The sequence below is a fragment of the Protopterus annectens genome, chromosome 4.part0 (assembly GCF_019279795.1).
Source record: "Protopterus annectens isolate FY-2018-M chromosome 4.part0, PAN1.0, whole genome shotgun sequence".
Taxonomy (NCBI): domain Eukaryota; kingdom Metazoa; phylum Chordata; order Ceratodontiformes; family Protopteridae; genus Protopterus; species Protopterus annectens.
In genome coordinates this window covers 801203501-801275589 of record NC_056733.1, presented here as the reverse complement: position 1 = coordinate 801275589, position 72089 = coordinate 801203501, and positions in this window count along the sequence as shown.

Below are 72089 nucleotides of genomic sequence, written 5' to 3'. Positions count from 1 at the left end.
CATTTCATTCATATGGTGGATAAAACTCATTACACAATCATTTTTTTTCATATTACTTACAGTTTCTCTTGCTGCTATGCATTGCCTTAGCTACCTTTTTGGAGTATTACACCTGAATGCTATTTATATGTGCCTTATGCAGTACAGCAGCGGTATTAATGTTTGTTTTTTTTTGGGGGGGGGGTGTCTAAAAATAAATATTCGTGTGTGTGATTACCAACTTTTAGTCAATGGTGAGCAGTGGTGCAGAGGTTACTATTGTCGCATCACCGCAAGAGGTTCTGTGGTTTGATTCTCAGCTGGGGTGTTCTCTGTGTGGAGTCTGTATGTCTTCCCTGCATTTGTGTAGGTTTCCTCCCACATTCCAAAGACATGTGTCTTGAGTGTTTCTTCCTGGGCCTCTGCTAAAAATGGACTCTGTCATATTCGGACTTTCCCGGTAAACAAATGTTAAATAAATTTGATGTGGTGAGATGTGCCAGATTATATAAAATGGGCAGGGATTGTACGTACTGGTTGTGCAAACTTATATGCATGTGATTCCAGTTTACTTTTTCTAAGCATATTCAGCTTTGAGTATCTCTGAGCATAACTGAGGCTATCTGTGCATTCCTGTGGCATGCTGAGGAATTCTGCAGACTCTGTCATTTTCTGCAGTGTTAGTGTGAAACTGAGTCACTGTTCATTGTCAGTTGAGAATGACTTGCATGAATAAGTGACTTTACATGTTCACATATCACTGCAATTTATAGAGATGAGCTTTAAAGGACCCAATTTGCATATAAAACATATAAATGGACCTTAGTTTATGTGAACTAGTTTAATACTGCCATATTAGCTCTTGTCTCCTTGAGTTCAGAGGTAAATGACTTAGGAAACCATGGACTGTTTAAAGTAAGAAACAATGAAAGAATTATTCTAAATTAATATTAAACATAAAATGATGTAAAATTACTGAGTTCACTTAAAAAAATATTAGTGTTACTGATATGCTGGGCATATCATGATGACTTTAGTGAATAGTGTAAAGCTGTAATTTGTAAATGGAAAATCTTTACAGCAGAAGCAGTGAAAATGACTGGTGGTCACTAAGAAAATAATTTAATTTGGTGCCATGCATTGATTGTACATACATGGTACAAATGCAGTGTTTTAATTGTGAATTACCAAAGTGGTAAGGATGTGCTGCTAGGTTCATAAGTTCATATTAGGCTAATGACCACTAAGGTCTTTACATGCCTACCCCATGTAACCCAACCCAGTTTTGTCTCAGAGTTCCTTGTATATCTATATGGTTGGTATGTTAGTAAAGAGGTAGCTAAGGGTTATGTGGGGGGCAGGTTAGTTGGGGATTAATTTACTTACTGTCTACCTCTGTCTATCAGAGACATGGGGACAGACCGGAGTTGAATTTGTGATTTCCCATCCAATAATCAAGATTTCTCTTAAACAGAGTTTAGGATGAACTTTGCTTCATGTAGATGGGAAACTTATTCCATAGTGTGAGAATCCTTTGAGACACATATCAGTCACTCCAGCAAGTTCTATTTATGTTGCAGATAAAGTTTATGTCCTTTGATCTAGTGTTTCTAGTACTGTTTGCCTTCTGGATGTGCAAGAGATCTATCAGAGCTAGATATGAGAATGTCTTATATGCTGGGTATAGATCACCTATCAATAACCTGTAGGAGACTGAGTACAGATATTGAACCTTAAGGTGATCTATGTAGGAGAGGGTATTCATATCCTAGATTCTCCTGGTCAGGAATCTTTGAGAATGTTCCAACTCTTGCAAGTGCCTGGTTAGATACATAACAAAGGGGGCATTATACACAATGATGGGTCTGATAAAGGCTGAGTAGAGTGGTACAATTACTTCCTTGGATTTGGATGCTATACCCTTGATTATGATTTGGGAGACATGTAATGATTTTCTTGCTATCCTGGCTACGTGTTGGTCAAATGCCAGATTATTGTCTACGTATGTTCCCTGATCCCCTTACTATCAGGTTAACTTTTAAGGATGTTTTATCAATGAAGTAATTAGCTCGGATGGAGAATTCTCCAAATGGCACTATAATGCATTTTTTGGCATTAAGTTTTAATCCATGTGATTTGCACCAGACTTTTTTTTTGTGTTAGACCTTTTTGTAGGATGTTGGTGTCACTGGGGGGATGTATGATAGCTCCCAATTTAAAGTCAGCTGCAAGCTTGGTGAGCCAGAGGCCTTTCACATTAGCCTTGGCTTCCAAGAAGTAGATGCCAAACAGAAGCAGACCCAAGGCAGAGCCCCAGCATACTCTGCTGGTGACTGACATCTTGGTGGAGGTGGTTTCACCCCTCCTGACTTTTTGGGTCCTATCTGTGAGCCAGCTGGCAATGCATTGAATAATTTGGGAATTATGCCTAGTTATGAAAGTTAGTCAACAATACCAGAGTGGGGTATTGTATCAAACTCCTTGGCCAGGGGAAGGTACGTGGTAAACACATTTTCCCCTCATCCATAGCAATGGTGAACCTCTAAAAGAAGTCTTCCAGGTTAAGTAGCAAGATCTTCCCTTAACAAAGGCAAATTGGGATGGGTCCAGTGTCTGTAGGTTGCCAATGTTCTTGTTGATGACTATCATGATAATTCTGTCCATGGCTTTGCACATACAACTTGTTAGAAAGATGGATCTGTAGTTTGGGTAAGTTGATGGTCCAGCATTAGGAAGAGAGATGATTACTACAGCCATCCATTCACCTGGCATGTAACTTGTTTTGAGGCTGTAGTTGAAGAATCCCTCAAATGATCCTGCTAGGTCATGTTTTAGGCTATTTAGGAGGCAACACAGAAAACTGTCAGGGTCCATTGAAGCAATGTTTTTGGCCTTAGCAAGCACCTCCTTGTTTTTAGTAGGGGAGGGGGATATGCTACAAGGGATTTCACAGGGGCTAGTGGGGTGAGTATGGGTGAATTTAGAGATAAATTTGTCAGCCAAAAGATTTGCAGTGTCACTCTGGTCAGTGAAGGTTGTGCCATTTACCACCAGTTCTGCATACTGCTGAGTATTAACTTTAAGGTTCCTAACATAACCGAAGAAGGATTTATAATTGTCCTTGGACTTGGAAGCTATCCTGACATCATAACTGGCCTTGTTGGACTTTATTAGACCTCTTAGTTTCTTATTTAGTTAAATCAGAGAGCTCTTATCTCTATGAGAGTCGCTCTTTCTGATTTTGGCCTTAATTTTTTTTTCTCTTGATATATACCTTATAAGGATTCCATCATTATGGTTTGTTTTTGATGTTACATCTGGACTTACTTCTGGTAAGTATGGCAGCTTCAGTGTAGCAATTTACAAGCTTGTAGAGGGTTTCTGTGAATAATTCTGCATAAGTAGCTATGTTCTTGAGGTTTGAGGGAGCTGTGAATTTTGACCAACAGTTGCGTAATATGATGTAGTTCCTAACTGTTTCAGTTTAGTTGGATTTTCTGGGTTGATTTTTATTTTGAGGGAGACATCTTTGTGGTGTAACTTCACCATTCAGGACATGACATTGATAGGGGAGGTGCATTGTCCTTCCATGTTGGTAAGTACTAATCTAATATGTTTGATCCTCTGGTTGGAGATTGCATTATCTGGTCCAGAGTGTTTGTGTTGATAAAGTCCAGGAAACATTGTACCTGTGAGTTAGAGGCAGTGTATATTTCCCAGACTATAGAGGGGTAGTTAAAATCTCCCATGAACAATGTATTTGGTTGAATTGTGAATGTCTCTAGTAGGTCTAGGTAAGAACTGTGAGTTTCATGGGAAAAAGAGGGTGACCTGTAGCTGGCCATGGCATGGTAGGGAACCTTGTCTATGGAGACTTGAACATGGATGAACTCCAGGACAATAGCCTTTTCAACCAACCTAGAGTCATATTTGCTGCAAACATAGATCAAGACACCCCAGCCTTGAGCCTCTCCCTGACCCTCTACAAATGCAACCTAGATCAATGGATGGATGACAGCAAATTCACTCCTGGGGTGGCATCCATGTCCCTCACGGACAGAGGAAGTTGGTATTAACTCCCATAGCCCCCTACCTCTGCAAGCTTTACTCACCTAACCACCAACAATATGGGCAACTCAGGATAAATATGACTAGGCTTGTAAGGGCTCCAAGGCTATTAGCCTAGTAACCTTCTACAAACATATAAATCTATAAAATGCCTTAAATTAATAGCTTTAATTTCAAATAAACAGCAACAAAAATGATTTAAATGGTAAGATAAGTGTAATTATAAATGCACTTTAAATGTACTTCTCTGGATGCAAAATGTAGTTCAAATGCTTTGTTATCAAGCTTGCAGCAGTCCCAAGACCAAGATCATAGACTGCTTGTGTGACATAAAATACGGGGGGGGGCAGGTTGGGTTAATTATCACAGGCTCTAGTTACATATAGCTACAACTAGCTCAGAAAAACACATAGGCCCAGCACAAAAAAACAAATATCAATACAGGCCATAACAATGCCTTAATTTCATAGATTTAACTTCAGATAAAGAGCAAAAAACACATAAAACTAATTTAAATTGTAAGATAAGTACAGTTATAAATGTGCTTTAAATGTACTTCTCTGGATGCAAAATGTACTCCAAATGCCTTGTTATCAAGTTTGCAGCAGTTCCATGACTAAGATGGCAGACTGCTCGTGTGATGTAAAATACCGCAGGAGAGATTTAATTGCTACAGGCTCTACTTACACCTAGCTAGTTACAGCAAAGTCAGAAAGAAAACCTAGGCCCACCACAGAAACGAAAAAGAAATGCAGACTATAAATGATTTAAATTAATAGCTTTAACTTCAGATAAAGAACAAAAAACACACACACACACACACACACACACACACACACACACACACACACACACAGACACACAAACAGTTTTAAATAGTAAGATAAGTGTAATTATAAATGTACTTTAAATGTAATTCTCTGGATGCAAAACATAGTCCAAATTCTTTGTTATCAAGCTTGAAGCAGTCTTTACCTAGACATTGCTGATTGTTACTGAAGAATGAAAAAATGACAGTATTATGAATACAAGACAGTGGAAGGGCTAGGAGAAGGGCGAATCTGTTCACAAACTTGTTGCTTTACTGTTGTGAATGCATTTATGATACTGCGTGTATTACCATAGCACGACTTTACTTGGACAGAGTGAGATTTTGTATGAGTATATAATTATGGGGTTTGTGTCACCTACCTGTTTTAACAAGATGGTAGGCATGTTCTTATTGTTGTACTGTTTGATGATTATATACATTTTTCTTTCTCTATGACCATGGCATATTTTTTCATGTGCAGTAATGATGCAAAACAAGGGATCAAAGCAGAGAAAGGGAAGCCATTCACACGCCCACAGTGACAATTTATAAATAGGGTCCAGGTGCAGGAATTTGTTAAAGCTGACCCAGGAAACACATAAAGCATTGGCTGCCCAGCAGCAAATGAACTATGACATTGCTAGGGCTCAGAGCACTGCCACAGAGAGTCAGCTGGAAATGGGCAGAGTCCTTGAGGGCATACAGGAGGACTTCCAGCACTATATGGAAACAGCACAGAGGAGGGATAATGCCATGATCACACTGATGCATAGTATGGTGACAGACCAAGCATCTGTGGCTGCTTCCATTCCTACACTATAATATACCAAACTCAAGTAGGAGTTATTCTTAAAAGGAGAAGAAGACAGGGTAATGTCCAGACACATTGGAGGCAGATCACATGAGACTTCAAGTGCTTCTCAAGAAAGTGCTGTTATTAATTGGTGGAACGAGCACAACAGACTTCATGCAGGCCACATCAGCATTCATCGATACCCAGCAGAACCTCTCATACAAGGTCCCATTCATGGTCCCACAGCACTTTTAAATCAGTGCCTGCAGGATTGCATGCATCAAGCAGGTCATGCCATCGGACCAACTCATCGTTCATTTCTCATGTCAGACCCTCTTTAAAATCACTCGTACCATCATCTAGCCTATCTTTAGGAGATGTGTATGACACATTTGAACTTGACTTACTGTGAACCAAGTGTGACATTTCTATTGCTTACAATTTGACCTAAACAAACATAGGTAAATGTTTAACTCGGAGGGAAACAAGTTATTTAAAAAAAAGGAGGTGGCCTTATGGCACTTTTTAATGGTATGCATTTCATTCCTGTAAATGTACTGCTTAAAATCCTCACTGAACTGTGGAAAGAAAGGTGTATATCATAATAAAAGATTGCAGTGATTTACACTTTTAATGCTACATGCGCCATTATTACAACTGGCAGTTTCCCACAGAGCTCTGAGTTTAAAATTTCTGTTTGAATTGATTTTAGATTTTCTACATCTATGGCTTGGATATTTCTATTACTTCTTGAATTAGATTCAAGAGTAAGCAGGAAACCCAGTACTGATGTACACATTAATCCAAAACAGAAGAATCAAACACCATCAGCCTAACAAACTCGGAACTTTAATAACAAAACAAAAATGTGGAGATAAAAACAAATCATGGTTTAGCACTTTCATCTTGTATAAAATACATCATCAGAACCATGAAAAAGGAAATTAAACCAGTTTTGAAAGGAAATTCATAAACACACCCACAAAAACAAAAAAGTTCCAAGTTTGTTAGGCTACTGGTGTTTGGTTCTTTTACTTCTTGAATTAGGTATTATTATATTACATTTTGTTGTATTTTATATTTTGTATTATTGCAGTTGGTGGTGCTGCGGTAGCGTTGTTGCCTCACAGTAAGACGCTGTCTGGTTCGATTCTCAGCTAGAGTGTCTTCTGCGTTGAGACATGCGTGAATGGGCGTACCTTCGTTGAAAGCTATGCATCATGCCTGGCAAGCCGGTACATAAAAATCAACTGCCAATCATCAGTGGACCGGAGTGGTTGCTGTGGCGATCCCTAACTGGGAAAAGCCGAAAGACACAAACAATTATTGCAGTTTTTTTTTCTTGACATCTTAAAAGTTGTTGGCTAGGTTCAGTTATGAAACATTCCTTTAGCATTCATTTATTGAATGGGAGGAGATGAGAAACATTTTTCTTTATTCAAGGTATTCATCTACATTCCTTTTCAGCCACAAGAACTCTGAGTTTAAAAATGCTGTTTGATTGTATTAATCTTTGAATTTTTTTCACCCACCCAATGATTTCCTGTTCTGCTTTAAAACTTGGTGGCTTTTTAGCCACCCACCTAACTGTAAATTAGAATTTACAAGCCTCTCCCGGTTCAATTTCTACTGGTCACTGATACACTCCCATTAGATACTTAAAACTCAAGTTAGCCTGTGTTTCACATTGTCCCATTTTAACTAGTGCACACTACAATATTCAGAGTGATAATCTGAACTGTGTATTGTTCTTCTCTGCATTTTCATTGTTTTAACCAAAAGTCAATTGTTTCAATTTTTATCCTGGTCTGAGACCTTCGTTTTGTAGTATCACTCGCAACAGTGAGAGACTTGTGAATTGCTGCATGATCTGAGTCCCATTTATTACATTTCTACTGATTTTTCTGCTTGCATTTTACTTGAACAGGGGACCTTAGTCTAGTCTTGTAGTATCACTCATAATAGAGAGAGAATTGTAAATTACTGCAAGATCTGAGTGTTATATATCTATCTATCTATCTATATATATATCTATATATATATATATATATATATATATATATATATATATATATATATATATATATATATATATATATATATATATATATATATATATATATATATATATATATATATATATATATACACACACACACACACACACACACACACACACACACACACACATATATATATATATATATATATATATATATATATATATATATATATATATATACTGCATTTTTACTGTTTACTGATTGGATTCCTCTCTAGCTCATCTCCTATATCCTGTGCTGAGCTGTGTAATATTGGTTTGAAATGGTCTTTACAGACACATGCACCTACATTTGTTATTTTCCATATGAAACTTCCTTTGCTATTTTCTCAAGTATCTAGCTGAGTGTATAGCAGGCTATTTGCCCACTGAGAAGCATTACACCAAGAGTGTTGTTTTATGTCACTCGTAAACCTCTTCCCCGAGCCCAACAACACCAAACTCTGATTGCATCTCCCCTTGTATATCATAAAAAAAGGACCCACAGCCATGGATGCACACTTTCCTACTTTCTCTGTAGCCAGCTTGGTGGAAATGGGCATTAGCAGACAATGTAGCGATTGTCTCATGTATACTGACAACCAACTTATTCTTAAGCAAACTGCCACAGTATGCGAGAGATGTAATTACACTATGGCTTTGGAGGCAAAGCTCTCTCATACAGACACTGATATTTCCAAACAGGTTGCCAGTAACACACACACTACATTTACTATGGAACAGACACATAAATTCACATATGCTGAGCCTCTTAAATGCAATGTACCAAACCTTCCATGGCTTTCTCCGTATTGCCCTCGGCAACCTCCCAAACAATCTACAAATACAGCACTCTCCAGGACACATACAAGCACATCTTGCAATGCTTCAGCCTCTAATTCCTTAAGGCAAATTTACACACAACCCAATATATCAGTCATTGGAAGCTCTGTTACACACTGATGTCCCCCTAACCAGGCTGAACAAGCAAATAGTTAGGATCAGTTGCCGATCAGTGGCAAGGATCTGTCAGAGCATACATGTAGTCAGGACATTCAACTACAAGTACCAGTGTGACTCTTTCATAGTTAAGGTGGGTGTTAATGGCCTGAGACATACCTTCCTGACTATATGAATAGAGACATGATAGAGCTTTCAGATTACATGTTCCAGGCAGGTATGAACCTAGCAATGGGCAGCACGCTACCTTCTCCAAGGATGATACGACAGTATAAACAGAAGATAACTGACTTTAAGAATTTGCTTAGTCATTGGATCATTCTAAGGGAGTCCTATATTTCTCATCTTGGGAGGACATGATCAACAGACCCCACTGCTTTGTTAGGGATGGTCTACCCCTGTCCCCACTATACTTCTGGCTATTGGGCAAAACATTATCCAACCCTATAGTGCCTTTTTTAGGCAATGCCAGTTTGATAGACCTTTCAACACAGTAAATTCTAAGCAAGATAAAGTAAAGGTGTTAATCTCAGTGCTAGAAGTCTCAACAAGAAGTTCTGCTCCCCTCCCTGAATGCGCTACCCTTCCTGGAGAGTGTTGACATCTGTGCAGTTACTGAGACATGGTTTAAAGTCTTGGAAGGTGCCCCAGCAGTACAAGGCTGTATTGCCTTCAACACATTTAGACTAGCTACAGTACATGGAGGGACAAGAGGTAAAGGTGTATCGGTTTACATAAAAGTAAGCACATTTCAAGATAGTCAAACAATATGACGTGCAAATAACCTTAGGTAAAGTCCCATACAATATCTTTGCTGCTATATGTCCCCATCTATGACCCAGGAAAGCCATACAACATACTTGAATGTACTGGAGTGACTCGTACTTCAGCCCAACACCACATTCATGGGTCATTTCAACTATCCCACCATAAACTAGAATACATACTGAATCACTAACATGCAGGCTCAAAGATTCCTGAATTTTTTCAGTGCAAACACCTTGGAACAGATAATCTGCACACCTACTAGGGGTGTTAACATCCTGGTACTCAAAATTATGAAGGAACAGTGCACCCCCCTCCCCTTGTGTAATGTTGTGATAAGTCAGATCAGATCACAAAGTAGTCACACTTGAAATAAATATAAAAGCTGAACTCTCTTCAAAACGCAGAACATTTAAGAACTTATCCAAGGCTAACTGCTTCCTTCTAAGCAATGATATAACTAAATTCTAATCCCCTCCAAACTCAGAAAACACAGTGGCCTGTGCAGATGTGTTTATGGAAATCCTGTACAAGCAAGTAAATAACTGCATAGGAACAGCAGATCCAAACCAAAAATAAACTTAGGACAAACTCCAAAAACATACTCACAAGTTCAACTCCCAGTATAGGTAGGTTGTACAACAAAATAAAGATAATCCTGTCCAAAAATAGGAAGGGCTATGTCAAAACACAAAATATTCCTTCATTAGTCTCAACAAGCAACTCAGGGGACTAATGAAGTCCATCAAAGAAAACCTTAAGGCAAAAATTAGCCTTCCAGGCCAAAGATACTCATAAGGTATTCTGAGTTATGTACACACAACCTTAACGGGAACACTCAATAGTATGCTGAACTAATAGTAAATGGAACTTCCTATACCAAACTGGGGTTAACAACAAATTTACTGACTAATTTAGCTCCAATTTTACCCTCCATCACCCCAGTCCCCCCCAGGAAATACGGTCTACCATTTCTCACCAACTATCACTAAAGAATAGGTGCTCACTGCACTCTTCAGAGCTAAAAACACCACATCAGTGGGTCGTGATAATATCCCAGGATGCCACCTAGATTGAAACATGACCTGTCATGCTCACTAGAATCTCTGTTTGACTACAGACTTCAGGCAGGATTAGTCCCTAACGAATGGGGACTGCAATGGTCATCCCTCTACACAAAGGTATACCATCAATAGACCTAGAGAACTAAAAACACATACATTTAACTTGTTTTATATGGTGGGCCATGGAAAGAATAATTGTGGACCTGATAAACAAAGAGATAAGAAATCTTCAAATATTGAACCCATCCCAGTTCGATTTTGTCAAGGGTAGGTCATGCCTACTAAACTTGATGGACTTCTTCAAGAAGGTCACTAGAGCCCTGGATAAGGGTAAAATGATGCATACTGCCAGCCATGACCTGGCAAAGTCAATTTGACACAAACCCACACTTGTATTATAGACAAGCTCACAAATGTAGGCATAAATCCTTATGTTACCTGATGGGGATCCAAGTGGCTCACAGATAGGACTCATGAAGTTAGGATAGGGGAATTCACCTCAGCCAAGAGGCCTGTTAATAGTGGCGTCCCAGAGAGTTTGGTAGGGACAGCTACTGTTTGGAATTTACTTCCCTAAAGTCAAGGCACATGAAGAGAGTCTTTGGCTAACCATATTTGCTGAAGACTGCAAGTTTGGTGTAATTACTGAATCTCTCAAAGATGTAGACATCCTCCAGTAGGGTCACCACAAATAACTGGTGCCAGAACTATGGTCTACAACTCAGTATAAAAAATGCATAATTGTACCATTTGGGAAGACAGCCACTCCTGCAAATTACAACTTCGAAAACACTCCTGTAAGAGAAGACCCAGTAGTAAGGGACTTGTGAACTCAGGTTTTCAGTAACCTGAACTTTGTTCACTACATGTCTGTGGTAGTGAGAAAAATCTTTTGTGGCATAACTTATAAGTAAGGGCATGCCATCCAAATCTAAGGAAATTACAGTCCCACCTGCAGACTGCCTCTAAGCTCTGCCCCTGTATTGGTCTCCAGCAGATTATCTATGGGGTGATCTATGCCTAACCTACAAGGCATTCTCTAATCCAGCCCTGATGGATCTGTTACACAATCGCAAAACATACAGCACTAGAATTACCCGATCTAAGCCTTGATTGTGACAAAAACAAAACATGATAGAGGGACAGGTATGTGTCATAGAAATTATCCTTCTCAGGAACAGACTCCCCATTCATTTGAAACAGAGCTCTTCTCTAAACCTATGCAAATGCAGTTTTGATGAATGGATGGGAAATCACAAATTCATCCCTGGCTTTTTGCCTGTGGCACTTACAGACAGGGGCAGTTTGTAGATGACATAAGGCACAAGGATATACCAAAGCCATTATAATCCATGGACATTGATAATTGGGAAAATTGGGGGATGAATGGCTAGGCTTACAAGGCTCTAGGACCATTATCCTATTACCATCCTATGATCCTATGATATGATATCTTAAAAGTAGTAATACAAGTTTTCAGGGGAAACATTAATAAGAAACTTGTAGATTAAAATGAGTATACTGCCATGTAAATGAACACTGCTGCCACTTCACCCTTACCACTGCACAAGTGATGTCATTTTTTGTCCCCAAGGCCACAAATTATTGTGTGTGACAAAATAAAATAATTTTATGTGCAGTACCTTAACATACAACATGCCTGAAGCTGAGAAAACATTACATAATATATAAAAAAATAGGATACATTTTCATTCAAATGCAAGGTATGTGCACATATTAAATACTGAATTAACATTTTTTAATAAATGAACCACTTGAAGACATTTAGTACATTCTTACTTAGGTAAACCACCTCACTAGATTTTTTTGTGCAAAACAGTTAAAAACATGATTATTACTTATATGATGCCTTACAACATCACTGAACAGGAGTCAGTGAGCATTCAGCCACGACTTTTACAAACAGTAGTATGAGTAACTGTTCTGAAATAAAAAACATACATATTATTTAAAGATAAGAAGGAATATCAGATGAACAATGACAGTAGACCATGAGCCACAAAACATAAACCACAGATGTCTCTGCAGGCATAACTTTACTCTATGTATTTCTGACAACAAAGGAAACACTAACTTGAATGTCATGGGCCATAGCTCTGGACTAGACAACACCTCTTTACCTGCGCAGCTGTATGCTGTGCCTGACCCTGCTGCATGGGTACCTTACTACTGTTGCCAGCTGATCATCAATAGTAATAAAGGAACTGTAACTGGGAGCTGCAGGGACAGCACCAGACAGGTGCATAATTGTGCTGTACAAAATGCAACATGTGGTAAACATGCACACAATAGCTGGGTCATACTGAAGGGCATCCCAACCCACAAACTCATCCAGGCATCTAAAATGAGTCTTCAGGAGGCCAAAGACCCTGTCAATAACAATATGGGTTTGGGATAAACCTGTATTCAACTTCTGTTCTGCAGCTCCACTGTCATAAACTATGGCTCCAGTGGATATCCAACATCAAATGAAAAACAAAACAAAAAAAATAAATAAAATAAAACAGAAAGAGAAAAGGGGGAGACAAAACAATGAAAAAGTGGTTTAGTATTTAGCAATGCATTTTACCATAAATAACTACTGGAATACAATAGAAAAAATATATATATTTTTCCACTTACCAACAAGTTGACCACTAGGCATCCTACCATGCAGGAGGAGGTGTTAGAGTGAGCTAGTGTGCCAAATAGGGGAATTGTGTGCACTTCCAGGATGTTGATCAAAGATCAAAGAAATTGAAAACACTGTCATCTGTGTTAGCATGTCTGCCAGGAGATTTGTGTATATTCTGAGATTAACTTGTATTGTATGCCAGTATGTCTAATTGTGGAAATGTAAATACATTTTTGAAATGTTGAGTATTTCCCTGTTTTTGCAAAATGTTCAAATATGTCAGTGTTTTGATACATTTCTAATTGCACATTTTGTGAGGGAGATTCTAAAGTAAAAAATAAACAAAACAAAACAAAAAAAAATGTTTCTGGGGAATCCGATGAACATTGGGTGACATCATTAGAATGTTTCTGGTTGCTAGGTGATGTTTTAAACAGCTGATTGACAGGAAAAAGAACTTTTTCAAACAGCTGACTGTTATTTTTAAAATAAGACAGCTGACACTATTAACCTGGAATATAAGAGAGACTCCTGAAGTCAGTCAGTGAAGAGCTGAGCAGTTAGTGAAGAGCTGCATTCAGTGGACACCCAAGAAAATGACTCACCAAATAAAACTATAAGCCTGCCTTTGCCTTGATGTTATGTTTTATATTAGACTAGGGACAGTATTCCCTAGTTAGATTAGGAAGATTCAGTTATTTAGATAGAGTTTTTCTAAGATGATGGACTTCTATCCTACAGTTTAATTTTATATTTATTGTGATTGAATTTTTGTGTTTATTGGATTTATTGATTTGCATTCTTGTAATCATTTTACTTATTATTAAATGTTTTTCATTACTTTACACTGTGGCTGGATGAGAGTGCTTATACCTGTTTGATACTGCCCAGCTCACCTCCAACACCTGGTTGCTTCTGGTCATAGCTATCATTTATTTTGATATATATTTTTTTAATAATTGATCACCCTTTTTAGGGCATATGGGCCTACTGACTCTGGTGGCATGGTTTGCCATTTGTATTAGGGAGGGGACACAACAGGAAATCTGTGTCAGGCTTCCCATACATGTTAGAGTGTGTGAGATTTAAATTTATTTTCAGTGTGAGTGGGTCAGTGTCCTTAAACTGGAATGCATTGGTCTGAAGTGTATGATAAGGGATTAAATTTGTGGTGGACAGAGGTGTATAGTCCAGTCCAAGGAAAATAGAGCATGTTCCTGTTGTGCTCTTAAGGGAAATTGTGGAATCTTATCTGCCCTGGCATCTGGTGTTTTCCGTAATGTTCCCACACTGGAGTCAGGGGTGGGGATTGAGACTCCTTAATTACTGACCCAGATTTTAAGTAGGGAATGTCACATTATTAATGGTAGCTCTTCCTATTGTGGTACTGCTCACGTCATGCACCAGAAGAGGTCCTAATTGCATCATGGGTACAATCTGTTATAGTGAGTACCTCAGAGAAACATGCTACCCCATAAAAGGAACTCATAGCCCTGGCTTGGTGCTAAGGAGATACTGGGAAATAGATATACTGATCCACATGTACCAGAAGTACATCTGCTGCAATATCCTCAAAGCAGGAGTTTGTCAGATAGGCACTGTGTCCCCAGTCTCTCTCTGGAAGGTCCCTATGACAAGTATAGTGAGGGCTATACATATATAGGGATAGGAAGTCCATCCATTCTTCCAGTACTCCTGTGGGGGTCATATATACTCATCACAGCCCTTATAATATTCCTGTGTAGTCTAAACCTATCTAGTATTGCCTGCTTGTCAAAATTATAATGGGTTATTCTCTGCTTTTATTTCCACCTTCTTCGCTGTCAAATTCCGCTGGGCACAAGAAATTTTGGCTCAGCCAAGACAAGCACCTCACAATGAAAAATAGCAAGGCTAGCATATACTGGATTGCAAAGCAAATAGCAGACTCCTCTTTATATAATGTATCTGCAGATGGCGAGGAAAAGCAGAAAATTTCACTATGAATTGGAAATAGATGAGAGAATGCTTTACTTTACTGCACTAGGTCTTGGATTATTTACCCTGTCCAGGATTGCTGCCTCCTCCCCAAGCTAAGGAAAAGAGACAAACCTCTTTGGTCATCTTTCCACTAAAGAACTCAAGAAAGTACGTCTTATACTGACTGCTACCTACATTTAAAATTGTTACATACACACAAGGTGATTTCTGTTAACTCCATAGCCAGGACAGCCAGCAGCCAAACCCTTCATCCCTCCCTACAGAGTATCCACTCTTACAGCCTCCTTAACTTCTCCTGTGTAAACCTACCATATCTCCTTAGAGCTGCATGCTCTGGACTAGTCTTGCTTGCAGTTCATCCCTTGCCCACTAGGTGGCACCCCCTCTTCCATGTTTTTTTCCCCTTGCCTACTCCACCTCCATTGTACAAAATTCTACCAAACACCCTTTATACTATTTCTAACTATCTGATAGACCCACCTAACCCCACTTCTTCCATCTTTTGCAACTGCACATTTCACTATCTCCTTTTAACTTACCCTAACAATCAGCACTCCACTGATTGTTTTCCCTGCACTTGGTCCTTCTCTGGCTCTACCCACTCTATTCGCCCTGCAGGCTCACTCTGCTCCCCTACCCTGCCACCAATTCCCACCCGCCCCCACTACTCCTACACCCCTCACTAATTGGTCAATCCCACTAATCACTTTCAACCTATCACAACCCATCCTTCATATCACCCATCCCCATTTTCCCAATTCTCTTATACTCAATCTACTACATCACCACACCTTTATTCTCTTAACCTATCTAGCACACTAGCCACTATGTCTATACGTAGCACTTCAACAACTCCAAAACTTAAACCATTGTACTACCTCATACCCCCAATTTTGATACTTTATATGCTTACCGCCTACAACTTCCACTACCTGTCTAACTGTCAGCTTCCATCAGTCACTACCATATATACCCAAACACACACCCCTTCTGTAATACTACCCCACCTCCTCACTTACTGCACTACTCCAAAACCTCTCCATCCTATACAAACTACTTACTTAAACCCAAGGACTAAAAGCTATTACCAACTCCTACTAAATTTCACCAAACTCATAAGGAATTTATTACCTAACCTCATAGCTGGCGGCGACATCCATCCTAACCCAGGCACAAACTCACCAGCTACCACTTACACCAAAAGAAAAACTCCTACCAACATAAGAAATTCACATAATGGCCCCAAAGCATTTCTAGTCTGTCAGCTAAATATCAGAAGCATAAAAAATAAACTCCAAGAGCTGCATGCTCTCCTAGATATCCACTCCCCTGATGTTTTCTGCCTTACTGAAACCTGGCTCAAACCCACCATCCCTGACAATGAAATACTCCCCCCCGGCTACAATATTACTAGAATGGATCGAAAAGGCAGAAAAGGAGGGGGAGTTGCCATTCTATACAAATCCACCCTCGAATTATCCACAATTAGCATCCCACAAGACCTAGTTGCCACCAATACCGAAACTATCCTCTCAAGAATCCAACTTAACAATAACAAATCTATTAACATAGTGTGTAGTTATATTCCCCCAGGCAATAACATAAACATGTTAGAAAGCACCCTTCATTGATTATCCTCCACCCACCCCCCAAGAAACACTCATTCTTGGGGACTTCAACATTGACTGGACAACCTGTTCAGCTAACTTCCCCACTACCCACATTAACTTACATGGTTTCTCCCAAACAATTACTACCCCCACTGGAATCAATAAACCCAGCAATAAGGAAAGAATCTTATACTGGATCTTAATAAATAACAAACCTCAGTTATACAAATCAGGCACCCAACCTGAAGTCATGAGCGATCACCTGCTAACCTACATAATGGGAAAAAGAGATGACTTGACCCACCAAACCACCTTTAAAACTCTCAGGTATACAAATAACTTTAACCTAAATAGTTTCATTTCTGATTTAAGCTCATGCAGATGGGCCAGTCTTAAACTACTCCCCCTTGACCAAGCAGTCTCAAATTTCAACACCAGGTTCCAGGCCATCCTAGACAGTTATGCTCCCACATGTAGAATCAGAACCAAAAACAAAATAGCTCCCTGGCTAACCAATACTACTAGACAAAAACTTACAGCCAGAAATACAGCATGGACCTCATGGAGAACCACCAAATCCCCTCAAGCCCACATATTATTCAAAAAATTAAGAAACGAAGCAAAAAGATCCATTCTGCTAGACAAGCAAAGCTACTATTTCAACTTACAGCAAAAGCACCAAAATCAATCTCAACAATTTTGGTTAGGTTTGAATAAACTACTACAACCAGGTAAATCTTCTACCCCCACCCCCTCAACTACCTTACACCTACCCCCCTGAATCTGTAGCAAATAGCTTTAACACTTTCTTCACCGAAACTGTCAAATCCCTAGCTAATAATCTATCTCCTTCCTCCTCTTCTACAATCACACCTAATCAGGTAACCCCCCCCCCCTTAAAATTCAAGTGCATCCTTACAGACTATATCAAATCCTTACTAAAGAAATGAAAACCTACCCCCCTGGCAGCAGACCTACTTCCCGCAGAGTTTCTACAAAAGGCTGCTAATGTAATAGCTTATCCTATCTCCATCTTAATCAATCGATCTATCCAGGAATGCTACATTCCCCCCATTTGGAAAATCGCTCATATTATTCCACTTCATAAAGATGAAAACTCCACTGAACTTTCTAATTACAGACCTATCACCATACTATCTCCACTAGCCAAAATAATGGAGAAATGCATACAAAAGCAACTTTTAAACCACCTCACCCACAATAATCTCCTAGCCTCATCCCAGCATGCTTTCAGACCAGCCCACAGTACTCCCACTGCCCTTCTCTCCTTCAACCACACAATAAATCACAACCACAATCAAAACCTGCTTTCCTCTGCCTTCTTCCTTTATTCATCAAAAGCATTCGATATGGTAAACCACAACCTACTCTTACACTCTCTCAAATCTCTGTCCATAGAAAACCCAGAAATCAACTGGTTCCACTCTTACCTGCACAGTAGACAACAAGCAGTCCTGTGGAAAGAGCATCTATCTCCCCTTTTACCTGTCACCCTAGGAGTACCCCAAGGTTCTATTCTGGGTCCCCTCCTTTTCTCTATTTTCATCAATGACTTGCCCAAAGTTATCCCTCATGCTACTTCTATACAATACACAGATGACTCTACACTAATCTGCATTGCTGCAACTCCCACAGAATTACAATCCCTATCCCAAACCACCTTCAACAAAGTAGAGAACTGGCTTAATAATTGTCAGCTCTTATTGAACCCAAACAAAACCAAAATTCTACTTTTCTCCCCCACCCATAAGCTAACACCACCAATATTTTCAGTCTCTTCTCATAATGGCACCATAATTTCTCCAGAACCATGCACTAAACTGCTAGGTATAATCATTGATAACAGTCTAACTACAATGCCCATAAAAACAAAACCATTAAAACAGTATACAAAAAAATAGGCTCCATGTATAGGATTAAGAAATTTCTAACCCGACTGCCAGAACAGACATAGCTCGCACACATCTTCTGTCATCCCTTCTCTATGCCTCACCCATCCTCACTAATCTATTCAAATCAAATCTCAACAAAATCACCAGCTGCTATAACAATATAGCAAGATTTGCCACAGGTTCAGCATACAGAACCCACCACTGTCATAATCTTCACAAATTAGGCTGGCTAGAACTACCCAATCAAATATACTATAACCAACTCATAGTTATTCATAAAATCCTCTACCAACCTACCAGTACCCCTATTCTGACTAATATTATTACCCCCTATAGCAACCAAGCATCCCTCAGCTCATCCAGCAGAATGCTAGTACAAATGACCAAAGCCAACAACTCAGACGGAGATTCCTTATTCTCCAAATCTGCTGGAAAATAATGGAACTCCCTTCCTGCTGAACTAACCACTAAATGCTCCTTGCCTCAATTCAAAATCTCTCTAAAGACTCACGTGCACAATGACTGGCTATGTCCGTGTCTAATCCCTGACTAACCCACACAATATTCAGACTGAGTTATGACATAAAGTTTGTCTCACTCTCTAGTCCCTATCAAACCCAACTTTACTCAAAGAATCTATTAATCCATCTTAGCTCTTAAATGTAATTCCCCTTTACTCTCTCCTTACCCTCCTTCAATTAAATTCTTTTACCCCTTTATATCTCTCTAGCTTCCATTATCAGGACTAGGACCTCCTTTTCAGCCTCTGCTGCTTCCTACCTAACCTACCCTTCTCTTATTTCATTCTTCCTTTCTTTCTTAATGATCATCCTTTTCCAATACCCACACTACTCCTATATGTTTATTTGTCCCTTTATATTTCTTTCCATGTCCCTCTTTCTTGTTGTCTTTCTCATATCTGAATGTTACCTTACTTTGAACTTTTTCTTAAATATGTAACCTATTTTGTTTTTGTCTTTTGATCTTTTTTAAATTGCTAAATATCACTGTAACCTGCATTTTAAATGTTTATCTGTTACTTGGAGCTTTTCTCCTCGGGCCTCCGCTGAAAATGGATATGTATCCAGTCAGACTTTCCTGGTTAACAAATATAAAATAAAATAAAATAAAAAATTTGAGGGCACCCATGCATTGGATAAAACATTTAGGAGATGCCCCATCTATTATTAGTAAAGGGGGCAGTCCTGAGGTAAATTTTCAGTTTCCCATTGATAGATCTAAGTTGCACTTGAATATGGACAGGCGTGAACTTTGTTTTATGTGGATGGGGAGTCTGTTCTATAGCAGTAGTCTTTTCTATGAGATATAACCATGCCTCCAAACTGTTCTATTGATGCTGTATACTTTGTGAGATATACTTGTCCCTCCAATCTATTCTGTTGATGTTACTTAAGAGTCTTAGATCCCTAGAGGGAGTATTTCTGATGTGATTTGACTTACTGATCTTCATTAAATCCATCAGTAATGGGTCAGATTATGCCTTGCATGCCAGACACACATCACCTGTTAGCAGTCTGTAGGATACCGAGTATAGTGCCAGGGCTTTGAGGCAGTCCATGTAAGACATTTTGTTTAGGCCTTGTATCCTTTTAGTAAGGTATCTCTGTGGGTGTTCCAATTGCTGCATGTGTTTGCACAGATACAAGCCAAAGGGAGCATTATATTCAATGATTGGCCTAATGAGGCCTGAGTAAAGGGGGCAATGACATCCCTAGACCAACACACCTTTATTTTTAAGCTGCACAATACAGAAGGACTTTCTTACAACAATAGTCACGTGTTGATCAAAAGTTAGATCAATATCCACCTAGGTTCTTTAATCCTGAACAGCTCGTTCAATTCTTATGGGTGTATTACCAATGTAGTAGTTCCCTGAGGTATAAAACTTCCTAAAGGAAACAATAATACTTTTTTTTTGGCATTTAGTTTTAGTCCAGGATTTTGGTGCCAGTTTATTTGGGCATTCAGTGATTGCTCCTAGATTGCTGACATTGGCAAACTTAGCCAGAGTCCTTTGTTATTGGCATTTACTTCAGAAAAATAGATGCCAAACAGGAATGGTCACAGCACAGAACCCTTGGAGATTCCACTAGTGACTGGTCTCTTTGTGGGGGTAACCTTCCCTATTTTGATTATCTGCATCCTACCTGTGAGCTTATTGGCAATCCAGCAGGTGACCTATTCCCAGTTTATTTAGCTTTTCTACTATGCCTGTGTGGGGAATTGTGTCAAATGACTTGGCCAGTTTGAGATATGCAGTGTGCACTGGTTTGCCTTCATCCATTGCTTTGGTGACTTTTTCAAAATAAAATCCACCAAGCTGAGTAAGCAAGACCTGCCTTGACAAATCCAAACTGAGACAGATGCAGGGTTTGGAGGTTTGCCATGCCCTGACTGATTAATTTCATGATAAGTATTTCTATGGCTTTGCATATGAGGCTGGTCAGAATTATCGATCTGTAATTGCCTGGGTCTGTGGAAGGTCCTGCCTTATGCAGGAGAATGACTGTAGCTGTTCTCCATTCACTTGGTAGAAAACCTGTATGAAGGCTGAGACTGAGCAATGTTGTTAGGGGTGTAGCTAAATCATACATCATGTTGTTAGGGGTGCGGCTAAATCATGCTTCATGTTTGCATGAGTGTTTTTTAAGTCTATTCATAAAACACAGAGGGACCTTTTTATACATTTTTTTAATTTTCTGTAAGATTTTCACTTTTGTCAGTAAATATCAATAAACTAGGATTTAATCTTCATATTAAGCCTAAATTATCAACAGACTATTTAAAGCACTTGAATGTATGAACTGATATAGTATAACTCAGTATGTTTGTCCCAAAGCATGATTTTATATGTTTTGCCAGTATCAATTGATGTTACTTTTTGACCCAATTGTCTATGTGTGGCCTAATGCTTAAGGTGTTTGCCTAATGGTTAAGGTGTTTGCCTTACAAACACAAGGTGCAGGGTTTGAGTCTCACAAGGGATAAATTGGCTAGGCTTAAAATGGCTCTCAAGGGCAGTTAGCTTAGTACTAACCTATGCCAGTGGGAGACCATGTTAATTAGACAATTACAGTATCAGGGCTTTCACCACTTAAGACTGCTCATTTATTTCATTGTGAAGGTTTTACACCAAATTACTTATACTACCAGTTGAATTATATTTTGTTAAATGTAGCTGTTACTATTTTTTATCACTTATAAATTTAAATGTTTTGGTGCAAATGTTCTAAGATTTACGCATGTCAGCTTCCACCCTGTGGATTTCTACACCCTGTATAATTTGATCACTAAATAAGATTTTGCACATCAAATGTGTAAACATCATGTTACTTCCACTTAAAAAAAACCTGCAATGACCTCTGCTTATCATTGCTTAGACAAGTGTGCAGACGTGGGTGGGATGTTTACATCTGCTGAACTCACAATACTACATGTAGTTTCATCGGTGCAGATAATGTAATAACATTTTCTATCATCACAAAATAAAAAAAAAAATAAAAAAGTAAAATCCATTCATGTAGCTAACATTAAGAATACTGCAAAGCCATGAGTAGAATTAATGAAGAATTCCCTAATGAAATTTTGGGGGATGTCGCTGCAATCATTAGAATAGATGAAAGGAAAGTATTAATCTCAGCTATTAATCCGTGGCTGTTCAGAGAGTTTCAGCTGTTGAAGATGTCAGAATTTATTAAGGTTATTGAAAGCCCTCGTCTTGTTGACCTATCAATTCCTTGAATGCAGTATTTTCTAAATGACTGGGAAAAATTCTCAAAAATAAATAATTTTTGTGGGGGGAGGCAAGCATTGTTGTACCCCAAAGTATTGTATGGTAACGTCTGTATGCAAACACTCTGAACACACTATCATTGAGAACAGAAAACTGAACCAACTTAAAATATACAAAACCTTTTCCTCTTGATTGTGCACTTTAACTTTTTTTAAATTCACACTCAACCAGTTGATCAGCTCATGACATGAAACTGGAAAATAACTTCATCCAATGATGTATAGGCTGTTCCGTCTTTTTTTCTCAGTAAATTAAATTAAGAAAAAAGGTAGTGATTATATACATCCTATCTGTGAGCCTCTTTGGCAGTCCAGCAGGTGGCATTGGGGCTTATTTGTCAAGGGCAGGTCATGCTTACTCAACTTAGTGGATTTTTTTTTAAAAGGTCATCAAAGCGATGGATGAAGGTAAACCAGCACACATTGCATACCTCAACCTGGCAAAGGCATTTGACACAACTCCCCACTCAGCCATAGTCAAAAAGCAAAATAAACTGGGAATAAGCCGTTATGTCACCTGCTGGATTGCCAACAGTCTCACAAATGATACGGGGCTTATTCCCATATTATTTTCTCATTAAATTAAGATAAAAGGAGGTGCTGTAAACATGATTCAGGTTAGAAAAGCTGATGATTTTAAGCCATCTGTGGAGATGCAGTCAGCATATATTGGAAGACCTCAATAATTGTTCATGCTGAACAACATTCCAGTGGAAAATGAAATAGTGATCTTTCAAAGCCTAATGAGTGATTCCACTTATGGGCTACTTCAAAACTGAAGCATGTTGCTCAATCAAATCCACTTCAACTGAAAGTCAATTTAGTGATAAAAGTATGTTGAAACAACTTTGATCGAACCTTGGAGATAATTTTTTGCAGGGGGTATAACCCCCCACCTGCACCCTCAATGTGGGCTTACCTCTCATATGGTCAGAATGTGTACATACAGTACCTACTCAAAGGCTGCACAACATTAGAAAAGAAGGACACATGTCCAGTGTTGCTGAAAGGTGTTTCAGTGTAATTTTTCACAAAATCGACTTTCTGTTGAAGTAGATTTGACTGCTCAACTGTCTTTCCTTCAGTACTTGGCTTGGTCAATGGTGCCAAAGAAAGAAAAGGCTATATAGACAGATTACTGCAAAATTAAATATGGTTAAGGTGTTTACCTTATAGACATATGGTACAGAGTTTGATTCTCACCTTTGAAAGGGAAATTGGCTAGGCTTAAAATTGCCCTCAGGGGTAGCTAGCCTAGTACATACCTATGAAGACAAACAGTTAATAACGGGGAAAAGATTTCATTTTTATTACTGGAACCAGAAAGGCAATAAGTCTGAAATAGTAGTCAGTAGAGTTTAAACAGTAGGCAGTCAACCATTAAATTTGGTTTGAATTTTGATGAACTACTAAGAGAGAGAGAGAGTGATTTGTCAGTGGAATGTTATATCTGTGAAGCTGAGTCATACTAATTGAGCAAGTTATAGCAAAATGCAGTCTCCAGCAATGAATAAAAGTAAATTACTGTATGAAAATAAAATACTTTTCTAATGAGGAAACACAAACTGCTTCTCTTTTCACCATTAAACCGAAAGGGAAAATAATCTTAATTTTCTAATCATTCATCAAAAAAGTAAACATGCGGAATGATTCAAAGGCAGCAGGTTTGATTATATCTGAGTAGCTGTTTCAGATAGTTTTTCCAAAGATTAGTTTACAGGCTTCAATACTTGAGCTTAAAACATACACTGGAGAGGATTTGTCAGTTCTGGTCTACCTTATGGTTGCAGTATTCCATGAAAAGTAAAGGAATACTTCCCATTATTTGTGGTGAAAGGAGATGGCAACGTTTTGTTTAGGAGGAAGTGGTTGCAGAAACTGTAGATACACTGGGAAAACATGGAGTATGCGAGTCAGTGTGTATCAAATGAGAAAGTCAACACAAGTGCTAGAAATGCATGCTGAAGTGTTTCACGTGGAACTGAGAACACTGTGGTAGAAATACCACCATTCTGGTGAATCTCAGCTTTCTGCAAATCATTCTTCACCACTCGCAGTGAAAGAGAAAGCTGATTACGAGGAGGAATAGAATGAGAACACAGTCAATTGTGTGAGTCATAGTGAAGGGGTTGTATATCTCCTACTATAGAGGACAGTTAAATTCATCAATGTGCAATTAACTACAAACACGTTAACACAGCAACTGCACTTGTGGTCAAGGGTGGGGGAATGAACAGATATTCTGAGTGGTAGAACTGTGTTATTAAACATTTATCTAGTATATATTTTCAAATATTGGCCAATGATTAGATTTAGAGGTGTTTACTTGGCTAACGGAGATAAGGGCCTTTTTAAACCTAGCCATGCATCCCAAATCTCTGACAAGTTGTAGTACCCTTGATAAGTGTAAGCAGGGGCTTGGGAGGTGAAACATTTACAAACAAGAGTCTGGGAGATTGGGAGATAAACCATTTGTAGGCTGCCTGTGTCCATTAGAGACTTAAGTGCCAAGCCAGGTATGAATTTCCTGTTCCACATCCAGTAATCCACGTTGCACTCGACTTGGATTAGGGAGCAAGTCTGCTTCACATGGATGGGGAGCCTGTTCCAGAGGAGGGGTAATCTCTGGTATAGATACCTGTTTGTCCAGCATGTCCTATTTATATCACAGGCAAGGTTTAAATATTTAGAGCAGGTAATTCTGGAGCTGTTTATTTTGTGGATATGCAGGAGGTCCACCAAAGTGAGGTCTGACAATGTCTTGTATGCCAGGCATAGATCTCCCCTCAAAAGCATGTAGGAGACAGAGTATGAGGATAGGGCCTTGAGGTGGTCTACACAGGACATGTTACTTATGCCCTGTATTCTTTTACTGAGTTGTCTCTGTGGACATTCCAATTGTTTGATATGCCTGGTTAGGTACAGACCAAAGGGGGCATTGTACTTAGTGATGGGTTCAATAAACATGCAATCCTTAATAAACACATACACTTGTTCTTATAAAACAGATTATCAATTTGGATGAGTTCTGCACCTTAGTCTTTATTAAAAGTTATGATAATCTTCTTAATAATTAAATGCATTTTGTGCCCCTGGATGAACTTTTTGTAAGACTGAGAGTGTGCAGCTTAATAACAAGGTATTACCAAGACTGCAAGATCTAGGTCTGGGAAGGAGGAAATCAAACTGTGTCTGGCAAGCCAGAGATGTATAACCCAAAGCATGTTCATAGGTAGTTACTAGGCATGCAGTCTAGAAGGCCATTAAGAGCTTGGCCCAACTTTTCAGTTTCCCCAAAGCAGTGACTGATTAAGTGAATTGCTGAAGGTCACACAGTAGGCAAATGAAGGTGGAAAGATTCAAATACTTTTACTTTCCCCCAGTCAGAGCTTTAGCCTCCTCATCCATTAGCTGTGAACCTAAAAGTAATGAATTCATGACGTACCTATTGCATGGGTGAATGATACATTAGCAATTATTGGCTTACTCAACTACTGTGGAAAGTCCACACCTAATAAGACTGCAATACTGTCTGATAAAATAATCAGTTTCATGGCAATGGAAATATTAGTGGCAAATCAAAAGCATTACCATGTTAGGATGACCAAGCAGATAAGAAAAGCTTCATTAGTGCAGTCTCAGTTTTTGCGGCAATGCAATGAAATTTGGAATCTTGAACGACAGATTTAAAGCTCTGGTATAAGAAATAGAATGGTTACGTTCTCAAGGCAAAACTTTTCTGGGTGACTCATCTTTGGTTAATATTTTCAAGTTTACTCCTAATAATCTTAACAAACATTTGCAGTATTTACAGAGTTGAAATAAAGCCTTTTCAGAGAGATTGTTGTGCAGCTGGGCAAAATTACAAGTACCTGGTCTATGCTTATATTTAACCTAATTTTGTTATTATGGCAGAGGGATTTCACAGACCTGGACCACTTGTGTTTGATAGTAATATTGCTGAGAATTGGTGAGAGTTTAAATAAGAATATATTTTTATACAGGCTGCATTTTCCGATAAAGACACACATACACAGGCATTCATACTTCTTAATTTAGCTGGCTAAGAAGCTGTTGAGAGGGAACATTCTTTTGTTTATGCACCTGCCATGTATGCAGGGGAGGGGGAGAACCACCATAGTCTGATACAGGCTGAAACTCGGGAAGACCCTGAGTACTTAAAATGTAAATGTGTAACCCTCAAATGAATATTACAATGGAAAGCCACATGTTTTACACAAGAAATCAAATGCCAGGTGAAACTATAGCAGCACATATTACTGATTTCCGAAATAAAGCAAAAACTTGCAGATTTGGTGATCTGAGAGATGAGTTAGTAAAAACAGGCTTGTCTGTGGTGTTAATAATAATGCAGTGAGAAAAATTTTGCTTTGAGATAGTGATTTTATACCAAAGCCACTGAGATTTGTCAAATACATGAGCTTACAGAAAAGCACATGAATATGCTTATAGATGATAAAAACATGCATGCAGCATCTAATGCAGTATCTGCCAGTGTGAATGTTGATAGTGTACAACATAAAGCTAAGATGAAAAAGAAATATAAATTGAGAGGTTGCGTTACACCTAACCTTATTGTTAACTGTCATAATTGTGGAGGCAATCATGAACCTAATCAAGAGAAGTGCTTAGCTTTTGGTCAGCAATGTCACAAATGTAAAAAGTGGAATCATTTCAAAAGACTTTGTAAGTCGAAAGTGGCACATACTTTTATTAAAAGAGAGTATCTGAAGAAGCAAGTAGATGAGAGAGAGCTGTAAGCATACATGTGAAGTTGTTCAATATCACCGTTTATTCTTACACGTAGGTACGGAGCTGATCCATCGGCTCCAAGTCAGCTGCTTTCGAAGCTCAGGATCTTTCAGTAGCTCAAGGCACAGCACCTATCCCATGATGCTCTTTGACTAACCACCAGATTTTGTTTGCCGCTGCAATGGATCACAAGTCTTCAGTGTGCTTGAGCCAGTGAAAGTTTATTAAGAAGCTTTTCTACAGCTAAGTTTACTTTTTATTTAGATATATCTGTTTTTCTACCAATATCCCTTGTCATACTATCTTTTTTTTTTTTTTTTTTTTTTTTTTTTAGGGCTTTGCCCTTTTCAGTGTGTTTATTGGAGTGGGTTGCTCTGGGCCTTGCTCTTTCTTCAGTTGGTTTCATCCTTCGCTATAGTTGTGCAGGAATCTAAATTTCTTCCTATCCCTTTTTGACTAGTTTGTTAATTGTTGTTACTTATTATTGGATTGTACTGTTGTACTTATATTATCAGGGCTCTGATAATTGTCTTTCTTGGTGTTTCTATTTTTTGTGTTTGGATAGTACTATTATACTTGAAATTACCAGGGGATCTGTTAATTGCGCTTACTCTATGGACATGATGGCTGACCAAAAGCAAAAGTCTGGATTTAAAAGATGTGACTGTGGCCAAAAAATGTCAATAACAGATAACCACATTTCCTGTGTGTATTGTTTGGGACCTCTCCATTTGCAGGAGGATTGCTCCATCTGCCACTCTTTTAGTGGCAGAGTTCTGTTAGAGAGACATAGGAAACTTATTGATCGAGGTCTCTTAACACCTGAGTTTCAAGAAGCTTTGGACAAGTCAGACCAGACCTCCAAGTCTTCGAAAGGGTTGAAGTCATCTCGGGTGTCCTTGGAGCCTAAGTCTTCGGCTCCGAGCACCTCTGTTAAGATTCGGTCACCGGTTCCTAGGTCTTCAGAACCGTGTGCTGAACCGTTCATTCGTTCGATCAATCAATCTTTGGTTTTGGAGCCAGTATCGGAGACTTTAAAATCTCCAATACTTAGATCTGTAGCTTCTTCAGCCCCTTCAACCCGATCTTCAAGGATGTCAAATATTGATGTGGACCGTGTGGTGCAGAGGCTCTTGGAGAACCTGGCATTGGCTAAACTGCTCTTGGCTTCATCCCAACTGGGTTCGAGCCCTGCTCCTGCCCCATTGCCTGTGACTACTCCTCCTCTGAGCCTACCCAGGCCTTCGGAGTTGGAGGCAGAAGATCTGATGGGTGTGGAACCCGCGGAGCCAAGTCCTGTTGCAGTAACTTCGGTTCCACCCACCCTGACCTCTTTGGTGCCGCCTGAAGAGTCTCGGATCTGACACTCTCTCGTCTGTTCCGGGGGGAGAGTTGAACTGACATGTCAGTTCTGACACTTCCCCTTGGGGCATCGGCACAGGTGAGCTCGGCTCCTTCCTCTGGTTTGGAGCCCTCGGCCCTGGCACCTGTGAGGCCCCCGTCTTCTTTGGAACCGGTGGCTTCCTCGGGCTGAGACTATGGGACCTTTGATGCCATGAGGAGGGTGTTGTCTCTTCAGACTCACACTACAGGTCTCTCCTCTTCCTTCCTGAAGATGCCGAGTTCTGCATCTTCGTCTAAAGCACCTACTAAGCGACAAGACCCAGAGCCTCAGGTATCCCCTTGGGGTGACCCCTGCTCTACTGAAACTTCACCGGCTGCCCCCACCGATGAAGTTCCCAGAAAAAGACTCTGCAAGAGGAATACAACACTGTAAACAAAACTATGAGACAGAGATCCGTCTCTGCCAGGTTAACAACCAAGACGTGAATAGGACTCGGTACAAGGAATAAAAAACTGTTTATTAAAGTACACTATGTAACGTGGTAACCGCTTTCATCTGCAAAGCAGACTTCTTCAGACCGAAGACGTCTGAAGAAGTCTGCTTTGTAGATGAAAGCGCTTACCACGTTACATAGTGTACTTTAATAAACAGTTTTTTTATTCCTTGTACCGAGTCCTATTCACGTCTTGGTTGTTAACCTAGCAGAGATGGATCTCTGTCTCATAGTTTTGTTTACTCTGCAAGAGGAGGCATTTGGATTACCCTCAGGAATCCTTGATATCAGATACTGACTTTGAGGAATCGGAAGGGTCCCCATGGTCCCCCTTGGAGGATGTCTTCTTTGCTGACATCCTAGAAATACATAAGCAGAGGGGTGACAGGCAGTCCATTCACCCTACTGTGGATGAGTCGGTGCTCCTGAAGGCCTTTGGTTCTCAGCCCTCCACCTCCTGGGTTACTCCGACCTTCGATCGACTAATGGATCTGGTCACTCAAAGGGCATGGGAGTCACCTGACACCATGGGACCAGTCCCTCGGGGGCCCAATAAATTCATCACTGCCCCTCAAGAGAAATCGTTCCTCACCAAAGGAGTCCTGTTGATGCCATGGTGGTGGCGGTGGCCACCAAGAAAAAGATGTCAGAGACTTCTGCTACTGTCCATCCTCCAAATAAGGATTCCAGGATGATAGACAGATATGGGAAACGCATTTTTAGTTCTGCGACATTTGCCATGAGATCGCTTAACTACTTGACCCATTTTATTCGCCTTCAACGAGATCTCCTTCAAGAACTCGGAGATACTCTAAAGGGTAACACAGATGAGGCGATTTCAGAAAAGGTTACAAACCAGCTTTCTACCCTTAATTCCATAGTCAACTCATCCATGCGGCTCATTTCCTATGCAGCCGAGGGATCGAGTCGAGCAGCAGGTTTAGCGATTGCTCTGTGTTGACAGTCCTGGATGCGCTTGTGCTCCTTTGTGGGAGCCTTCAAGTCTTCCTTTGTCAATACCCCATTTGATGGCTCTTCATTGTTTGGGCCTAAAGTCAAGGAGACCCTCACTAGGTGTGAGCAGGAAGGAAAGACTCTATCTGTCATAGGAGTCCGTTTTTCCACCCCTACTAGACCATACCCCAAAGGGCAAAGAGGTGGAAAAATGTGGTTTTGGAAGTCCCGAGGAGCTTTCCAGAACACACGTAGTGAACCCCCCTTCAGGGGCAGAGGAGGGGGCAATAATGGAAGACGCCGCTTTGGCAGCAGAGGGGGTCCACAGAACCAGGGTGACAGGGAGCATTTTCCTGGCAAGCCCTATCAGCGCTCCTGAGAGGAGGCCGACTGTCCTACTCTGGAGGCAGTCGGGGGTCGCTTGGCTTTGTACCCAGATGCCTGGCTCAGAATTACATCAGATTCTTGGGTACAAAACATAGTTACCAGAGGTTACCTCATTCCCTTTGTAGAACCACCGTTACCCACAAAAAGAATTCCAGATGTCCCACCCAGTCTGAGGAATCAAGCAGTCACAGAAATCCAAAACCTGCTAGAAAGATGAGTCATCCAGTCAGTCCCACTAAACCAGATAGGATCCTGAACTTACTCCAGGTTCTTTTTAGTTCCAAAGAAAACAGGTGACTGGAGGCCCATTTTAGATCTTAGCAAACTCAATTCATTTGTAAAGAAGGAGAAGTTCCAGATGGTCATGCTTCAATCGGTACTCCTGTTCCTGGGAACAGGTGATTAGATGTGCTCTTTAGATCTCAAAGATGCGTACTACCACATCAAAATGGCCAGATCATCCAGAGATCACTTGCGTTTCAGGCTGGCGGCCAGTCATTACCAATTTCAAGCTCTGCTCTTTGGCCTCACTACAGCCCCCAGAGTGTTCACCAAATTTATGGCAGTGGTTACGGCTCACCTGAGGTGTCTAGGATTCTGGGTGTTTCCGTATCTGGATGACTGGCGCCTATCCGCCACCACCAGGCATCAACTCATCCAGTCCAGGGATCATACGATCAATCTCTGTTCTTGGTTAGGAATAACCATGCATTTCAAAAAATCTGCTTTATTACCATCACAGCATATCTCATTTATCAGAGCAGACCTAGACACCACCACTGCCCTGGTCAAATTACCTCTAGAAAGAGTCACCTCCCTAAGAAATCAGGTGTCATGCTTGCTACAGGAAAAGAAAGTACCTGCTTCTCAGGTGTTAAAACTCTTAGGCACAATGGCAGCTTTCCTCATAGCAGTACCTCTGGGCCAGATGCACATGCGGATACTCCAATGGTTGCTTTTCACCCAGTGGTCCTACCAACTGCTTCTGATGTCATTCAAGATCTATTGATGGATGCTTGCAAAAGAGACCTTCTCTGGTGGTTGAACAGCCACCAGGTGACAGTAGGTCAACCATTTGTATTACCGCCTCCAGTAACCACGGTGACCACGGATGCTTCCCTGATAGGGTGGGGGGTGGCTTTTTCAAGGAAAGACTGCCCAAGGCACCTGGTTAGAGATAGAGTGTCATTTGCACATCAACGTTCTGGAGTTGAGAGCAGTGCTTTTAGCGTCGTAGCACTTTCATGACTCTCTACCTCAGGGGACGATCATGATTCAGACAGACAACATGTTGGTAGTCTGGTACATCAACAAACAGGGGGGAACCAAATCTTACCCCTTATGCCAAGAAGCTTTGAGGATTTGGAAGTGGGCTGTGTCCACCGGGTGCTATCTATTAGCAACGCACATCCCGGGGAAATCCAACGTGATAGCGGACAAACCGAGCAGAGTGATTCTGTTACCCCACGAGGGGTCCCCTCAAACAAAATGTGGCAGAAAGGATATGGGGCCAGCCTTGCTGTGACTTTTTTGCATCTCCGATGAATGCCAAATGCAGAAGCTACTTTGCCCTCAACCCTCCACCGGGGGACAGTCCCAGGGATTCACTTGTGCATGATTGGCCCTCGGGTCTCCCATATGCCTTTCCTCCAATCCCAATGATTCCCAGATTCTTGATGAAAGCAAAGGGCTCGGGAAGGACAGTTATTCTGATAACCCCCTTTGGCCTAGGCAGGTATGGTTCCCCTTTCTTCACCAATATCAACTGGAAGAACTTTGGTTCCTGGACCCAGTGCCAGATCTTCTGACGCATTCATCAGGAGTTCTTCACCCCTCTCTTCAGTCCCTCAAACTGATAGCTTGTCTGCTCCACTTCCCAACCTAGCCAGGTCATATAATCTTTCCTCCGAAGTTCAACATATTCTGGTTTCCTCTCATAAGGTCTCCACTAGGAAACTGTACAGTAGTAAATGGAAATGTTTTGTGTACTGGGCCTCTCAATGCGATATTGATCCCTATGTTGCCCCTCTTGATATGGTTCTGGAATTTCTCACAACGATTTTTCAGGAAGGTGCTGCAGCGGCCACTGTTAGAGTTCAATTGGCTGCTATATCTAATTTTCAATTGGGGATTGAATGATCTAATCTTATGCCACACAGATTATGTAAAGCTTTTTTGAAAGGGACTCATCACCTAAGGCCACCCATCAGACAACCTGTTGCACCATGGAACCTAAATTTCATATTACCTCAGTTGATGCTTCCCCCCTTTGAGCCTGCATCCTCTTGCCCCTTGAAATTCATATCATGGAAAACATTATTTTTGGTGGCTATCACTTCAGCTCGTAGAGTTTCTGAACTTCAAGCTCTTTCTATTAGGCCCCCTTACTTGGTATTTTTTCCTGATAGAGTATCTCTCAGGACAAATCCCTCTTTTCTTCCGAAGGTCTGCTCTGAAACTAATCTGAATCAGTCTATTGAGTTACCCACTTTTTTCAGACATTATTCTAACAAAATGGAGTATATGCTGCATAAACTTGATGTCCACAGAGAGTTGAGATTTTACTTGGAAAGAACAAAGGATTTTAGAAAATCTGAACAACTTTTTGTCTCCTACGCTGATAACAAAAAAGGGCTATCTGTGTCTAAAGTTACCTTGTCTAAATGGTTATCAGATTGCATAAAGTTTGTATACTCTTCAACTAATCAGACCTTAGAATACAAGGTGAAAGCTCATTCCACTAGGGTAGTATCCACATCTATAGCTCACGCAGCTCGTTTGCCTTTGGACACCATTTGTGCAGCAGCCACTTGGTCAAAACCACATATGTTTATCACTCATTACAAAGTGGATAGGGCCTCCAGGGACAGAGCTTCCTTTGGTTCCACTGTTCTCAGGAATGTACTCCCGTGAGCCGCCCAGGGTTTGGGGGCTTGGGATGCTACCCACGTGTAAGAACAAATGGCGAGATTGAATAACTTCACATAAAGAAGTTATGTTCTTTCCATAACGTTCCATGTGAGTTGTAAATCTCGCCTTTGTTCTTACATTTCCCACCCTCCATCCCCCTCTGGGTTCTTGAAGACCGATTATGACTGGAGGTCTGGTTGGGTTTGTCTACTGTCCTTTCCTTCGACCAGACTTTCTTCCTATGGTTAGCTGTATATATATATATATATATATATATATATATATATATATATATATATATATATGTATATATATATATATATATATATATATATATATATACACATATTGACATTTAGGGTATGTTAGGCTGTTCCTTTGTTGCTGGATTCAGCAAACTAGATTTGAAGGTTAGTCAGAGAGCATCATGGGATAGGTGCTGTGCCTCAAGCTACTGTAAGATCTTGAGCTTGGAAAGCAGCTGACTTGAAGCTGATGGATCTGCTCCGTATCCATGTGTAAGAACAAAGGCGAGATGAACAACTCACGTGGAACATTATGGTAAGAAAGTAACTTTTTTTTTTTCTATGTTGATGGTGTCTCTGTGATCAATGAAACAGTTAACACAGTAGATTATCAGTTGGCAGCAAAGAGTGAAATATTTGTACAATACAAATGAATGGGAAATCTATAGAGTTTAAAGTAGACATTGGATTCAAGTGGAATGTTATATCAGTGCAAATGTTTGCTAAAGTAAAAGCTGGTAAGAAATTTGCTTCAGCAAAGTGTGCAAAACTAGTTGCTTATGGTGGTGAAGAGATTCAAACTGATGACACAGTAGTTCTCACATGCCATTCTGCTGTGAACAACTATGACTTGCAGTTTTATATAGTCAAAAGACACATGCAGTTACTTTTAGGGTTCAAAGATAGTTTGAGAATGGGACTGATTTCATTTAATAAAGAGGTCCACCAGTAAGTCTGAACAACAACGATAGTTTCACACAGAATATTTGTAGTGAATATGCTGATATTTTCAAAGACAAGCTTGGCAAATTTCCAATAACGTATTCCATGAAGTTAAACCATGAAGTAAGCCCAGTTGTCAGACCAGCAAGGAAAGTTCCAGTAGCAATGCAGAGCAAAGTAAAAGCAGAACTGGACAAAATGGTGAATTTGGGTGTCCTTTCTCCAGTAAAAGAACTGATGACTGGGTATCTTCCATGGTCTTAGCTCATAAGAAAAGCTCATATGATATTCAAATATGTATTGATCTGAGAGACTTAAACAAAACACTTAAATATCCTCATCATGTCAAATGCCAATGTTTTTTTCAGTCTCAGATTCAAAAAGTTCCTTTTAGCAAATTTCGCTGGATCACAAATCTTCATTGTTAACCACTTTCAGTGCATCATTTAGAAGACACAGATTCTCGAGAATGCCATTGGGGATAAATTAGGTCAGTGAAGTATTTCAACGAGCAATGGAGCAAATTTTTCTGGTTATCCATGCGCTATTATAGTAGACATTATTGTAGGGGACAGTGGTGAAGACAAACACGATAGAAACATCAAGAAAGTTCTAGACTGTGCACTTGAAGTAAATCTTAAACTGAATCCTCAAAAAAGTAAATTCAAACTGAAAGAAGTTACTTATGTGGGTCATTTGTTTACCAGTTCTGGCTTACAACCAGATCTGTTTAAGCAAGCAGCAATTCTTGAGATGCCAGTCCCAGAAAATGTCACATCTTTACAACATTTTCTTGGTATGGTCAACTATTTAGGAAAGTTCATCCCAGACCTGAGTGAGCTTTCAGAACCGTTACATGAGTTGACATGCAAAAATGTAAATTGGTCCTGGTTGAAATGACATTAACTCATTACATCCGAGAGTAATACTTCCTACTGCTCCTCTAGGCGTCAAATATTGCTTGTTCATATTTGCATTAATAATTCTAAACCAATATCCTACACAAGGTATCAGAATATTTTATCTTGAAGCATAACACATGATGGCTAACACAATTGTATTGATATTTGATCTATGTCGATGAGTATTTGTTAGAATTGTAAGGTGATAACTTTATTTTTTAAAGGCTCAAGCCACGCCCACTAGAAGTTAAAGCTACACAATCAAAAGAGCTGTACTGAAGGGAATGAGTTAAACAGTATTTGATGTTCTGAAACAGAAAATTGCCAGTCCTCCCACATTGAGATCTTATGATGTTCACAAACCTGTAACTCTTTTGTATGATGCTTCAAAGTATGGTCTTGGTGCAGCATGTCTTCAGGAAGGCATACCAGTAGCCTATGAGTCCAGAACTTTAACCCAAACTGAAATGCAGTATGCACAAATTGAAAAAGAGCATTTAGCAGTAGTGTTCAATGATTATATTTATGGCAAACCTATCCAAATAGAGACTGATCACCAACCTCTAGTGACAATTCTGAAAAAGCCAATGCATACAGCCCAGCACGCTTGCAACAAATGATGTTAAAATTGCAAAAGTACAATTTCAATATTGTCTATACAAAGTATACAAAGGCACATTTCTATACTTTGCTGATGCTTTTGTCAAGAGCACCCAAACAAACAACAACACAGCACAACAATGAGAAAGCTGACTTTGAAGTTATGGAAGTCAGACATTTTTCCTCATCACGTCTTGATGAACTCAGAAATCATATAGCTTCAGACCCAGAAGCTTAAACATTTTATCAGTCAAGGATGGCCACCACAACAAACTAATTTACCACTTGACATACAGAAGTCATTTCCTTATAACAACACACTTCAAATGGAAGATGGAGTCATCATGAATGATCCAAAAGTGGGAATTCCTACAGCATTACAATGGGAATCTATCAATATTTTGCATTGCGATCACCCAGGTAATGATTCAAGCAAAAGAAAAACAAGAGGCATAGTATTTTGGCCTTCTATGTTAAAAGATATAGAGAAGGAAACCCTAGCATGTTCAATTTGCAACAGCACTAAATCGCACAAACAAAAAGAGCCAATTCAGCTAAACCAGATTCCTGAATTACCATAATCCAGGGTCTGCAACCTGCAGCTGTGAAGCCATATGTGGCTTTTCCACCCCTCTGCAGTGGCTCCCTGTAGCTACACGCACACACACACACACACACACACACACACACACACACACACACACACACACACACACACACACACACACACACACACACACACACACACACACACACACACACAACACACACACCGTGAGAGTGGCAATCTCAACAAAAGAACAAAAATAGAGACACATTTTAACTATTGCTCTTATAAACTTAGTTCTTTTATATTTAATAGAATAACTTTATACGCTATTATCTTCAGGGATCAAATAGGTTTTGTGGCTCTAGATTAAATTTATTTGGTGGAAGAGGGGCCAAAAATGGCTCTTTTGATAGTGAAGGTTGCAGACCCCTGCCATAGTCAATGGTTACTACTGATATTTTTGAATAGAATAGTCAACATTACTTAGTGTTAGTAGACTCTTATTTGAATTGGTTTGAAATTGGCCTTTTTCCTAACTTAATGTCCAGCAGTGTCATTACAAAGTTGAAGAAACATTTTTCTGTCCATGGTAGTCTGCACAAAGTCGTATCTGACAATGGTGCACAGTTTACAAGTCAGCAATTCAAGAAATGTGCTAAGCCTTGGGACTTTGTCCATGTTACTAGCAGTCCTGAATATTGACAGTCCAATGAATTAGCTGAGTGTGCAGTTCAAGGTGCAAAGTACTTGTTGGAGAAATCCAGGAGAGATGGCACTAATGTTTTTCTTAACCTACCTAATCTCAGAAACACTACTCAAGATAATTGCTTGGTTCACCTGCTCAGAGATTGATATCCAGACAGACTAGAACAACTTTCTTGATCAGTAAACAATTCATGATACCAAATGCTAAGAACAACAGAAAAGTCAAGACTCAATTTTTTTAGAAAATGCCAGTCACAAAGGTTGTACTACAATAAATCCAGCAAATCTCTCAGACCATTAAGACAAGGAGAGATTGTGAGACTGCAAACATCTAAAGGCTATGGCCAAGTTGAAATTGTCAAAAATATTTGTGAAGAAGTGAGATCTTACATTGTATCATCTGAAGGAGTGGATTTCAGGAGGAATCAAAGACACATACTACTAATCTCTGAACCAGTGATGCAGCAAATTGCCTTTGCCAATGACTCTCTTTCTCAGAGTGACTCTACACTTGTTTGAATTCCAGAGAACAGTATACTTTCTTCAAATAATCCTGATATAATCCCCAAAGTTCCAACTGTAAATGAATCCCCAGAAACTGTCCCTATTGCTAAACCCAGTCAAAGTTTTTATGTGACCAGATCGGGTAGAATTTTCAAACCCAATCCAAAATACACAGTGACTAGGACTTGAATTAATTTGTTGCTAAATGTTGATGTGATATCTAACTTGTAAAAATATCTTGTTCTCCTATTGCATGTCAAATAAATCAAAGATGGAGGATGTAGATCATTGTGTGTATTGTACCTTGTCAGCCACTGTAGCTAGAAAGCACATGCATATAAGTTACTGAGCACATGCAAGATCAGTGCCATTTTATGCAGTCAGTCATAATGAATGCAGGCATGAATGAAGATGCACATGTGAGTGTGTTTGAAGTAACAAGTCAGTCAGTTAACTTTTGAAGTTCAAAGTATATGTTCCAGTTACAGCTCCTGATGTGTTTATGTACAATAACTGATTTGAACGAATGCCCAGTCTCAGTGTCTCATTTGATACACAAGACATGCGACATATAGGTTGACAGTTTTGCGGATGTAATAAGACATTGTGAAAGTCAAAACGGTGGAGATGCCTCTGCTTAGTCAGTGCATGCTGAGATTACTCCTCTGGTAAGGACAGGGAACCATAGCTGAAAGGTGAGGTCTAAATTTATTGTTCAAGGAAACTGAATTTGACAGGAATGAAGAACTGCAGTAACAGAGTGGGAGATTCAGGCCTTGAACACATGAAAAAGGTTTTATGTCTCTGGCTAGCTGCTGTTGAAGGTATCTGGAGCAATATACCATCAGAATGCTCTTAACAGGCTTGGTTAGGTAAGTATGTAAACTGTGATAAAGATGTAAAGGAACTTGAGAACTTACAACATTGATTAAAGTGTTCAACAAAACTGTCCATGAAATACATCAGACTAGATCAAACAGGCAGAACACCTGCTGCCCTTCTGGAGGTGGAGGGACAGGGAAGTAAGGGGACAATGGAAGTTTGGTGACAAACATTTTTGCCCTGTGATTCTCACCTATGACCCCCCCAGGCACAATACTGAGGGTAGCACAATTTGTTGTCACTCTATTACTTTAAGAGGTGGGGTTTGGATCAGGTAAATCAGAAGGGAAAGGGGTGGTGCAGGTAGACATTATATATCTCACAGCTTAAGTAAATTGACCACTATGAAGAGGTGAAACAACCAATCCCACTTACCCTCCCACTAGTCCTGGTCATTTATGTGGACAGACATCCTTCTGTCAAGGTGGATTAAAATGGTCTTGAAAGAAAATGTCATTACTTTGAATAGAAGTAAAGGCGGACAACATGACCTTCCCTTGAGAATATATCTATAGCAGGAGGTAGAAAGAAGCCCCTTCTCACATGGTGAGTAAAATAATCTGGGAGAAAAGGCTACATGTGTGAATAAGGGGTGAAATAGGGCACAGCCTAGCCAAGGACAGAAAATGGAGATTTTAAAAGCTGATTATGTTGAGGTCAGAAAGCATAATGAAGGTCCAAAATGAGGAATTCCCCCTCCTAAGCAAGTCTGGCAACACTATCTTGACAAGGGCAGGCAATCATAGCTAACTGGTGGAAGTCTAAGTCGATTAAACACAAACTAGACTAATGGGCAGATGTCCAAATTGTGTAAGACTGAGGGACTACTTGAAGATGGTGCAGGCTAGGCTTCAGGGCCTTGGCAACACATCAGGGGCTCTCTGCCTCTGGTTATATGCTACTGAAGTTATCCCAAGTTGGTTGCAATAAGCTGATTGACAGTTGTTAAATGTGATAAATAAAGTAATAAAGTATAATAAAAGTATGAAAGAAGTTAAGAACTTAATGGTATTGATTAAAAAGTTTGGTCAAAAATGCTGCAGGGTGTCAGCTGCCGTTATAAAAACAGGGAGAGAGGTGAGAAGACAAACATTTGTATGCTATTTAAAGTTTCAAAGTAGATATTGGAAAGGTTGGGTCTATGTTTGCACATCTAATATAGTTTACAACGAATACCTTATAATCAAATTTGAAACAGTGAAACTTTAAAGCACTGAAAATGCATAACATCGTAAAGTAATTCATTGAATGGCCATAGCTGGCCAACATTCAAATGTAATCAACCAAGATGGGGGCTTCACCCCCCACACTCCCACACTCCCCCAACTATATATACCAACTCCGAGATCACACTGCAGTGGGGAATAGGGCAAATTTTTTAAAAAGTCTTCTTTCGCTTACCTTATGAATCGTGGTACTTCCTGGTTGTTGGGCAACTATGGACAATCGATGAATTATTTTATGATGTTAAGCATTTTTGGTACTTTAATGTTTTCTGTTTCGCATTTGATTATAAGGTGTTTACTGTAATCTGTATTCGATGCGTGAACATATATCTGGAAAAGGAAAAGCCCGCATATTAATGTTGAAGGAACAAAAACCTTTGGAACTGACAAAGGAACCTTGTGCCAACAACAAGTAAATTGAGAAGCAAACAGCACAAAGGTTCACACAGCAGGCAAAATCCAACAAAAACTGTAATAGTAAGGTAAGCGCTTTCACGGAGTTGATCCGTTTCATCAGACCATATTAATGTTGAAGGGCCTTTCATGCTTAGCATATTCAAAACAATGGGAGCAGAATATTCAAAAATGATTGGAAATATTTTCCATATCTGAAATTTTATTTAATAAGTTTGGTAACCTGAATAAGATAGCTGGGTTTGATCTATTTTCAGCACAGGCCTAATATAATAACAAAAATAACATGCCAAGCTATGATACGAAGATTGTGAAGATTATGTTCTACTTATGTGTCACCAAAGCTACATAGAATAGCAAGCACATCATGTCAAAAGGATTATTGAAATGTTTTGTTACATAAAATAGAATTGCTGATTTTGTTTCTGCACCTGATCACGCTCCTGCAAAAGGCTTACCAGAAAGTTTATGCCTGCATTCTTAAGGCTAGAATGCAGAAATTATAAACCCTCTATTTTATGAAAAAAAAGTATTATTACTTCCTGTGAGGCATAAAGCTGCACCTAATTTCAAAACAGGCCAAACACGAGCAGAGGCATTCCTTGAGAGACATTCTATAATGAGTGTGACACCCCTGGACTGGCCCAGTAATCAAGGAGCCTCAATCCTCACCACTGGCAAAATTGAGGGATATACACAATGGAAGAATGACAAGTACACACACAGTAAAGTACAATTTCCCTTAAAAGTACACATAGATCACAATCATTCTGGGGTTGTTTTTTCTCTCTTTCTCCAGATCCCCAATAAGACTCCCCACTGGCACAGCTATAGGGTTAAGATCTCAGCTGAGCGGCAAAGCTAAGACCTCCAGCACTGTCCCTGTCCAATCACTGCTTTGTGTCCCTGTCCAAGGAAGCTGACACACACACACACACACACACACACACACACACACACACACACACACACACACACACACACACACACAAACACTTTGAGATTTGATTGATATACAAACAGACACACACACACTCACCTGGGAAAGGCTGGTACAGGTTTACTAGCTATGCCCCCTTCTGCCCAGACTATAAGCTAGTACCAGCTGCCAGCCACCCTTAGCTATCAGCTACTATAAGGCGTTTACAAAGGGTGTCCAATCCTCCTGTGTAATGTTACTATTAATCCAAATGTTAGCTTGACCAAGACTTGCAATGCTATTTAGGAGTGGTCTGTACAGTGTCACCAAATACATATGCAAGTATACTATGAGCTTAAATAAGTCTCACAAATATCAGCCACAACGATAGGTTTAAATATATTTAATAATAAATAATAAAAGAACAAAACAATACTGAATGAACAAACACAGTTACTTCAGAGTTCAGAATCACAGGAAATATTTTAAAACAACATTGCAGGACAGTCTCAAGTAAATACAGAAAACATATAAACTAATCTTAACTATATTCCTAACTATACCTAAAAGAAATCACTGTACCCTATTTACTTACTATTAGCAAGGCTCATGATGTGTGGATGTTCTTGCTAGGTCTAAGATAAAATGCAAAATGCATAGTCTCTCTCTGAGAGAGTTCTTAAATCAATATCAAATATTTTATATATATATATATATATATATATATATATATATATATATATATATATATATATATATAGTTATCTTACATTCAAACATATGGATCATGTTTATATTCATTATATGCCGATGGCATATGATTATTTACAAAATTCCAGATAGCTGGTCTGGCAGTATTTGCTTCTGTTACAGTTCTATAAAAAATCATATTAATAGTCACAAATGACATACAATTATTTACAAAATTCCAGCTAGGTGGGCTGGCAGCATTTCGGTTTTCCCCAATGAGTCTTGACCTGATTACAGTAAATATGAATGTTGCTTCAAGAAACGAAAAGTACTTGAGATCTGAACATAGCTAGCTTTGGTGGTTTAAAGGGATAAAGCCCTGACCATGACTCATGGAACTTAAGTTCTCCTGGTTGTTTAGACATCTGCTGGAGCTGGGAAGAAGAAAGGAATTAAGGGGGCTTCACCCAATCACCTCTCTCAGAGAGGTGGGGAGGACAGGGCCACATCTCCAGGACACATGCATTGCAACAATCCACATCTGAGACATGTATGAGTGCCTGATGGAGATGGGATGTTTGCATGATAAAGCTGCTCACAGAGACAAGCAGTAGCCTTGCTTCATGCCATTTACTCATCCATGACATGTATTCTAACTCAATACGCACACAGAGATAGTTTCAAACCTAAGCCACCCAGTGACCACATAAAGCAGCAGTGGCTGTCATAGGTTCATAGGTTCATAGGTGTTTACTAGGCTAACGACCACAAGGGCCTTTTTAGGCCTAGCCATGCATCCCAAATATCTGACAAGTTCTAATACCCTTGATAAGTGTAGCAGGGGTTTGGGAGATGAACCATTTATAGGTTACCTATGTCCATTAGAGACATAGATGCCAAACCAGGGATGAATTTCTGGTTTCCCGTCCAATTGTCCAAGTTGCATTTGAATTGGGTTAGGAAGGAACTCTGGTTCAAATGGATGGGGGGCCTGTACCAGAGATGTGGTAATCTCTGGGATATATATACCTATTTCTCAAGCAGGACCTGTTTATATCACAGGCAAGGTTTAAGTCTTTAGAATGGATAATTCTGGTGCTGTTTGTTTTGTGGATATGCAGGAGGACCATCAGAGTGGGGTCTGACAATGCCCTGTGTGCCAGGCATACATCTCCCCTCAAAAGCTTGTAAGATACAGAATACAGGGATAGGGCCTTGAGGTGGTCTGCACAGGACATTTTTCTTATGCCCTGTATTCTTTCAGTGAGTAACCTCTGTGGATGTTCCAGTTGTTAGATATGCCTGGTTAGGTACATAACAAAGAGGGCATTGTGCTCAATGATAGGTCTGATGAATACTGAATACAGTGAAAAAATGACTTCCTTGAATGTAGATGCATTACCTTTGTTGTAAGTTGTGCAAAACAGAATGATTTCCTCACCACTGTAGACACATGATGGTCAAAAGCTAGATTACTATCTATGTGTGTCCCTAAGTCTCTGACTACTGGGTCAACACTAAGGGGTGTGTTGTCAATATTATAGTTATCAGGGATGAATGATTTCCCAAAGGATACTAGTATGCTTTTCTTGGTATTTAGTTTTAGCCCATGGCTCTGACACAGGTTGTTTGTTTGTATCAGCCCCTACTGGAGAACTTTTGTGTCAGTGTGAGATTCAATGACAGCTCCTAATTTGCAATCATCTGCAAATTTAGTCAGCCAGAGACCACTCACATTGGCCTTGACTTCTGAGAAGTAAATGCCAAAAAAGACTGGTCCAAGGACTAATCTCCGAGGGACTCCACTTGTGACTGGCCTCTTTGTAGAGGTGGACTCCCCAATTCTAACTTCCTGGGTCCTGTCTGTGAGCCAGTTGGCTATCCACCACGTGACATATGGGTTTGTACCTAACCTCTTCAGCTTGTCAACAATACCTGAGTGGGGTATTGTGTCAAATGCCTTGGCATTTTGCCCTCATCCATTGCTTTGATGACCTTCTCAAAGAAGTCCACCAGGTTGAGTAGGCATGATCTGCCCTTAATGAAACCAAACTGGGTTGGGTCTAATGTCTGGAGGTTTACTATATATCTTTTGATAATTTCCATGATAATTCTTTCCATGGCTTTATATATAAGACTAGTGAGACTTATGAGTGTGTAGTTTCCATGGTCTGTAGATGGTCCACCTTTGTGCAGAGGGATGACTGTTACCTTTCTCCATTAATGAGGCATGAAACCCGTTTGCAGACAACAGTTAAACAGTAATTCTGGAGACCCTGACAGGTCATGTTTCATGCTATTTAGAAGGCATCTTGGGATATTGTTTGGACCCATTGATGCAATGTTCTTCGTTTTAGAGAGAGCATTAAGGACCTGTTCCCTAGTGATAGTATCAGGAGTTATATTTGATGATATTTCCTGAGGGAAGGTTGAAGAGGAGAGAGATGTAAAGCTGGAGCTGTTTTTATCAGCCAAGAGGTTTGTTATGTCTTCTGGCTTAGTAGAGGTGGCACCATTTACAATGAGCTCTGCACACAACTGTGTATTGCCTTTGTGGCTGAGACATAGCTAAAGAATGCTTTTTGGTTGCCCTTACCTCAAATTTGGCTTTGGTAGACTTTGTCCTCTGAGTTGTTTGTTTAGTTTGATGAGAGTGCTTTTATCCTGCTGGGTGCTGCACCTCCTAATCTTTGCCATGATTTTCTTCATCCTGTTATACAGCTTAATGATTTTATGATTCCACCAGGGTGGCTTGTTTTTTGAGTTAGTTCTGTACTTCCTCCTAGTGGGTACAGCTGCCTCTATGCAGCTATTAACATGCTTATACAGGGTTTCTGTGAACAGTTCTGCATAGGCCACAGTGTTCTCAGGGTTAATGGCTCATGTCCACACTCCTCTTGTAAACTCACATACCAGTATGGGGGAGCCGGTGATCCCCCTCCAGGCAGATGAGAAATACCAGCCAAATAGATGGCATAAGTGAGATTGGGAAGAATACAAACTCAAGAGAGATACGGGGCTACAGGATATCACCATGACCTCATGACCTGCCAAGGGGATACCTTGGAAAAAAGTTTCAATATGACCGACAAGAAAAGGATAAACAAATCAGATTTGGCATTTCTTCCAGATAACACCAGAGCTAGGTTTCATGTTGAACCTTTTGCTGTAACTAAAGAAGCTTGACATAATGCATTCCATAAGGAAGGTCCTAACACTGCAACCACTTACTAAAGACACAATGGTCAGTTGAAAGTAAGAATGTCAGTGAACAGTCACACCCTGAAGAAGGAAGTGCAATTTCAGAGAAGAAAGACTGTAGTAATGATTGTCTGCAATATTCCATAAAAGAGCTAATTACTTTATGAGACCAAATTACCCACATTTGAGACCGAAGGATCAGAGATATTTAATCAATGCAAGAAATAAGATGTTTACAGATGGCTCAAAACAATGCTCCAATGCTTAACTTTTAGACTGAGAATCTTCTTAGTAAGAACTTAAAATGTGTACGGGATATTTGTCTGCCTGATATTATGGCCATAACATTTGGTTTTACCCTTTAGAAATTACACACATACTCACACCCACACACATAGATATAGATATAGATATAGATATAGATATAGATATAGATATAGTTTGTGTGCCAGAGTAAGGGGTACACTGAAAAGTATACATGAATATCTGAATGGCAATACAGTGTGCCTTTGAGTGCTTAGCTGTGATATGAAGTGGAATACTTAAAAAGTAGCAAGCTAACCAGAGGAACATAGGGTAATATTTTTCAATTTAAAAATATACTTAAAAAGTACCTCACTAATAAATGGCTGTGCTTATGCACTAGCCCAGACTAAATCCTCCTCCCACAGCCAACTGTCAGAACTACTATACAACCAGTTTGTCTCCATCTACTGTAATTAAACTTACTACACACTTATTTTATCAGCACCCCCCACCCTGCTATCACTGATAACTTGGAATTCTCCTCTTACCATACCCACCTGACTACCCTACTTTCTCAAACACCCTCCTTTAACCTCCACCTTTGTTTTCCAACATTACTGTCCAAATCCTCCTTCCTCTGCTTCCTCATAGCCCTTCTTATACTTCCACTTTACTTCCACTTCTAAACTCTACTGTTCACCTTACTAAACATGTTCAAATAAAAAACCCTCTACCTATCTAATGACTGTATTTAGCTACCACAAAACTAAATAACTATTATACACAATTGTGCACTACTATGATGAAACTTTGTTTAGTGCTCTGCTACATCAAATGTTAAACACATATTATGTCATATTGCACTCAATGTGTTCCAATGCAACTGTTTACCAGTATATTTGTAATGGGTTCCTATCACGAAGTCGAACTTTTACAACTTCGAACCACATATGGTCGAGACCATATGTTCGAATTTGTAAAAGTTCGAGTGTTTGAATGGAAATCTACATAAGCGGAGGTTTCCATTCACTTCAATGTAATGTGATGTCAGAGTTGGTATATTTAAGTAGCAGGGGGTGAGGGGGTGCAGGGGTGCTTGCCCCCCTGCTTACAACACTTTATTATTTTGTCCGTTGTTTTTATTTCTTTTTTATGCAGTCGAAGTTCTGTAACTTCGAACATAAAGGTTCGACCATTAGGTGTTCAGAGTTATGGAACTTCAACTATCTTATATAGACCCATTTGTAATATTTACTGTGTGTGTAGCTATATTTTACTTGTGCTTCTTTTCTCACAGTGCCTCCACTAAAAATGGTCTCTGTCCCAGTGGGACACTCCTGGTAAACGATGATAAATAAAATAAATAATAAATAAAATAAAATATATTCCTAGATTCACATGTTTTTCCTAAGCTTATAGCCAAGGATACCATCAAGACTCTCAGTCAAATCACCCAGCACTGGTATGAAACTAACAATGCCCGGCATTATGTAGCCTTTCCCCAGATATCCCTGGTAAAGTTTTGTGTTTACCCAACCAGAACTTAAGACTGGGTTTAAAGGTGTCTAGGGAACTGCTCTGCTTTATAGGTAACCTATTCCAGAAACAGGGATACATTGGGTTGGGTATCTATCACACCATCTGGTGGAATGGAGGTGGTAATATAGGTTTGGGTCTCTAGACCAGATGTTTGCTTTACTGCTAGTTCTATTGACATAAAAGAGTTCAAAGACTGCTGTGTTTTTCATAGTGTAAAAGGCTAAGCCGAAATCACCCCAAAGGAGTTTGTGTGACACCGATTAAAAGGACAGATTTTTTAGTGTATCAGTGTAGTTAAGGGTACTGTAGAGCAAGAAAACAGTCATGGGGCAACTATCCCAAAGCTTACAGGACCATGAGACAGCATGCAGGATAAGTTCAGCTCATGAGGGATCGTGTGCTTCACAGCAGTAACTTACAGCATGTTGTACATACCCATTTTCTGTTGTGTAGTCAACTAGACACTTATCAGACAGGATTATAGAAGAGTAAGGAATGCAATCAGATGTTTGCAAAGAAGGGAAGCATAAAAGAAAAGGACTGGAGGCAAAGCACATGTATATATGCATATATATATATATATATATATATATATATATATATATATATATATATATATATATATATACATATATATAAAGACAGAAGTGATGCTGTGAAGGATGACAGGGAACAGGGTGAGGCATTTAGGGATGGGTTGTCAGTAGAGGCATAAAACAGTACAGAAAAACAGGGTGAATGTGTGCACACTAGGAGGGGGAAGTCATGGGTTTCACAGACACTGAGAGTGGAAAAATAGTAATAATGAGAAGTGAACAATTCACATGGGGTGTGTTATAGAACAGAATGATGGGGGGGGCTGGTTGCTGATAGAGTGGGGTATGAGCAACATTGTGGCTTCCAATTATAGCAGAGATTATGTCAATGTGAACTACTAGATGAGTGAGACAGGAGGGGGCTTGAGGCAGGGCCATATCCTCCCCTAGTGCCCAATAGCAGTGGCCAAATGGTTGAGCACATATGCAATGTACTCTAGGATGGGCATGGTAGTGTCTATCTACCCAACCCCTCAGTGAGGCAGTCCTAGCCCTTTTACCTGCTATAGCAGCAGCCACAGATGGGGCAGAGGTTGACCTGATCATGTTGCTTTCACACTATCATTAACATTCAGAAGGGAAACACACTAAGAAGAGTGACATAAGTGAAGATTGTCCTACAAACGGAAGGATGTATGTAGTGCAAGTGTCAATAGGTAACATGCGACCTAACCCCACTTTATTTAAAACCTCTGCTGCCTCCTGTAGCAAGTAGTATGAATGGCCTCTCATTCTGCTCATGCTGAAATACAAAAGGGACAAAGCCTTCACACACAGGTGTAGGAGAGATATAGTCAACAGGACAAAACTATGCTCCTGAAAGTATGTGGAAGACATCAGTAAAAAGAAATGTGCCCTAACCGCACAACTAAGTCACAGCCCTACACATATATGCAGGATAGCTGGAGCCTTATGAGGTGCCTACACTCACAAATGAACAGCTGTGTGATACTTCCTGGTATTCAGTATTGAAATGTCATATAAACAAACAACTGGATCAGCTCAGATGCAGTCCTCCATGTTAGCCCACATGTACAGATCTGGTAACTGTCAGAAGAAACTGTCTTTTTTAGGAATAAATGCTCTGAATGAAAAAAAAATAAAATTACAGTTTTTAAAATATAGCAGCATTCCCCCTTTACTTGTGTTTACCACTGCCAGAGATTCTTAACATGGTGGTGCCATACCTCTCAACTGTCCAGATTTTTGCAATATATTTTTGGTCTGTTCCTCAAAAAATGTTTTTTTTGGCAAATCATTGAGAAATTATGTCACTAAATAATGACATACATGTGACTTCCAGTTTTCATATACAACAGAATTCGTTCTAAACCAAAACCGATTATTCTTGCAATGTTCTAAGCTTATAAAAGCAATATTTAAAAATGTCCCTAATTCAGTGCCTTTGTCCACACCATTATTTTTGTCTTTGTCCAGAGTTTTTGCATTTAGATGTTAAAATATGTGTATCACCACTGACAATAATTTCAGTAGCTGCTCTGTTTGCCATTTCTGGGGCTGTCAAGCAATTCAGTCAGCAGTTCAGTTAACTCAAGCCAGGCATCAGCCTTCCTAAATGGACTCAGCACAAGGGCTCAGCAGAGGAGGTGCATAATGTTTTGCAGTGATGTGGTAAAATGTATTTTCATATATGTTGTACACGTCAGTCGTTGCTTTGGAGTAGAGTATATGTACATATTGTAATCTGTATTATGATGGTTACCCACAACTTGTATCAACATATAGACTATAAATAGTACAAGTAACTGTGTATCTGCACTGCAGCTAAGAGAAGGAAGCTCATTATCAGGGCTGACTATACCTAAACTATCCTGTATGTCCTACATAAGCATACCATGTGCATATTTTGTGTGGACACTTATAGTGGTCCCCCATTGTGTAACCACAGCAACATAGCCCATTAACTCACTGTCACCACAATCTCCCTGTATGCCCACTACCCATGCTGTCTGTGAAACCTCCCATCGCTCTGTATATTGCTTTAGGTAACTGTTTGACAACCACTCCAGCTGTATACATGCACATTGTACCACTGGGCTGGGATTTTACTGGAGAATCCTACTATCCATAGCATAACATTTCTGTAGCAGTGTGTTCCTATTTCTGTCCAAATCTGTAATATCATATATACCTATGGCAACTGTCTGCAGTTGGTAATCTACTGTACACAGCTATCATTGGTCTAAAACTATGCCTTATTTCCATTGATGACATTATGTCTTCAAATGAGGGTTTATGGCTGAGGTTGAACAACTTCAGTCAAACTAAGAATGGTATCCTGCTACAGGCCCTCTGGTTTCCATCAGAGCTACCTGGTGGGGAGATCCAGTGCTTTCTAGCCACTATGTGACAACATCTGGGTGATGCTAGTCCACAGCAGCAATACTGTTGGTGGGCAGACTCACAGAGTACAACAATGCTGGGTGCATACCACTGGCATGCTTAGCATAGTGGCAGGGAAGTCTGCTTCTGAAGGGGACTACTTGCCATGACAAGGCTTACAGATGAAGAGGAGTTCCTTGTGTCCCCCCATGAAGATGAAGGCACTGGTATTATACCTGGAGGTCTGGACACAGGTTCTATGAATGTCCATCCGCTTGTGTCTCAGGACTTACACCTGATTAGTAACCATACTGAACGGGTATACTGAAGCTGTGGTGCACTTAGGCCACATGTACCACTGTATACATATTCCACAGATATGTCAGGTTAGGCCATGTGTACCACTGTATATATATATATATATATATATATATATATATATATATATATATATATATATATATATATCCCACAGATATGTCAGGTATACAGAAAACAGAAATGACAGAGTTTGTATTTATCTGTTCTGTTTCTACATATTCTGCACTACTGTTTGCATGCACAAGACAGGGCCTCACATATAGCACAGTTGTTCTGATTTACTGTTCTCTGTCTTATACTGTATGTCCATCGATGACACATGTGCATGCTAGATCAGGACAACAAGCTGATGTCAGTAACTATGCAGGGTCTGACACTGATGATCAGACAAATATCTAGTCATTGCCAGATGATACAAAAGCACTGCCTCTCCCTCTAGGGTGCTTCTCCACCCACTTTTCAAGGCAAAACTACAGTCTCACCCATACTTTACCTACAGGTAATACAGTATGGATGTTCTCCATCACAAATGGGGGGCCTACCTGTATTTGAGAGCATCAGCAGTGAACTTCCTGCAGCTGCAACAGCAGAGAAGAAAATTGCGTACAAAGAGAATACATGCACCATATGGCAAACTAGCAGGGTTTTGCAGAACCTACACATCTATGACAGACTTTGCTCTGCAGGTGATGTTAGGGCTGAATTATCAGATGTAAAGTGCTATCCCCTTGAAGCAGTCTGCTGTGATCCATACTGATAATGGGATTGCTTGTATAATGCACTGCATTGGAGAAGATGTTACCCTGTGATGCCATCACCTTGGTGATGCCATGGAATCCAGAGACGATGTCATGCTAGGTACCTTGAGGACTATGGTGGCACACATCGGTGCTATAATGACCTTCTTGTGGAGGACAGCAAGTACTGCCAATCAGTACCCATTCTCACAGTGATGACCTTGCTTGGGAGCAGATAGGTACACAGGGTGGTCACACTGGGAGACTATTACAGGGTACATCATTTAACAAGTCAGATATGGCATCTCTTTCAGATAACGTCAATATTATAATGTTTGCACAATCCCCAGTGCAGCAGTCTTGCCACATTATTATGCCTTTCACTATACAGTCCTTCTGCCATTAATATGACACAACCAGCAACAAGGTATGCAACTGTTTCCAATTCTGTTTTGCAAAACCTACATTTGTCTGTTGCTCTGAAATGTTCAATGCACTTTGTAAACCAATGTGTATGTAGTCTACTATCTCGGGCCGCCAATATTAACTTTTCATCTTTTGGTTTGAAGTTGCCTCTCCTTTCAATCCTGATCAACACAAGGGTGCTTCAGGAGTTTTCTATACTTGTAACTGCATTTATGCATTTTCCACAGTTCTTGCCTTCTCATCTGATGCTTCACTTTATATTCTTTCTTTTGTTTTTTTAGGAAATTCAGTTCCTGTCTGATTTTTATCTACTTCTGGTTTGATTTCCATTCCTGACTCCATTGACACTGATATGCTTCTGTTAGAGTAAGCAGGGAAGTCATGTTAGATTTATTCTCCTCATGTTTCAAAACTCACTATATTTTGGTCTTGTGAGGTCAGCAGATATGTATGCAGTTCCACAACTGCAGATCTATACATAATCAGTTTCAAGGAGGCCCATACCTCCTTCAGAATGGGGAATATATAATCATGGTATGCAATGATTTTTATAAATCATTTGATAAGCATGGAACATCCTTTTTGTATTCCTGTCTAATCTATCCAACATCATTTGGGGCCAGTCAATCACTCCAAAACTGTAAGTTAGGACAGGAAGAGCAAATTGGTTTATAGCTTGAACTTTATTCCTAGATGTCATTGCTGTTTTCAGGATTAATTTAAGTCTTTTAAAATATTCCTTACTGAGTTTTATTTGCATTTATTCATGTTTTATATTGATCCTTCATCATTTCCTGAATATTTATACCCTCCCCCTTGCTCAAGTTCTTTTATATCATATTCTTGTCCCAAACTGATGTTTTCTTGGTGCTGCAGCTTTCCTGCTTTAAAGGTTGCTTTTGCACATTTCTAAAGACCAAATGTCATATTTTTTCTGATGATTCTCTAGCACTTTTTGATAACTCCAAACATTCCCAGAGATTGTTGTCTCTAGATGTCCTATATACCTGAATAAGATCTCCTTTTAGACATCTATAAGAGAAAACCACGAAAACTCCAAAAAAAGTGGAAGCGGATAAGTTCAGCAAAAGCACGGGCTGTTTATTTAACGTAAGCACTTTCGGCTAAGGATATTCCTCAGCCTTCTTCAGACTAAAACAGTAACTTACTCACAGCAAAACCTTATATATGAAATACATATACTAATTGAAACAATTAAAATAATTAACTAAATTAATTAACCACTTAACCAACTTCAAGCCTAGATTCTAAAGGGCTAATACCTGTTAACACAAACAGTTTTTTACATTTCTACTACTAAACTAACATACGGAACTCCTAGGAGTATATAAATATAAATATATATAAAATACCCTGTATAACCAATAAATAAGTCACTTAATAATAACATTTGTTAATAACATTTATGACTTATGAAAAGGAGTCAAAAATATTATAACCATGATTGTCTCTATGTAAATAAAAAAAAAAAAAAAAAAAAATATATATATATATATATATATATATATATATATATATATATATATATATATCTCAGTTCATGGTATAAATTCAAATATAAATGTAATAACAGACTCATCTCTGCAGTGCTTTTAATTTAAGAATGCATTTTATAGAAGCATACTCATTTAAACCTGGGGGTAAGTGTGCAAATGTTCTAATTTGCCAAAAAAACTCCTGTTTTTCCAGCCGTAATTGCCATGGACCACCCCTAATATGAGTTTTAACCTGGTGAATCACTTTAAACAAGAAAGAATGCTCAGGATATTCACAAGTGTGCTTTGCAAGTGCATTAGTCAAGTCCTTTCTCCCTATGGCATACAGATGTTCATAGATTATTTTCTTTAATGACCTCTCCATTTTGCCAATATAAAAGGAGGGACATTTCTTACACAAGGCAACATACACTACCCCTTTAGTTTCACAATTATACTTATCATTAATAAAGTAAGTTCTACCATTAATGTTAGTTTTATTACCAGGTAAAATATATTTGCACTGGGGGCACCTACCGCATTTAGCCATACCCATACCATTCACTTTAGTTTTAAATATGGTCTTTTCAACAAGGTTCTTTAAATTTACCCCTCGTCTATATGTGAATGTTGGATGTTGTCCCACCACTTTAACCAATGTCTGGTCCTCCGAAAGAATATTCCAATTCTTGTAAATAATACCCCTAATTATATCAAAATCCGTACAATATAGGAAGAGAAAAAGAATAGGGGGCATATTACCTGTATTGACCTTTTGTTTTACTTGTAATGTTCCCCCTCCCAAAAGGGGACTAAAGTGTCCTGTTTCTCTTTTGACCTGTACTTCATACATTATACCTTTTACTAAAGAATCTGGATATCCTCTTGTGGAGAACATTTCACGTAAATTTTCACATTCACTAATAAACTCCTGTTTTTCAGAAACCATTCTTGCCGCTCTGACAAACTGCCCTTTCACCACACTTTTCTTTTGGTGAAAGGGGTGGCTACTAGAAAAATGGAGATAAGAGTTTGAATGAGTGGGCTTTCTATAGATCATAGATTTAAATTTGTTGTTGATCTTATCCTTACTTAATTTAACATCTAAAAAATTGAACTCATCTACCCCAACAGTGTAAGTGAATAGAAGAAAATTGGTCATTTTTGAAATGCTGTTAATAAATTCAGGTATTTCTTCAAGTTGCCCTTTCCATAAGAAACACATGTCGTCTTGGTATCGAATGTACCAAGTGGCATTTTACTGGTACATCTCATTTTGGAACAGCCATTGTCGTTCCCAGTATGCCAATACACTATTTGCAAAACTGCACCCACAGGGAAACCCCATGGCAATCCCCGTCTTTTGAAGAAAAAACTGATCTTTAAACACCAAAAAATTATTTGATAACACCAGGTTCGGAAGAATTTCTACCAGGTACACTTGTTCATTAGTTGCCTTTTTAAACAACTTAAAAGTTTTTGTCCATTCTATTCCCAACTGATGAGGAATTACCATGTACAAGTCTTTGATGTCCACAACGAGAAAAATAAGGCCTGGATCATATTCAGTCTTGTTAATATGTTCCAAAAAGCCCCAGGAATCTTTACAAATTTGTACCTCATCCATTAATAGGGGTTTAAGAATAACATCCACAAATTTGGCACACGCATAAGTGATGGATCCCCTTCCATCCACAATTGGTCTGAAAGGGGGATCAATCAAATCCTTGTGGATTTTCAGGGTGCCAAACAAAGTTGTAATTCTGGGGGCTGGCATGGTCAAATAGTGTAAGATATCACAGTCAATGCTACCTTCCAGGAACAAATCATCTAGTACTCCCCTAATTTTTCTATAGGTTAAATGTACCTCATTAAGGCTTGACTTCAAATAAGTTCCTGATTGTAGGTGTTCAAACATCTTTCTATCATAAAAATATTCATCCATGAAAACAAGACCCCCTCCCTTATCGGGCATCATAACCCTTATCTTACATTCATTAAGGAGGGAAATAAAGTCTAACTCATTCTTAGAAACATTACTTTTCATTAATTTAGGACTCACATGTGGGTTAAGCATTGACCTTAAATCTATCTCACACAACTTTTCAAAAATACTCAAAACTCCATGTAGTGGGGGATTAAAAATGCTTGATACTTTGTAGGTATTGAGTAGTGTAGGTGTGTTACCTAAACTAAAGGCAAGATTTAATTTACGCACAAATAACTTCAAGTCTATACTGGTGTTAACAAGTTTACATTTTTTATCAGGGACAAATGAAAGTCCTTTAGAAAAAAAGTCTATCAATGCTTGTTCCACCGTTAACACCATATAATTATAGATCTCGAAGTCCCCTTGTTTGCTTGTAAGGACATTAGGTCCCCTTATTTCAATGGGAGTCATCTCCTGCGTTGGTTCCCTTTTTTCCTCCTCTGTGTTCGCCCCCTGTTGTTCGTCGTGGTATTGTTGTTGTTCGACGTTAAATTCGAACTGCTTCTGACCCTGGAAAAAACCCTGGTTGTTTTCATCTTCATTTGGGGACTGTTCTGTTTGATTTTGGTTGTTAAAATGCACATTATTACCATTTGCATTGTTACCATGGCTCCTAATATGTTCGCTCCTCCGAACAGGCACCCTCTCTTGGTTAAAAGAATCATCTTGAACCACCAGGGGGGAGTTGTTAATAGGAGCCTCACTATTCCCCCAAGATCCAGTTTGTCCTGAAGGAGGAGGGGGCTAGGCCTTTTTATTTCCATAGTCCTTAATATCCCTGTCAATTTTACGTTTCTTATTCAACAGCAACTTAGATACAGACGCTTCAATACTGGACAAAATTCTTAAATACTCGTACTTGTATCTAATAAAGTCAGGATGTTGTTGCAAGAAAGACTCAAGTTGTATCAGGTCTTCCTGCAAGCTGTTTATTTCAGAACCATAATAGTTTATTAATGATGCTAAAAATTCCAAGCCCTGTTTGTCAAATAGGGCCAACAGTTCTTGGTGAAAAACTGAATTATTGACCAAACCAGCAGGGTATTGCCATTGGCGCAAACCCTTGGGAATTATTTTCTTACTAATACATTCTTGAAGGTAAGAGACCTCCAACTGCAATTTCCTGCATCAAAATAATTTGTAGTCAAAAATATTCAGTTTATCAGAAAAAGTACTCACCAAGCTTACCTGGTTACTTGAAGAATCAATTAAATTACTAGAAGTGGCAAAAAAATATCTTTTTTTGAAAGAAAGGTAGCCATGGTTGGTTTAGACGCTGTTTCTCTTTCCCCATTGGAATGCCTGTTAAAACCATGTATATCTCCTGCTGTGTTTCAGCTCCCTTCAGGCTGCCTTGGTGTCCCCTGTGCTTCGTTATCATCCTGCGACTGTTGTATGTTCCCCATTCGAATTCCTGGAGTTGTCACAGCAATAGGAAGCCCAGCGGAACCCATCTGTTGTAAAGAAGGGTTCCTCTCAACGCAATTTTGTATTTTTTGCGTTAAATGATCTACTCTGGTTAATAACATATTAACCAGAGCCGTTAAGTCACCCAAAGCTTTACTGTCCTCGGAGTTCCGATGATAAAAAGATTCACGCTCTTCATCTTGCGAAAATAGTGGCTGTGAAACAGCCCCATGGTGCTCATTATGCTGCCCTCCAACTCCGTTTCCACCAAACATGACAAACTTGCAAAATACACAAATGGAAGTGAAAACCATGAAAACTCCAAAAAAATGTGGAAGCGGACAAGTTCAGCAAAAGTACGGGCTGTTTATTTAACATAAGCGCTTTCGGCTAAGGATATTCCTCAGCCTTCTTCAGACTAAAACAGTAACTTACTCACAGCAAAACCTTATATATGAAATACATATACTAATTAAAACAATTAAAATAATTAACTAAATTAATTAACCACTTAACCAACTTCAAGCCTATAAGAGACACTGAACAAGGTCAGATATTTTAGTCTTTCATAATAACTTATATTTTCACATCCATGGATACCCTTGGTATATTTCCGCTGCACTATTTCCATTTTATTCATGATTATTTTCTTATAAGGTTGCCATAGTGTTATTCTATAGTCAAGTTTGGGTCTAATATAACTAACAAATAATGATTTCATTATTTCTGATTTCCTTGACTTTATGAATCTTTTTACACAACCTAAAACGTACTTGCTTGACGAAAGTATGTTGGCACAATCCACCAGAAACGAATATCCAAGTTAAACTCAGCAAGGTTTATTGTAAAAAAACCACAATGTATAAACACATTTAAAAATAATAAAGCCACAATGCATAAAACAGTAAAGTAAGCGCTTTCGTTTGGCTCATGCCAAACTTTTTCAAAAAACAGTTTTACATCACTTCCTGTAGTTTATATAAGTTGAGTCAGTGATGTAATCAATTAAATAAATTCAAAAAATTAAAGGCGTAACATGCTTTAAGGCTTTTGCCTATATGACACAAATACTTAAAATAGTGCTGTAGTAATATACTAATATAGTAATATAGCAGCAACCAGTGCTGTCTCATTGAACATAACACTGAAATCAGTACTGTACAAAATACTAATGTATTTATGGCATATATCAGTCGTGTATTTAAAATGCATGCACAAATATACTTCGTGCATGCATCAAAATTGATCAGATTAAAGCAACATCTCACTCGTAAATCGGGAATTAAAAATGAAATAGCAATCGTAAAAACACTCGGTATAACCTTACAAAGGAGAAAATATAACAGAAAGTAAGTGTGCTTTCCACTGTGAAACCCTGCACAAAGTAATTTCAAATTAATGAACTCTAAACATTAGCTTAAATAAATGTTGTGTGTTAAGGTGACATTTCACCTAAATGCATATAAGCTAGCGCATATGCGCTTATGTGAGAAAGCGCTGAAATCCATATTAAATGAAATTACTTTGTTTATAAGCTAGCCTCTAAGGTTTATAGTGACAATAATTGAGGTAATAATGTAATAATAGCTAGATTCCATAAGTAGTGTGTGAATTATACTTAATGTATAATTTTACAATTTACGTAATATCCTACTTGTAAAGTTACGTAAATAATGTCTTCATGTCCCTTTACTATGTCACTACGAATAACCATATTACTAAGGTATTAGTGACAAAACAAGTGAATCAATAAGTATATGTATGTAGAAATAGAACATCACTTGCAAAGATCTAATAAAGCTGTCAGATGTGGCGTGTTTAAAGACCACTCGACACAATTTTATTCTATAAAGAATCATTAGCAATGAATAGTAATTATATGTGTATTCATAACTACAATGACGAATCTAAAAATATCTATAAAATAATCTATGAAGTAGATTGGTAAATAGTTTGTTAAGTAGTTTATTGATTAGTTTACAATACAATAATATAAAACGCAAAAGTGAATGGTAGTGTCATAGTCCATGGTAGAGAATGAATGATAAGTAATGAACTAAGTCAAGTTGTACGATATGTCTAAAAAATACATTTAAAAATACTATTGATTAAATTAATTTAAAATATTTAAATATTCATAATGTATTTATTTAAATACATTTTATTAATAATGGACTTTATTGATTATAAAAATAATAAAAATATTTTTTCATATAATAAATATATAAAAAATATAAAATTTAATATAAATAAGCAAACGACTAGTAAATAATTAATTATAATTTTTTTAAATGTTAGTGAGTTTGTAAATATCTGTTAAATGTCAATGAGTTTAAGACATATTTATCTGCCTAGTGATTTCAATTTTAAAATACTACCTATAGATAAACTGTTGTTAATGCCTGGCCAGTAGTTGGCATTCAATCTTAATTGCCATTCTAACTCACATCTTTCCAATAATAGTTGCCAGGCACCACCTCTAATATCTGTTTTTAGGACATCCAACACTACAAATTTAAAGTTGTGCGATGTGTATGTATTAATATGTTTAGCTAAGGCATTTAATTCATTTCCATCTCTTATAGCCCTTATATGCTCACCTATACGTTCTTTCAATTTCCTTTCTGTTTTTCCTATGTAAAATGAAGTGCAATCATTACATAGGGCACAGTACACAACATTTTCTGTGTAACAACAAGCGTTTTCCTTTAAACAGATCTTAATATTGTTTATCATCAATTCATTCGTTTCAAATACATACTTACAATATTTACATCTACCACATCTAAATGTTTTCCCATATCTGGTTTTGTGTGTTTGTTCCAAGTGTTTTTTTAAATTCACACCTTTTTTGTATACAATTGATGAATTATCAGTAAAATGAGGGTGCAATGTTATATCCGCCTTAATAAGCTGCCAATTCTTCTTTAAAATGTTATCTATAGCAGTGCTGTCTGATAGTAGGACAAATAGGATATTACGTAAATTGTAAAATTATACATTAAGTATAATTCACACACTACTTATGGAATCTAGCTATTATTACATTATTACCTCAATTATTGGCACTATAAACCTTAGAGGCTAGCTTATAAACAAAGTAATTTCATTTAATATGGATTTCAGCGCTTTCTCACATAAGCGCATATGCGCTAGCTTATATGCATTTAGGTGAAATGTCACCTTAACACACAACATTTATTTAAGCTAATGTTTAGAGTTCATTAGTTTGAAATTACTTTATGCAGGGTTTCACAGTGGAAAGTACACTTAATTTCTGTCATAGTTTCTCCTTTGTAAGGTTATACCGAGTGTTTTTACGATTGCTATTTCATTTTTAATTCCCGATTTACGAGTGAGATGTTGCTTTAATCTGATCAATTTTGATGCATGCACGAAGTATATTTGTGCATGCATTCTAAATACACAACTGATGTATGCCATAAATACATTAGTATTTTGTACAGTACTGATTTCAGTGTTATGTTCAATGAGACAGCACTGGTTGCTGCTATATTACTATATTAGTATATTACTACAGCACTATTTTAAGTATTTGTGTCATATAGGCAAAAGCCTTAAAGCATGTTACGCCTTTCATTTTTTGAATTTATTTAATTGATTACATCACTGACTCAACTTATAAAAACTACAGGAAGTGATGTAAAACTGTATTTTGAAAAAGTGTGGCATGAGCCAAACGAAAGTGCTTACTTTACTGTTTTATGCATTGTGGCATTTTCATTTTTAAATGTGTTTATACATCGTGGTTTTTTTACAATAAACCTTGCTGAGTTTAACTTGGTATTTGTTTCTGGTAGATTGTGCCAACATACTTTTGTCAAGCAAGTCCGTTTTTCTTTGATATTTGTTGGTTTATCTACACTCTTTTTGTCTTGTTTTTACACAACCTGTAGTTCTATAACTATCATTAACCAATTGGTTGATATGAATACAAAAACTCAAAGCTGGATACCCAAGTCCTTAAATGAATCTACAGTTTCAATCAGTGTGTGCTGTACTAAATATACACCTTTCAATTTATGTCTACCAAATCTCATATGATTAGTTTTTGATGCATTTATCAGCATATTGTTCTCCTGTGCCAAAATGGTCAATGTAGTCAAGTTCTTTTCAGACATACTTTGTAATACATGTAATCGGTTTACCTAGTTTCAGGTCATTTTTATATAGACTGTAGAACACGTCAAGTGAAAAAGTTAGGTTTGAAAGATAAGCACATAAAGGCCTAGGACAGAACCTTGTGGGACACCCAGACTATAACCAAGGATTTTACCTGTCCATTTGCTGTATGATACTTGCCATGTCCTATTTGTAAGCCATGCAGCTATCCATCTTACCAAGGATACAGCAATACCTAGTTGTACTAATTTATTGATCAATGTTTTGTGTTTGACTCTGTCAAATGCTGAAGTTAAATCTATATAAATTACATCACAGCATAATTTTTCATTCATAGCTGTTATTATATTGTTATAGAACATCATGTTACAGGTGGTAATAAATCTATGTTCAACATATGTATGCCATTTTTATGGTTTCAAATCCCAATCTATCCAGTTCTGACAATAACGTATCCAATATTACCTTCTCCATTATTTTTCTACAACATGAAAGTAAACGTAAGGGTCTACATGACTCTGGGTTTGTCCTTTACCCTTTCCCTTGAAGACAGGTTTAATAAGAGTACATCTCCAATCTTGAGGAATCTCCCCATATTTATATGACCTAGTGAATAATAGATATAATTGTACTATATGTTCTTGCTGAAGTACTCTCAGGTCATTGTTACTAATTCCGTCTCCTCCCTGTGCTAGCTTTCCCCCTGTGGTAGCAGGTTTAAGTGCAGTCAAATTCATGGCCAGCACACAGATGAGCCAGGGCTCAAATCCTGCAGACTCCACATTTTAGTAAGAGTGTCATGCTGTCATTGCTCCCAAAACTTTGACTATAGAGGCAATACTGCATACCAAGAGCTATGTATAGCAGGTTGATTGACAAAATGGTACCTTTACTGCTTGTGTGCACATACCTTTGTAATTATCATAGCTTATAAATGACTGACATATGAAACCCAGTTGATTATGTGTGTAACTGGCTTAGCATGACAATGATGATTATGTAATAAACATAGTTGCATATCTCTGATGGACACCTTAGCTTACTGACAATCATCTAGACCCTTCCAATAACCCAATTATGACTGTAAAACTAAATGTATTGTGAGGTATATATCATAACTCCAAACTGTATTACTAAAGTCATGCAAGGCTATCCATTTCCGATATATTGTCAGACATTACTCCCACATCACAGCTGAGAATCCATGAGCCAAGGCCTTTTAATGTCACACACATACAGGCTTGATATAGTATAGCACCAGTCATTCTTTAAGCTGTATATCTTTAATGACCATGTTTGACAAACACTTCTTCTGAAGCAATGAGGAATAATCACTTGTGTGGAAATGTATGCATTCTCTTTTACATAAGTTTGAATCCCAGCTTGTACTACATTTTACAGCATGTCAGTCTCAACAAAATATGCTCCAAGCCATCCTATTGATCCCTCCAAAGTCAAGGCTTAAAAGCCAAGGCACTGAGCATTTCATTGTTGTCGACTGGGCAAAGTGTGCCCACACGTGCTAAAGATCACTGCCAACTTTCACAACATCATTGCTGTTTCATAAACTCCCTACCTCTTTGTTTGGCAACGTCTTTCTTAGCTTACCATTGTGCAAATGCAGTTGGCATAGTTGCATATGTTTGCACACTGGTCTTAAAATGAGAGATCACAATCTGGCACCAAACCATTGCTGCTGTTGTTGGAGGACCTCTGCAGACATGGCAGGCAATGGGGATGAGGGTGCCAAATTCAGGGCACAGAGGTGGGGTGTGGAAGAATTCAAAATCTTTGCTGCACTCCTCATCAAGTGCTACAGCTGAAGGCTTCTGCAGGAGGACTATACAGGGTCTCAGTACAATGCCAAGGCTTGAAATGGCGTAGCCAAGGCTGTCTCTAGTGGGACTGGTGTAATACACACTGGGGAGTAGTGTAGACACCACTGTAGTGACCTAAAGAGGTGCAAGCAGGCACAGCTTCACCAGTAGCTGGATGAGTTTAGAACTACTAACACTCCTCATTTGTGTAAGTATGCAGCTCAGGTCAATTAATTTGAAATAATATGGAATGCTGTAGATAACCAAGACTAGTATGCATAATGCTTTTATGTCTCTTCTTCTCTCATTCTGTATTTTATAGCTGTAGAGGAAATCACAGTGAACAGGGAGGTACATGCTGAGCAACTGGCAAGACTCAGAGAGGCAAGGGGTATATCTGTGGCACAAATGACCCTGATTGTAGTAATCATTGTGATTCCACAGATCAGTAGCAGCTTCTGCATGCATACCTTATCTGTAACAGCAAGCATGCATGCTTTTTCCTGTAGCTGTTGGTGATAGTATTAGGCAAGTATAGCAGTGTATTCAGATTATGTGGGTTCAGTACCCACAACTAACCTATAGATTCATATTCAGCAAGTATTATTTTTACTTTTGAAGTGCAGCAACATTAGCTTTAATGCCATGTTGTTAACTTATTCTGTAGCATCTCTGAAAGCATCTACAGAATGTTTGCATAGTCCAAGGATTACTTGTAACAATTCACAATAATTTTTGAGACTGTGAAAGCTCTATAGCTAGGATAATAATAAATGTCTATTAATTGTAATAATGAATGACCGTGACATGTCACCTAATTATCTCTTTTCTTTTTTGTCTGACCCCCACCCCTTATTTTGCTTTTTTGGGGGTTTACCTGTAATCACACCATTCCGATGTCATACCCTTCTGCCAACAAAACAAATTTATTTCAGCACAGGGAGGTGGGAAACTGCTGCTACTTGGCCTTCACACCCTCCAATGGCTGCCACACTGACACCTAGCAGCTCTGGGATGCAACCTAGCAGGATTGCTTCAACAACCCTTGCCCAACCTGGTCTATCCTCATCAGGTAGAAGTGCCCCTACTGGTGGTGCAGTGGTACTCTCTAGGAGCACTGATGGAGGTAGTGACTATATCACCCAGCAGGAGCTGCCAGGGATGTTGCGAGATCTGATAGAAAGTGGCCTTGGTGCCCACATCAGCTGAGTGGAGAAGGTAGATCTAAAAACTGAAAAAAGACTCCAACATAAACAGTCTCACAGGCAAATGAGGAAGGGGACAATGATGACAGTTCTGAGGGTGAGGACTAGATTTCCACTGTTCCTACACTTGACGGGCATGTGCCTCCAATGTCCCCTACCTCTCTCCAGTCATGGTGTCCCCTAACCTTTTTGTGTCCATCACCATCCCTGTGACTATCTTGTATGTCGTGTTTGTCTGCACCTCTTTCCTCACTTACCCTATCTACTACCTGACTCTCACATTCATAGGTCCCTTACCCAACATTCCTCTCTTTTGAAACCAAAAAAAAAGGGGGCAACTGTCTTGCAAAAAAAATTGTCCCATTTGTAACTCACCACTTCACATATATGTCTTCTCGACACACTTGATTTGGTCCAACTGGCTATACAACATATACGCATTGCTGTCACCCACCCATGTTGTGGTGACAGTCCAAAGTCATTAAAATTTTGTCTACCTGTGCACATTACTGAGGTGAATAAGTGGATGTCTATAGTTTTCTCTAGTTCCCCTCCTGCAAATGCCTGTATTGTTTCCCCTTTGTTCTTCCCCCTACTTGCCCCTCATTTCACCACTTTACTATAAACCCAGTTTTCACACATTTAATCTGGTCAAAAAATAGAATAACACAACACACATAGCCAGAAAGGTCCCATAAAAAAGCCTTCACTTTTTGTCCTCTGCATTTGCACAGAGTTTGGCATCAGACACCAATGCTAAGCAGCTGTGAATGACTGTTCATGTCCAATGTCAAACCTGGTGAGGTTTTGCCTTCGGCCGCACTAGTCTTGTTATCTCCACAAAATACTGCTTAAACTAGCTGCAGTAGAGGAACACAGAGTTAAAGCAGGGTAAAGGCACAACTTTGAAACAATTACTCTGGCAGTTCTTAGACTGCTGGGTATAACAGCTTCCTATATGGAGCATTGATATAAATCACTAGAATGAAGATTGTTTCACCCATACCATCAAGGGTTCAATTCTAGATGCCTCTTACATCATTTCTTACTGTGATGTTATATGTCTATGATATGTCTAATCACCCACATCTTAACATTTGCCACACGTATGAGTTGTCATGCAGATATATTGAATAATGGCCAAAAAAGTGTATTCAAAGTGACATCCATCCCCACAACTATGAGATATTTATCCAACCTTATTTTTTTATCATAAGCCTGTTATCTTTCTCCTAACCCTATATCAATCACCTCATGCTACAGATCATGGCAGGTTGTAATGTGAATGCACCAAACACATGTCCATGAAAGTTCCATTACACCAAACATTGTTATGTGTACGCCCATCTCTCCTTGTATTCATCCATTCACTCCCACCTCTTTGTGTGTGTATATGTAGTAGGCTGATAGATCCAAAGGTCATCTCATGGTTTCTGCATTCTATCATGATTCTGCTGATGGATAATACCAACATATTACCTTGATTCAATAAGTTATCAGTACTCCTGTAGTGTGCAATGTTTCAAAATCTGCTGTAGGATCCCCTTCGTGTCATGTTCAGGTGATGAACAGATGTATAAACTTACGTTTGCATCTTGTCAAGGCTTATAACTCAGCATTAGGGGATGCTCTTAAGAACTGTTTTCAGAGGTGTTTTTCACATGTATCTGTTTCCTCTCCCATCTGTCTATCCCTTCTCCTACATAAGTATGATACATTGTATCTGTTGTCTATCCATCTGTGTACTCCTTCTCCTACATAAGTATGACACATTGTATCTGTCTATACATCTGTCTACTCTTTCTCCTACATAAGTATGATACATTGTATCTGTCTATACATCTGTCTACTCCTTCTCCTACATAGGTATGATACATCTGCCTATAATGTAAACTGTAAGGTGGGGCACAGTTTATATACCTGTCAAAAATCAATTCCTATGTGACACCATCATATTTCAGATGACCCTCATCTTTTTCAGACACATGGATATGGCTGTATTAATTACTGTCACTATACATCTCCTCTGTCCCTATCTCATGAAATTCATGCTACAGAGCAGGACGTATTCATATTTATGAATGTGCCAGGACAGTACCTCCTATGTCCTGCACAGCCCTGTGTCTGTTATTATCTCCTTGGTCTCATCAGACAATAAGGTAGTATCTTTAGTAGGATGATGGATGAAATATTCATCTTATATGATGTGGAAACTCTCCTTACTGTGAAGAAGCATACTGAACACACTTTTCAGGATATTTGGCCTTACACAAATACTTAGGATATCTGCTGAGTCATAATTTCAAAAGATGCAACAACCTTTGTCATTTGTAGAAAGATGCACATGCAATTAACTTGATTTGCAGTAAGGCCTGCAAAACAGCTACTAGTTTTAGAAGTGTATTGAAGTGGGCATTACTGATACAATTTGGGGAAGACATGTACTTTAGTATAGTCATTGACAGTCACAAATGTACTCTATCACATTTACTTAGTTAGTGACATCCTGACACCATTTGTGAAAAAAAAGAGAATCATCTGGATTTAAACATTGGCTCAACTGTGCTCTGACAAGGATTTCATTGCTCTTATACACTGTGCCATAAAGAAAGCAATTCAGCAGGTGCTATTTCCACACTCAGTACTGTCCAGAGTGCTGACAGTCACTCATCACCACTGAGACTGTTTGTGAGAAGGAAGACATACTTCATTAATTCTTTTATGTTTTTTCTTAAGCAGAGAACCATGTTTGCTTGATGCTTAATATTACACAAACATGGAAGGCAAGGCCAACACTTATTTATGTAATAAAACTTTGGCCCCAACATTTCAAAGATAGACTACAGCGTGCACATCATACTAGCTGCCAGCAATTTCTCCCTTAACATATCTTGTGAGCCTGACACATGAAACATTAACAACAAACAGATGTATTTTGCAGTTAACCCCAATCAAGTCAATGACTGTATGTCCCTATTTATGCACAGTTTGGCAATGAGCACCAGTGGATGCTGCTACTTCACAAGTCCAAGTTGAATTCCTGAAATTCAAATCACATATGCATTAATACTTTGCCTTCATCTGCCCAAATCAGGTTCTCAGTGTTGCACTTTGTGAAGAGGTGTAAAGCATGTCTAACCCTGGTTACTGGACTGTAATCCTCCAGTATGTTGAAATGCATTCATAAACACAAAAGAAGGACAGTGACGTGTGCTTGACTGAACACTTTCTGATATTTATGCATGCCCTGCAGCAATGCACTTGCAAATGATATATCAGCACTTGGGCCATTGTCAAACAGACTCCAGAATTAAGTAGCCGAACTGCATTGTTGTATTTGGTATAGGTTTATAGTGACAAGGAACATTGGTCATGCATGTTCATATCCCATTGATATTGTCATTAACTTGTATTAATATGGGCATATCGTTACCTAAATATGAAGACACATAACTCCTATATTGCACTACTATTGTTTCCCAAGTGTATGTGTGTGTGTGTGTGTGTGTGTGTGTGTGTGTGTGTGTGTGTGTGTGTGTGTGTGTGTGTGTGTCTCATCTACACAACATTCTGAAAAACAGGTGCATGTCTGTCTCACTTCTGCAATATGCATTCATGACAGCTTATTTGACCTAGGTTGGCAGGATTTATTTCTAAGTACTTTTGCAAATTGTGCTGACACAATCATATCAGAAATCCTGACTTTACACCCAAATCTCATAAGAGTATATGTTACCTGCAACACTGTGATAATGTCATCCTCTATAAAGTGCTGTCTGACAGCACTAAAGTCGAACTGCTGTGGTGGTACAAGCATTAAGTACTGTGATTTCTAGTTTGTGTAACTAGATGCATAGGGGGTCTAATCTCACAGCAGTAAATGTGTGTGGGTGTAGTCAGATGAGCATGTGTCCACTTCCTGCTGCCCTCACTCAAGTAGCATTCAGGATATACTGCTCCATGACTCCACAGCAGTTTCAAATAGCCCTCCAAACATTTTTTTTTTCCTCAGGATGATGCTATCCTCTACAAAGTGCACTATGACAGAGTTTAAGTCCGCCTTCTTCAATGATGCTAGTGTTAAGTACTGTGTTCTCTAGCTTGCATAGCTAGGTAGGGGTTCTCATCTCACAGCAGTCAGCTTGCTTATGTATGTGCAAAATCATGTCTGAATAAGCCTACCTACCACTATCTTCCTTCAACTATCAGTCTGAAGACAATTTTACACCAGGATGTGAGTCCATAGCTATGTCAGACACTCCTCCCAACATCTTCTTCTCAGCATATACTGATGATGTCATCCTCTAGAAAATTCAGTCTGTCAGAGTTCAAGTTGAACTTCTGCAGTAGCATTAGTCTTACATGGTATGAAATGCAGTTTGTATACCTAGACAGGTATGGTGTTCAAGTCTGACCTCAGTCAACGGGCAAGTTGGTAGTATATTGCAGTCATTGGATGATGTTTTGAATCTCTTCTCATTTGACTCCCATTTAGGAGATCCTTTTACATAGCCCCTTTAATCCAACATTCCCTTTTCCCTTCTGTCCCATAACATCCTTTCTGTGGAACACTGAGGATGCCGTCATCTCAAAGATTCTTACACACATCGTGAAGCAGAGTCCCTCCAGAACCCTCTACAAGGCATCTTCAGACCACTGGATGCTAATTCAGTCATGGGGCAGTGCCCATGTCCTATATGGACAGAGGCAATCTGCAAAAGAATCAGACTCACATGCACTTACCCCTTTACAAACACATATACATGCATACCTCTACTATCTTCCCCTATCTAGAAATAGTGATATGGGTTAAATGAGAATAACAGCTAGGTTTGTATGGACTCTTGGCCATTAGCCTAGCAATGGTCTATGGCCCTATGAACATTGCACATATCAATGTTGTTGTCATCCACATGTTCTGTGTTAAGGTATGGATGCACTGGTGTCCTACAACAGTGTATTCCAATCTGTGATGTGAGATACTCTATTGATGCTTGTTGCTGCCATTTTGTTACATGTTCCTTCCATAACAGCTGTAGTAATATGCCTCCTGAGTACCAGGGAGATGTGAAGATGTTGTGTATATTGTTGCCTTACTAAGGTGTGCGTGTTCTAATAGTGAAGTATATCCACATTCTACACAGTTCTTATTAAACCATCACAGTGACAGCTGCAGTAGGGCATAGGTGTGCATATCTATACCTGTCATGGCACAGGTGTTCATGTGTATACCTACCATCTGGAAATGTTATTTGACATACAGTAATATAACATCATAAGCCTGGGTTCATCAACATGTTGTAATGCTGTTAAACTCACAAACATATGTCACTTTGAGATTCACTTACAACCTTGGTGAATTTACTGCATGCACTATTGTGTTGCTGTTCACAAGGATTATGCAGGTGTTCCCCAGCATCATTGCTTGAATGGCAGCACTTTTGTCATTAACTGTTCTGCATGAACTGCAACCACCGCATTTGTAATGCATCCATATATGGTGTCATGGCCCTCACCCACACATTTTGACTGATAAACATATGGGCATATGATGTACAACTGATGTAATGACATGAAATAGAGTTATGCGACTGTGTTAACAGTTCCACTGTGTCACATGTGATTCATACCCAAAGTTTTATCTGGCGGTGATGTACAGCTTGAACTCCAATTGTAGCATAGGTAGAGCTGTAGAGTAACTGTATTGCATCATGGGTGTACCACTACATCACATTAATATCACCACTTGATAGTTTATAAGAATAAGTATGGATGTATGTTAGGATTTCATGGCATTATAGCATTTTCGCTGGCAATATCAGGAGGACAGTGATTGTGAGTCACATGTGTTAAGGTCTGACATGTACTCAAAGAGTGTGCTCCATGTGTTGTTTGGTATGTGTACAATATTACAGTGACCACTTCCTTGATCACTGACACTTGAATTTGTGTTGCTGCAATTTTTGTGCACATGAGCATAGTTGATTCATTGCCATCAGTCTGACATACTGCTGTACCATTCGTTATCATGGATCACTTCTTAATTCACACATCAAATGAAGATGCTTCAGACAATATTTATTGCTATTACATGTAGCAGATGCATGCAATACCCAGCCTTGTGTAGGGAATCCATTCATAACAGTATGGTGTTTGTATGTGTTATTATCTGTATGGCTGATACCTATGTCAAGCATGTATGCTTTCATCAAGGTTTTCACATTTAGGACAGTGAGCTCCCACATCTGGTAGGCCATATAGAAATATTCCCTGGAATGCATACCCATTAGGATTTGTAGTGCAGACTTCCCTTCAGGGTGTTCTACTAGATGCACATGTGATACATCTTTCTGTGTTGCACCCAGTAAATACACAGCTCAGTGATAACATTGATGGCATGGGTGTGATTCTTGCTGGGGTGGGGGAGGGGGTTGTGGCTTATGTGTCATGCAGACCTCTCAACTTGCCAAGACTGTCCCTAATTTCAACTCCAGGTTTAAGACTGCCCCTCTTAACCCCTCCAAAAAGTGGTCAGTTTTGGGGAAGGGGTGGTAAGTTCCCCTTATAAAATATTGACAATCATTACAGTTTTACATGCCTGTTACTACAGAACATGTGCAATAAGTTACAATCACATATTCTGTCCATGCCACAGGTTAGAAAATACTAAGAAAATCACAAAAGTGCTAAGTGGTTGTTAGGCCCAACATTAATATGAGACATCCAATGATTTTCTAGAAATTAGCTATTAGACTCAGTATTTTCTAATTGGTTGAAAAAGCTGATTTAGTCATTATTTGGTTCATAGATTAGCACTAAGCTAACTGCCCTTGTGAGCCACTTTAAGCCTAGCCAATTATCCCTTAGGAGACTCAAACTCTGTACCTTGTGTTTGCAAGGCAAACACCTTAACCATTAGGCCACTCTCCCTAGCCCTTTTTTGATACTTATTATTTATGTAATTAATTGTTGCATTTTTTTAAATGAATACAATTGCTTTAAGTTTAGATTCTGAAGAAGTTCTGTTTTTAAATTAATTAAAGAATGAAAGTGCTAAATCAAACTAAATGGTAGCTGTTTCCTTCTTTGCCGAAAATAGAACATTTCAGATAATGACTGAAACTCCAGCAATGCTTGATTTCTAGTACTTAATGGCACTCTGTGGCATCATACCCCTGACTGAGTAACTTCAACTTCAGCTTTAAAGTTTATTTTAGTGCTTTTAACCAAAACACTTCACAAAAAACAAGAAACTAATCAATGCATATACAAAGTTTAAACCATTAAATATAATAGTGACAATGAAGGAATTATGTAGGAAAAAAATGAACATCATTAAACAGTAACCACATACGAGTAATGTCTTACATAATCTGCAATTAATAATTATTTAATAGCTGTATGACTCAGACAGCCAGACGTCAATAATAACCCAAAAATGCCAACGCTTTTCATTGCACTTTGTGCATATACAGTAGTCAGGATAATTTGCATGGCTATATCCTGTATGTTACTTCAAAGCAAACAGCAGAAATTTTAAAAAAGCAAGTAGGCTAGAAGTACAAAATCTTTGATTTATGTCAACAGTTTGTAAATAGTTTTTCTTCTTCAGTGCTTGGTCTGATACCCAGAGGCTTCATTTACATACACAGTGACAGTGAACATGTCAAGGGATACCAACTGTGCAATGTCATCCCTACAAAATGATATTTTTTTTCTAGTTTATTTTAAACAGTTAAGAAACATATGTATTTCTGCTGTTCTAACCTACAACATTTCATACAGCTAAAAGCATTTCATAATTATCTCCATTGCTATATCAGTCTTGTCTGTTCCTTATTATGTTAGTCTGGCTGTTTGAGGTTTTATAAATGTTAAACCATTTTTAACTGATGTCATTTATTCATAATAGCTTAATTTGTGCTTTCATTCCAAATGTTCATAATGCAGATGGTTCACCATCTTGCTTTAAACTGCACTTTCTATTATTGTCTTTAGCTTCTGAAAATGCATTCATCTGATTTCTTCTTAGTCTGGTTAGATAATGTATATTAATTACATCTGCCTGTTTTTTTCTGTGGTTGGACCCAGGAGCTTTGGTACAGACAACAGATATGATTATCACCCACTCAGTATGACACTATATAGGGATCAAACTTAGATCTCCTGTTTTACAGTTCATTTCATTCATCATGCATGTATTCAGCCATGAAATATACGCGGAGGACTAAATAAAGAAAACAGTTGATTTGTTGAATTCTGAAAGCTAGAGGAGTTAGCCATTTAAAAAAAAATGTATGTTTATCTTTTGCCTATTCTATAGGTCAGTGTCAGCAATACACCTTATATTACAGGTAGTTTTTTAAAGTACATTAACTTCAGTCATGACACTTTCTGTTCAGTCAAATGACTGTGTCAACGTTAAGGGCAATCATGAGCCAGTATTTCACAATAGTTTAAAACATATCACTAAACATTATTCTTCACTTTATTCCGCCTTCTATAACAGGAGTAGTATTTTAGTGAGAAAGTAATATTTGCAAGGATGCCCTTTCAGCCTCTGAAGATATCAACGTATTTATATCATGATAATAGCTTCTTTTCCTTCTGTATGGAAACATTACAACAAATAGAGCTATTATAATGGGGTCACCTTTAAAGCTGAAATGGAAAGCAAAGCTATAAATAATAAATGCAAGTCTTTTTTTTTTTGTACTTCAGCTGATATCCCCAAACCTGTTTATTCACACTTATTTCAGTCATAAATTCCTTATCCAATTACCACAGCTCATATATAAGTTCTAATATAGTTATATATCAATACACTAATGTCTCTTCATTTTACCTAACTCTTTTTTTCTACCAGCCCATTAAAAATGAAAGTGACATTCATCACAACAATTCTATCAAATGTTGCATGTTTTAAAAATTAAAATATAATTAACTTTGCAAGAAAGTTGTACTTCTG